We start from the raw sequence: 60,948 nt of genomic DNA on the forward strand, positions 1-60,948 counted from the left end.
AAAATAAAATTGATTACAGTGAAAGGAAGGCAAAAATGAATTATATATCTGTAAAATGTAAATGTAAAAGTGAAAATTTTAAAAAGATTTTTTAAAAAGGAATTGATAAAATTAGAAACTAGTTGAAAAGGGAATTAAATGAAAAAGGAAAAAGGAAATTTTAATCTGAAAGACTAAAAAATCATGAAATGTGGCCTATATATACAATGAATATTACTCAGCCATTAGAAATGACAAATACCCATCATTTGCTTCAACATGGATAGAACTGGAGGGTATTATGCTGAGTGAAGTAAGTCAATCGGTGAAGGACAAACATTATATGGTTTCACACATATGGGGAATATAAAAAATAGTGGAAGGGATTATAGGGGAAAGGAGAGAAAATGAGTGGGAAATATCAGAGAGGGTGACAGAACATGAGAGACTCCTAACTCTGGGAAACAAACAAGAGTTAGTGAGGGGGGATGGGCAGGGGGATGGAGTGATTGGGTGATGGGCACTGAGGGGGCACTTGACAGGATGAGCAACGGGTGTTATACTATATGTTGGCAAATCGAACTCCAATAAAAAAACATACCAAAAAAAAAAAAAGAATCATGAGAAATTCTATGTACTATTTTCCCCTATCATAGGAGTTTTTCAGTTCTGTGATCCATAAACTTGATATTAGCCTGATGTTCCTATTGGTCTTCTGGGAGAGAAGCCTCTTGCTTTGATTCTCAGGTGTCTACCTGGGGGAAGTTACACCACCCCTTGCCCGTGGGCCAGGCTCAGTGTAAGCTGCTTCAGGTTGCTCTATGTGGCTTTTGTTCCCCGAAGACTTTCTGTGCCAATTGTAAAAAAGTGGTTGCAAAAAAAAAAAAAAAAAGTGGTTGCTTGTCTAGTTGCAGAATTGCAGCTATTCTGTTCCCAGATCAGGTTGAATTCATAAGTTTCACAATGATTTGAGGTATCTAGCTGAATTCAAGTGACCAGATAAAACAAAGCTCCCCTACTCTTCCATCATCTTCCCTTCTTTTGCATTCTTCTGTTTTCAACCTATGTTTCTTTGAATCTAACGTCTGTCTTTTGTAGATCATTATATTTAGATCTTACTTTATCTATTTTTCCAATGTCTACTTTCTAATTGGGTTGTTTGGATTGTTCCTATTTAGTGCAGTTATTAATATTGTCAGCGTAAAAAAAATAGTGTCAGAGTTACAGTTGCCAATTTGATATTTGTTTTCCATGTCTTTAGCCTTTTTTGTTCCTCTGTTCTTCCTTTACTACCTTCTTCTGTATTAAATCAATCTTTTAGCATATCATTTTTTTATTTTTTAAAGATTTTATTTATTTATTCATGAGAGACACAGAAAGAGAGAGGGAGAGAGGGAGAAGCAGACTCCTTGCAGGGAGCCTGACATGTGACTCAATCTCGGGTCTCCAGGATCAGGCCCTGGGCTGAAAGTGGCGCTAAACCACTGAGCCACCCAGGCTGCCCTAGTATATCATTTTAATTCCTCTCTTGATTATTTTTTACTATATTTGTAAGCTATTTTACTGATGTCTGCTCTAGAAATTCCAATATGCATCTAACCTCATTATAGTTTATTCCAAATTAATGTCAACTTGGTTCTTATGAAATATAAATTATTTTCTCCAAAATAACTCAGTTCTTTTCCCTTCCTGTTTTATTATTTTCATATGTATTGCATCTATATCTTACAAAACCAATATTACAGTGTTATCTCTTTACACAAAGTTACATATTTTAATAATTTACCAGAATATGAAATATATTTAGATTATTTTATTTTATACATGAATATTTATTACTAACATGCTCTTCATTTCTTCCAGTTAATTTGAGCTACCATCTGGTGTCACTTTCTTCCCGATTCCAAAGAATTTTCTTTAGTATTTGTCATAAATCAGTTCTGATATCAAGGAGTCCTCTCAATCTTTTTAAATTTTGGAATGCCATTATTTTACCTTTATAACTGGCAGATATTCACTGAATAAATAATTCTCCATTAGCAGTTTTTTTCTTTCAGTATTTTGAAAAATATTTTCATTCCATTGTCTTTTCATTTTTCCCTATTTCTTCAAAAAATTATAGCTATTGGACCCACAATTTGAGGAATTATATTAGATGAAATGTGGGACATTTATTGGGAAAGTCTCAGAACCAGACAATTGGAATGCTTACATATCTTGGATCCAGATATAGCCTTAATCTTTGGGCACCTTAAGTACCCCTTGATCTCATAAGCAGTTTTTTCTTTTTATGTGTCTCTGTTAGAAGTCAACTGCCTTGCTAGAAGTCAACTGTCAGATGAATTTCTAAATTATTACCCTGATTTTTTAAAAAGCCACTAGAAAAGAGTATCACTATGTGATTTCTTTTTTATGAAATTCTGGAGAAGACAAAACAAATTTGTAGTTACAGAAATCAAAAGGAAGAGTTCCCAGATGGAGGTGTCTGAACAGTTTAAAAATGATCCAATACACTTGGGCTCTTGATAGATGGAATTTATGTCAAGTACCCATTTAGATAAAGTTTGAATACAAGAATACCTTCCTTTTTAAAATATTTTATTTATTTATTCATGAGAGACACACAGAGAGAGACAGAGACATAGGCAGAGGGAGAAGCAGGCTCCGTCCAGGGATCCTGATGTGGGACTTGATTCCGGATCCTGGGATCGCGACCTGAGCTGAAGGCAGATAATCAACCACTGAGCCACCCAGGTGCCCCATACTAAGATGTTTCTTAAGATATATATCTATATATAAAATTCTGGATCTCATGGGGAGAAACTAACACAAGTCATTATAATAGGGCTTCAGATCCTCTTTCCTAGTCCTTGATATATCCTGCTTTATATATATGAGGCTTTGACTGAAGGGCAAACTGAGTTACTTTGACAGAATTCCTCATAACTTAGTCATAAGTGTATACAATTAATTTGTACCCCCAAATCCCCAAGGAGGCCAGTCGAATCTCCTTTAACCCAAGAGTATATAGTGTCATCTTGGGAAATTATGGCTGCTGCATTTGCAGTCTCACTTAGGGGTGGTTCTAAAATGTGCAGAAAATGATCTCCCCAGAGTTTTTTTTTTTTCTTGAGTAAGTCCTAATAATTCATTTTTGCTTTTCTTTCCCTTGCCTTCATAGATGTATCTTGCAAGAAGTTGTGGTGGCCAAGTTCAAAAAGGGTGTTGCCTGTGTTCTCCTCTAGGATTTTGATGGCTTCTTGTCTCACATTTAGATCGTTCATCCATTTTGAGTTTATCTTTGTGGATGATGTAAGAGAGTGGTCTAGTTTCATTCTTCTGTATGTGGCTGTCCAATTTTCCCAGCACCATTTACTGAAGAGACTGTCTTTTTTCCAGTGGATAGTCTTTCCTGCTTTGTCAAATATTAGTTGACCATAGAGTTGAGGGGCCATTTCTCGATTCTCTATTCTGTTCCATTGATCTATGTGTCTGTTTTTGTGCCAGTACCACACTGTCTTGATGACCACAGCTTTGTAGTACAACCTGAAATCTGGCATTGTGATGCCCCCACCTATGGTTTTCTTTTTTAATATTCCCCTGGCTATTCAGGGTCTTTTCTGAATCCACACAAATCTTCAGATGTTTTTTTCCAACTCTCTGAAGAAAGTCCATGGTATTTTGATAGGGATTCCATTAAAAGTGTAAATTACCATGGGTAGCATAGAAATTTTCATCATATTAGTTCTTCCAATCCATGAGCATGGAATATTTTTCCATCTCTTTTTGTCTTCCTCAATTTCTTTCAGAAATGTTTTGTAGTTTTTAGTGTATAGATCCTTGACCTCTTTGGTTAGGTTTATTACTACATATCTTATGGTTTTGGGTGCAATTGTAAGTGGGATCGACTCCTTAATTTCTCTTTCTTCAGTCTCATTGTTAGTGTATAGAAATGCCACTGACTTCTGGGCATTGATTTTGTATCCTGCCACACTGCCGAATTGCTGTATGATTTCTAGCAATCTTGGGGTGGAGTCTTTTGGGTTTTCTATGTACAGTATCATGTCATGGGTGAAGAGGGAGAGTTTGACTTCTTCTTTGCCAATTTGAATGCCTCTTATGTCTTTTTGTTGTCTGATTGCTGAGGCTAGGACTTCTAGTACTATGTTGAATAGCAGTGGTGAGAGTGGACATCCCTGTCTTGTTCCTGATCTTAGGGGAAAGGCTCCCAGTGTTTCCCCATTGAGAATGATATTGCTGTGGGCTTTTCGTAGATGGCTTTTAAGATGCTGAGGAGTGTTCCCTCTATCCTTACACTCTGAAGAGTTTTGATCAGGAATGGATGCTGTATTTTGTCAAATGCTTTCTCTCCATCTATTGAGAGGATCATATGGTTCTTGTTTTTTCTCTTGTTGATATGATCTGGGATAGGGAATTTAATCTTCTATCTGAGGTTGTTATCCCAGCATCTTGATATATGTCTCTTTTTTTAAAAAAACTTTTTTTATTTATTCACTCATGAGAGATAAAGAAAGAGAGGCAGAGACATAGGCAGAGGGAAAAGCAGGCTCCTTGCAGGGAGTCTGATATGGGACTCGATCCTAGGACCCCAGGTATCATGTTCTGAGCCAAAGTCAGATGCTCAATCACTGAGTCACCCAGGCGTCCCAAGATAAATGTGTCTTAAATAAACATATGTAGTGACTACTTTCCCTCTATTAGTGATCTCTATGCTAAAGTAAATTATTATTGATTTAATCTAGTTTGACCAGCATTTTTGTGCTTTTCTTTGTCATTCCTTGAAGAATGACAAAGAATTATAAATGTTAGCAAAAAAGCAAATTTGTCGTTATGCACATGGAAATATAAGATAATTAATATAAAAATTTGTTGAAAAAGATAATTCATCAAAAAACATCCTATATACATCTACACCTGCAGCACCCGTCTTGACTCCACACTGGACTCCAAGGGCACCAGGACAGAGCCTCAGAGACTGGTCAGTCCTGTGGTTTGGACAGGGTGGAAGTCTCAGGCTGAAAAATTAGAAGATTACAGGTTTACAGCTTTATTATTTGAATCCTAAATACCTCAGTTGTCATAACATTTCTTTTTTTGCAAAATCAATTTTCCTACATAACTTCAAAGTGTTTTTTTTTCACACTTCACCTACTTAACCGTAATTTTAGTATTTTTAGTATCCCATCCATATTCAAGTTTTCCTATTGTTTACAAATAACCTAAGGGAGAAAATGCCATTTCAATACGGAGCCAAGAGAGGGGCGCTCTTTGTATTTGGCAGAAGAGTTCAAGTTTCATCCTCAACCTCTTCTGGCTCAGATGGGCGGGAGACTTTCAAGAACAGCAGCCTCCAGTTTTCTAAAACGCGGAAATGCCGAAAGAGTGACTTCAACGTTGCTGCGGAGGTCTATGGGAAATGTAGTCCTGAATCCTTAGGCCTCACTGCGGGGCACTCTGGGAAGGGGCTTCTGGGCTCCTTCTCGCGAGCGCAGTCGTAGCCCCGCCTCCTCATTCGTCCGCTCCGGACTGCGGGAAAGTGGTCTTGGAGCCCGAAGGTCTCGGGAAGAGAAGGATGCGCGCCTGCGGTGAGAGTGCTGCGGAACCTCCTCTGAGGGCGCGCTGGTGTCTGGGGATGGGAGCGGGAAGTCTCTGGGACATCTCTGGGAGGCGCCCGGCCGGCCCTCGGCCAACAGGAGGCTGGTGGGGGTGTCAGGGGAAGAGCCCCGGCCCTCGGGCTTCGGGCGGGCCGCGGGGCTGAGCCCGTCTTGAGCAGGTGCTGGGTGCAGGCCTGGGTGCGTGCGGACAGCATGCTTGGACACGCCTGCAGCCCGACTTAGTGGCGGTGGGAGGGAACGTACGTTTACAGCGCTGATGGCGACCGTGCGTCTGCGGTGAGAGCCTGAGTTCGGGAGCCAGGAAAGGCCGGGGAAATTCCAGCAGAGGCGATAGGAGGAAACCGGGTGAGAGTCAGCTTTCTCATCTCAAAACTGTATTAATATGACTGTTCCATGGGCTTGTTTGAACTTCTAAGTCCTTACTTGTAAAGTATTTAGACAATTGCCAGGCACTAGCCCTGAGTTATCATTAAAAGACACCGTTCTTTTCGTTGGGTGATCTAACATAACCTCACGACCACTTAAAACAAAAAACAAAAACAAAACAACAACAACAAAAAAACAACCGAAGCTCAGGTTAGGGGAACGATACATCCAGGTCACAAGCTAGCAGTGAGTGAGTCTGGATTCAAGGGCAGATGTGTTTTACTTCCAACCTCAGGCATTGTCTAACCACCACGGCTGCCTAAAACTAGCAATTCAGAGCCTTCAGAGCACTTAGTAAGTGTAGCCTGACCCTAGGTCCCCAAGGATATAAAAGAAGATGAATGTAGATGGAATCTGACCATATGTCAGATATATTCTGATGTTTTAATGTCTCTTCAGGTCCCTTGGGTCAGACACAGGTTCCTGGCCCCTTCTGTATTATCAGGCTGTCTATTAAGTCTGATATTATAATGAATTCCAAGAGTCATAGTTTTGCCACTAAAATGAATTATTTCTTAGGTGCGTTTCCCAATTACCTTGAAACAAAGCAAGCCTCTAGAGGTAGGTAGGAAGCAGGGGACCTCTGTGACTAGGAGTCTTACGTGGAAGAGAGGACTCCTCTGACCTCTCTCCAGAGCTTCAGAGAAGAGACAGAAGGGCCCAAAAAAGAGCAGATCATAGGTTTGCAAGATCAGAAGCAGTTCCTGATACCCTTGCCCAGAATAAGCTAGATTTAGTGGTCACATCACCTTCAGAAGCCACCTCACTATGTGATAGGGGAATTGGGGCCAGCCTTGAGAAGAGTGAAATGAGCTAGGGTGGTCCAGGGGCAGGCTGCTCAGGAAAGGCCACACTTGGAGAGCTTGTGAGGGTGAGGTGGGGAGTAAGGGATAACCAGGCAGAGGGAGGAGATTCTGTCTCCACTCCCCTTAAATGGCCCCCATGCTACAGAGGTTGCACTGCTGTTCCAATTGTCCATCACCACATGTGACACTAGTGACATTATTGTGACCTCACAAGATCCCAGAATGCTGATAAGGGAAGTGTTTTCCAAAGTCATCTACTTCTCTTTTGAAAGCTTTAAGATATTGAACCTGAAAGGTTCAATGACTTACTGGGGAAAACCTAGTTGGTTTGTGAGAGAGTCAGGAGGAAGAGTGTAGCTTACTCTCTCAAGTAAGTCACCAAAAGCATCTTATCAAAGGGGACTTTTGAAAACTACATCACAGCTGAAACAATAAAAAATTCCTGTCTTGAAGCATCTCTTTTTTTTTTTTTTTAACTAGGCTTGCCATGATTTCTATACCAGGGATTAAACATTACTGAGAAAAATATGCAAATGATGCATGCTGAGAGTATTTGTCTGCTAAGTTAATTTTACTGAAAGAATAGTGTCTCATCCTTTGGTGTACTCTAATTCAAATAATCTTCTGTTTTGTGTTTAGTCAGAAGGACACATGTATTATTATTATTAAATCAGTCAAGAAAATTTTAATGTTTGCTCACTAAAAAACTGCAGATTTAAGCCCATGATCATTTCAGAGTTACATAAAGATAGGTGGTACTGCCTGTACATGATTCTTCTCATTCCTTTTCAAGGTCCAGAGGGCCCCATGCCCATGGGGAGGTTGATGCTCTACTGGGGTACTGAATTTGGGGAGGTGAATGTAAGAGCTATTAGGACAGATCTGGTGACCCCTGTCTTCTTTCTGTCCCCTCAGCTGCACCACAGGTCTCTACATTCTCCCAAGATCCACAGAAAATGAACACACCTCAGGTGAGCTCTTCATTTATTCCCCACTTTGTATTGGAATGGATTTATGAGATTTAGAAGGATCCATGCATTAAATGGAAAAGGAGAAATAGAAACCTCATTCTTGGGCAAAAATATACCCTGTTTGACTATCAGCCGTGGTTTGTTTTCAGCTTTTGGTAGGTAACCATGGTTAGAGTACGGTTAAGTTCCCTCCATATACCAGGTTGCTAAAATTTCATGTTAGTCATGAACGTGCATTGAATTATTGATTGCCTCTGGTGTATGTATTGGAATAAAACTAGAGCTTATTTCTTTCATCTGTGAATACTGTAAATAATGTAACATATTTTCTAATATTAATTTAAATTCCTGTAAAGACCCTAGTTGCTAATAAGTGTGGTAAATTGCTTCTTACATATTTTCCTCAGGCCTTTTGCTAATACTATATTCAGTGTTTTTATTTCTGTATCCACAAGTTGGATCAGACTATACTTTCTTGTTTCTCTGTCCAATTATGGTAGTATGGTCATAGTCTCATAAGGAAACAGAGAACTTTTCTGCTCCTTTTCTAGCTATTTAGATGAGAAAATTGTAATGCGTGAGGATTTTTGTGAAATTACATATAGATTTGGACCTTTAGAAGGCATTTTGTATGAAGACTTTGGTTGTTGATTTATTAGTCATAAGCTTATATTGGATTTGTATTTTTTTTCTGGATTTATTTATTTATTTTAGAAAGAGAGAAAGCATGAGTGGGGAGGAGCATTGGGAGAGGGGGAGAGAGAGAGAGAATCTCAAGCAGACTCCCTATTGAGCATAGAGCCCAATGTAGGACTCAATCCCACAACACAGATTATAACCTGAGCTGAAATTAAGAGTTGGATGCTTAACTGACTAAGCTACCCAGGTACTCATGTACTTTTTCTTAATATAACTTCTGACATTACATTTTCATTAAAAAATTATTCATTTTTATTTACATTTTTAAATGTACTTTCATGAGCTTGTTAATAGCATTTTCTTAGGATTTCAAGGTGTTTATCTGTTCTATCAGTAGTTCCTTTTTTGATCAGCTTAATTTTATTTTGGCATAAAGGCTGCTAATCAGAAAAAGACAAAATATGTTCCAGTTGTCTCAATCTGAAACCTAAAATTTCAGGGTCTGAAGGTCTTAATATTCTGTGGACTCTGGGCAGTAGACTCCAAATATTGGGAATTGACGGACATATACTTGTCATATTTGTACTCTCTACCTTTGCATACCCACCTGTCAGCACTATTTGTTGGCAAAAATATACTTTGTCCATTGAATTTCCTTGGCATCTCTGTGGGAAAACAATTAGTATGTATGTAGGGTCTGTTTCTGGACTCTGTTCACTTCTGATCCTCGTTATTAATGCATTTGCTAATACCACAGTATCTTAATGAATGTCTCTTTACAGTAACCCCCTTTTTTTTTTTAAGATTTTATTTATTTGAGAGACAGAGTACCCAGTAACAGTGGGGAGGGGTAGAGGGAGGGGGAAAAGCAGACTGTCTGCTGACCAGGGAACCCACATGGGGCTCCATCCCAGGATCCTGGGATCAGGACCAAAGCTGAAGGCAGATGCCCATCCGTCTGTCTGAGCTACCAAGGTGCCATACATTACAGTAATTCTTGAAATCAGACAATGTGAGTCTTCCAACTTTGTTCTTTTTAAAAACTGTTTTGGATATTGTAGGTCCTTTGTTTCATTATAGAAAGTTTTGAAAATCCTCTTGTCTGTCTCAAGAAAGCCTGCTGAGATTTTGCTTGCACTGAATCCATAGAATCCTGTGGTGCAGGGATCAGGTTGGTCAGAATTAACATCTTGATCATAATGAGTCTTCCAATTCATGAATACAGTGTCTATCTTCATTCACTTAGGTGATATGGAGGACTTTGAGGGTATTGAGTTTTATCCTTTTGTGTTAAAAAGATAGTTTTGACTATAGTTTACAAAAATAACACTGTCTGCTGTCTGAAAATAGACTCTAGACTAGAAGCAGGAACAATATAGGAGCTTATTTCTATAATCCTAGCAAGAAAGGATGATCGTAACGGTGTTAGTGATTTTGAAGTGATAGAACTCTGGATGTAATTAAAGGTAGAGCCAACAGTCTGAGAATGTGTGTTTCTTTTCCACAACTTTGCAAATAGAGTGTGCTGTCAAATTCTGAATTTTTACCAATGTGGTTAAAACAATCTGTTTAGTTTTATAAGCTTTTCTCATAAGTGAGATGTGGAACATCTTTTTTTGTTTGTAATAACCTATATTTCTTTTTTGTTGAACTATTTATCCCTTACCTGTTTTCCTATTGATGTGCTGATTTTAATTACTGTATCACTATTATTGTTATTGCCCTATTCCTGTGATATAAATTGCACAACTTCCCTGAAGTTTTTTGTAATTTTGACTTGCTCATGATTTTTTTTTTTTTTTTTTTGGTTGTAAAAGCATTTGATTTTTGTGTCAAATCTAGCAGTTTTTTCATTAACATTCCTGGATTTTCAGTCCTAATTGGGCATTTCCCACTCTGATGTTGTAAAGTAATTGTTCTGTGTGATCTTCTGGAATTTGATCTTATTTTTTTTACATTTAGGTCTTGAATATATTTTAATTTTTGTCCTGCTCTGTGGTACAAGATATTTCTTTTCCCAGATGGCCAGCTAGTTACCCCGTGACATTTTTGTGTCCATACATTCCTTATGCATTTGAGTGTCACCTATATTCAAATAGGAAATGTATTTTGTTAATCATTCTTCCTATTACACACTTGGTTCTAGGTCCTGTTCAGTTTAAGCTAGGATGTCTTTTTAGGCTCTCATCACTTCCCTGCTCCTTCTGCTCACTTCTGTGTTTGTGTTAGATTGTGGCCAACATTGTCCTTTTTGCTTATCTAATACTGTTTTATCCTCTATTTTCCAGAATTTGTTCAAATTTTGGGGCCTTCTGCTGGGATGTTTCTCAGTATTCCCCTTTTGTCGAACTTTTATAGTAGGTTTCGTATTTTACCTGAGTGTGTTTTCTGAGGCATGGAAGTAAATGTGTATGTTCCATCTATTCCCTTAAACTACAGGAATCATACTTTTAATTCTGTCTTCTCTTAATTTCTAGTACTATAATCTTTCCAATTTTTCTTTCTACTATTCCAGAATTCTTTCTCAGCCTTCATGTACTTTCTTTTTCTCTTTTTCTCCTCTTAAATTTTACTCTTCCCTTGAATTCTCTACTTGGTCCTTTTCTCTCCTGTTTCTGTCATTTTTGAGCTGTCCCTTTTTCTCAAATGACTTCAGTTAGCCATCTTAATAACTGGTATCTCCTAGATCCTTATTTTCATTTTGGACCCTGGCCCCAGATCATGCAATCAACAATGAATTAAATAATTCCATCTCTATTTTCCACAGATATTTTGAAGAACATCTACCTCATGATGACCCAACCTCTGACTCTTATTTATTCTTCCAATCTCTACATATGACATCCGTATCCACCCAGTTGCTTTTGCAGCATTTCTGTATATAGCTGCACAGGAAAATAATGACCAGATTTTGTTCCTGTAAAAGATTAGTTTCCCCTTCTTTATCTTGGCCTTAATGTAAGTCATCTCTTAAATTGGTCTTTTGTTTTGCTACTTAAAACTGTCCACCTTTCATATGGAGCAGTAGTTCCTAACTAGAGTTGATTTTGCTCCCCGGGAGACATTTGGCAACGTTTGGAGATATTTTTGGTAGTCACAACTGGGATTATTGCTGGCATCTAATCAGTAGGAGACAGGGATATTGATAAACATCTTGAAGTACACAGGACAGTCTTCCACAAAAATAGCATTATCCATAGTGTCAGTAGTGCCAAGTTGAAAAAATCCTGTTCTAAAGCATTGCTCCTGAAATATGAATCTGGTAGTATGTAAATACTTCCCCAGTCTTACATGTATCTCTTCATTAGTTTTCTGTTACCCCAGCAGAGATCTCCAGATTGATATTGTATACTGTACAGAGTGCTCAGCATAATCTGTTGGTGTGTGGGAAATGTATACAGGAATCCTATTTATAATAACCTTACCTAAAAAAACAAGGCCCTAAGTTTTCTTATTATATTAAGTGACAATATATGTGTATAAATTAAAAGTTAATATAAATAAATCAGAATATGAGTTTTTTTTTTTTTTTTTTTTAACTAATCGTGTACATATCCCCAACGTGTAAGACAGAGTTAGGACCGTGATAGTCATCCTTTATAGTATTTTGTTTTAAACTCTAAATGCTAAACATAGTAACATTTAGTTTCCAAAAATATTTTTCCATGTCCCTGATTCTGGCCCTCAGATTGACCACAATTGTGCTGTTACAGGCATCAGTGTCTTTCAAGGATGTGACTGTGGAATTTACCCATGAGGAGTGGCGGCAGATGGATTCTGCTCAGAGGACCCTGTACAGAGATGTGATGCTGGAGAATTACAGCCACCTTGTCTCAGTGGGTGAGCAGACCTTACTATGTGACTCCCTTTTGACTGCATGTTCTAGTTTTTCTTTTTTCTTTTTAAAATGTTAATCACTTTTGTTGAGGTGTGTTTAACAGATAATAACATTTAGGACTTTTCAGTGTACAAGTCAGTGAATATTGAAAAATCATATAGTATATTTTCATCGTCAAACACATAATTTGGAATGTTTCCATCACCCCTAAAAGATTCTTGTACCCCTTTGCAGTGAGTCCCCTACACCCATCCCTAACTCTCAGACCCTCAGCTATGTCACTGACATGCTTTCTAAAGTAAGCACTTTGCCTTTTCTCAAATTTTATATCAGTGGAATCATAAAGTATATACTGTATTCTGTCTGGCTTCTTTCACTTAGCGTAAATGCTTTTGAGACTCATGGACATGTGTGTCATTCTTTCAGTTGATAAATACGTGGGTTTTTTTCCGGTTTGGGGCTATTATGAATAAAACTATGAATGATCTATATAAGTCTTTGTATCAACATGTTTTCATTCCTTGTGTAAATACTGAGGAGTGGGTTTGCTGGGTCTTCTGGTAGGCTTATATATAACTTCATAAGAAATTGCCAGATGTTTCCAAGTTGGCTCTACTGTTTTTCATGCCTATTAGCAATGTCTGAAGATTCTCATGTTCTTCGGTTACAAACATTTAGTTTGGTAAGTCTTACTATTTTTAACCATTCTAGTTAGTATCACTTATATCATAATGACATTTTAATTTGTGTTTCCCTTATGACTAACAGTATGGAACCTCTTTTCATGTGCTTTTTTACCAGTAATAATCTTCTTTAATGAAGTGATCACATTTTCAGTTCCATTTTTAGCTTAGTTTTTTGGTTTTTTTTCATCTTCTCAGAAGTTCAGACCTTTGTCTAATATATGTTTTGCAAACTTTGTCTTGCCTTTTTTTTTTAAGATTTTATTTATTTATTCATGAGACACACACACACACACACAGAGAGAGAGAGAGAGAGAGGCAGAGACACAGGCAGAGGGAGAAGCAGGCTCCATGCAGGAAGCCCAACGTGGGACTCGATCCGGTCTCCAGGATCACACCCTGGGCTGAAGGCGGTGCTAAACCGCTGGGCCACTGGGGCTGCCCTTGTCTTGCCTTTTTAAGAAAAAAATATTTTCCAATTATTTTACATATAGTTTTGAAGAAACTTTATATGATAGTAATGGCACAGTTTTATTCTTCAGAAGTTTCCTCTAATGCTTAGATCTTACATAACTATACTATATCAATGCCAGGAAATAGACATTGATACAGTGTGTATGAATAGCTGTAGCCATTTTATATCATGTGGAAATTCATGTAAACACCACAACAATGAAGATACAGAACTGTCTTATCATCCTAAAGATTTCTTTCATGCCACCTCTATAATCATACCCATCCCCTATCCCACACCATCCCTAATCTCTACCAGCTACTAATATACTCTTCATCTACCTGGTATTCTGCTGTATGAATATAACATTTATTTTTTTTTTTAAGATTTATTTTTATTTATTTATGATAGACATAGAGAGAGAGGCAGAGACACAGGCAGAGGGAGAAGCAGGCTCCACGCCGGGAGCCCGGTGCAGGACTTGATCCTGGGACTCCAGGATCGCGCCCTGGGCCAAAGGCAGGTGTGAAACCGCTGAGCCACCCAGGGATCCCCTAATATATAACGTTTATTTAGGCGTTCACCTGTTGAAAAACATTTTTAGTCATTTGAATTTTTTTTAGTATTTTAGTTGTTTCTAATTAGAGGCTATTATAAATAAAGCTGCTGTAAACATTCCTGTTCAAGTTTTTGCATGAACATAAATTATTTTTCTCTGGGATAAATGCCTAGTATGATTGGGGTTGTATGGTAAATATATGTTTCAGTCTTTAAGAAACTGCCAAACTAGGACTCCTGGGTAGCTTAGTGGTTGAGCATCTGCCTTTGGTTCAGGTCATGATCCCAGGGTCTGGGGTTCAAGTCCCATATCGAGCTTCCCACAGGGAGCCTGCTTCTCCCTCTACCCGTGTGTCTGCCTCTCTCTCCGTCTCTCTCATGAATAAATAAAATCTTTAAAAAAAAAAAAAAAAAAGAAAAGAAACTGCCAAACTGTTTTTCAGAATGGCTTACCACCATTTTGCATTTCCACCAGCAGTGTATGAGAAATCCAGTTACTCCCTATTTTTCTTAGTATTTGGTATCATCACTATTTTTTGTGTTAGTGGTTGTAATGGGTATATAATGGTAGCCCATCATGGTCTTAATCTGCATTTCCTTAATGGCTAGTGATGTTAAATATTCCTAATGTTCCTATGCCATCTATATATCCTTAGGAAAATATCTGTTTATGGCTTTTGTGCATTTTTTCCATCTTTATTGATATATAATTACAAAAATTATGTATCTTAGGTATACAATTTGATGTTTTGATAGATGTACACATTGTGAATCAATTGCCACAATTAAGCTAATTAACATATCCATGTTAATTGACCTAGTTACCTTTGTTTTCTTTGTGATGACAACACTTAAAAATCTCCCCTCTTGGCAAATTTCTAGTAAACAATTCAGTATTATTAACTCAGATTACATTAGATCTCCTAATTTACTCGTCTTGCATAACTGAACTTTGCACCCCTTAATCAACATCTCCCCATTCCCCATCTTCCAGCCCCTGACAACCACCATTTTACTTTTATTTTCTAGGAGTTCGACTGTTTTAGGTCCAGTGAGATCAATATTTGTCTTTCTATATGTGGTTTATTTCATTTAGCATAATGCCTTTAAGATTTATCCATGTTGAACAAATTTCCTTCACCTTTTTTGGCTGAATAATGTGTGTGTGTGTGTGTGTGTGTACACACATCTTTATTCATTTATCCATCAACAGACATTTAGATTATGTCTTGGCTATTGTGAATAAAGCAGCAAAGAACATGGGAATGCAGATATCTTTTTGAGATCCTGATTTCATTTTCTTTGGATATATCCAGAAATGGAATCCAGAAATAGAATCCAGAAATGGAATTGCTGAATTATAGAGTAATTCTGCTTTTTTAAAAGATTTTATTTTGGGATCCCTGGGTGGCACAGTGGTTTGGCGCCTGCCTTTGGCCCAGGGTGCGATCCTGGAGACCCAGGATCGAATCCCACGTCGGGCTCCCTGCATGGAGCCTGCTTCTCCCTCTGCCTGTGTCGCTGCCTCTCTCTCTCTCTCTCTCTGTGATTATCATGAATAAATAAATAAATAAAATCTTTAAAGATTTTATTTTTAAATAATCTCTACACCCAGCATGGGGCTTGAATTTACAACCTGGAGATCAAGAGTCACATACTTCACCAACTGAGACAGCCAGGCACCCCAGGGTAGTTCTCTTTTTAGCTTTTTGAGGAACCACCTTACTATTTTCCATAAGGGCTGTCCCAATTTACATCCCCACCAGTAGTGCCCAAGGGTTATGTTTTCTCCATATCCAACATGTGTTATCTTTTGTCTTTTTGATAATCACTATTTTCTAACAGGTGTGAAGTGATATATCATTGTGGTTTTGATTTGCATTTCCCTAATGTTTAGTGATGTGGAGCACATTTTCATTAACTTGTTTATATGCATAGCTGCTTTTGAGATATGTCAGCTCAGGTCCTTTGCCCATTATTTTAATTTGATTATTTGTTGTTTTGTTTTTTGCTATTGAGCTGTATGACTTTGTGACTTCTTTGTATATTTTGATTTATTCATTACTTTTTGAATATTTTCTCCCATTCCATAGGTTGCCTTTGCACTCTTGTTTCCTTTATAGTTTATAAAGAAGGCTGTCTTTATAAACTATAAAGGCTTCCAGAGGCTTTATAGTTTGATGTAGTCTCACTTCTCTAATTTTGCTTTGGTTGCTTGTGCTTTTGGTATCATATCCAATAAACCATTGCCAACACTGATGCCAAGGAGCCATCTCCCTATGTTTTCTTCTAGGAATTTTATGATTTTTCAGTCTTATGCTTAAAGTCTTTAATCCATTTTGAGTTGATTTTTGTATGTAGTTTGAAATAACAGCCCAATTTCATTCTTCTGCATGTGGATATCCAGTTTTCCCAACACCATTTATTGAACAAACTGTTCTATTTCCATCGCATATTCTTTGCACCATTGTTTAAGTCAACTCTATATGTATGAATATATTTCTGGGCCTCTGTACTAATCCATTGGTCTATATGCCTGTTTTCATGCCAGTACCATAATGTTTTTATTACTATAGCTTTGTATAATATATTTTGAAGTCCTTCTTTTTCCATTGCATATTCCTTCCTGCTTTGCCAAAGATTACTTGACTGTAGAGTTGAGGGTCCATTTTTGGGTTCTCTATTCTGTTGCATCAATCTATGGGTTTGTTTTTCTGCCAATACCATACTGTCTTCATGATTACAGATTTATATTATAGCTTGAAGTCTGGAATTATAAAGCCTCCAGTTTTGTTTTACTTTTTCAACATTGTATTAGCTGTTTGGGGTGTTCTGTGGTTCCATATAAATTTCAGAATTGTTTGTTCTGGCACTGTGAAAAATGCTGTTATTTTGTTTTTTTTGTTTTTTTTTTTTTTTTTTTTAATTTTTTATTTATTTATGATAGTCACAGAGAGAGAGAGAGCGCGCGGCAGAGACACAGGCAGAGGGAGGAACAGGCTCCATGCACCGGGAGCCCGATGTGGGATTCGATCCCGGGTCTCCAGGATCGCGCCCTGGGCCAAAGGCAGGCGCCAAACCGCTGCGCCACCCAGGGATCCCAATGCTGTTATTTTGATAGAGATTACATTGAATGTGTCATTTGTTCTTCCAAACCATGAGCATGGGATGTTTTTCCATTTCTTTGTGTCTTCCTCAATTTATTTCATAAGTGCTCTATAGTTTTCAGAGTATAGATAGAGTCATTGCTTCGCTGGTTAGGTTTATTCCTAGATATCTTATGGTTTTTAGTGCAGTTGTAAATGAGATGGATTCCTTGATTTCTCTTTGTACTGCTTCATTATTGATGTATAGAAATACAACAGATTTCTCTATGTTGATTTCATATCCTGCAACTTTGCTAAATTCCTGTATCATTTCTAGCAATTTTTTTGGTGTAGTTTTTTGGGTTTTCTGCATAGTGTCATGTCATCTGTGAAGAGTGAAAATTAGATTTCTTCTTTGTCAATTTAGATGCCTTTTATTTCTTTTTGTTACCTGATTGCTGATGCTAGGACTCCCAGTGCTATGTTGATAAATAGTGGTAAGAATGGACATCCCTGTTGTGTTCCTGACCTTAGGGGGGAGGCTCTCAGTTTTTTCCCATTGTGGATGATGGTAGCTGTGGGCCTTTATGATGTTGACATATATTCCTTCTACCCCTACTTTCTTGAGGGTTTTTATCAAGAAAGGATGCTATATTTTGTCAAGTACTTTTTTCTGCATCTACTGAGAGGCACAATGGTTCTTGTCCTTTCTTTTTTAAATTTTTATTTTTTTAAAGATTTTATTTATTTATTAATGAGAGACACAGAGAGAGGCAGAAACATATGCAGGGGGAGAAGCAGGCTACGTCCAGGGAGCCTGATGTGGGACTTGATCCCAGGACCTTGGGATCACAACCTGAACCAAAGGCAGATGCTCAACCACTGAGCCACCCAGGTGCCCATTTTATTTCTTCTTCTTCTTTTTTTTTTTTTTTAAAGATTTTATTTATTTATTCATGATAGACACAGAGAGAGAGAGGCAGAGACACAGGCAGAGAGAGAAGCAGGCTCCATGCACCGGGAGCCTGACGTGGGATTCGATCCCGGGTCTCCAGGATCGCGCCCTGGGTCAAAGGCAGGCGCTAAACCGCTGCGCCACCCAGGGATCCCTTCTTCTTCTTTTTTTTTTAATGTGATGTATCACGTTGATTGATTTGCAGATGTTGAACCACCCTTGTACCCGTTTGTCCAAGACCAAATCCCATTTGGTCTTGGTGAATAATCCTTATAATGTACTGTTAAATCCAATTAGCTAGTAGCTTGTTGAAAATTTTTGCATCCATGGTCACTGGGATATCAGTCTGTAATTCTTGATTTTAGTGTCTTTGTATGGTATTGGGATCAAGGTAATGCTTTCCTCATAAAATGAGTTTGGAAATTTTCCTCCATTTCTGATTTTTGGAAGTGTCAGAAAAACAGGTATTAAATTTCTTTAAATATTTGGTAGAATTCCCTTGGGAAACCATCCAGCCCTGGACTCTTATTTGTTGGGAGATTTTTTATTACTGCTTCAGTTTCTTTGCTGGTTATGGGTCTATTCAAGTCTTCTATTTCTTCCTGTTTCAGTTTTGGTAGTTTATATGTTTCCAGAAGTGCATCCATTTCTTCCAGATTGCCTGATTTGTTGGCATATAGTTGCTCATAATATTCTTTTGTAATTGGGTATCGGTGGTGGTGGTTGTGATCTTTCCTCTTTCATTCATGATTTTATCTACTTGAGTCCTCTCTTCTTTTTAATAAAGCTGGCCTAGAGATTTATCAAATTTGTTAATTCTTTCAAAGAACTATCTCCTTGTTTCATTGATCTGTTCTACTGGGTTTTTAAAATTTCTGTATCATTGATTTCTACCCTATTATTTCCCTTCTGCTGCTAGATTTAGGCTTTATTTGCCCTTTTTTCCTAGCTCCTTTAGGTGTAAGTTTAGGTCATATATTTGAGACTTTTCTTGCTTCTTGAGGAAGGCCTGTATTGCTATATACTTCCCTCTTAGGATTACCTGTGCTACATCCTAAAGGGTTTGGACTGTTGTATTTTCATTTTCATTTCCTTCCATTTATGTTTTTAATTCTTTAATGTCCTGGTTGACCCATTCATTTTTTGGTAGGATGTTCTTTAACCTACATGTATTTATGGTCCTTCCAAATTTTTTCTTGTGATTGATTTCAAGTTTCATATCACTGTGGTTCAAAAACATGAATGGTATCCTCTTGATTTTTTGTACCAGATGAGTCCTAATCTGTGACCCATATGCATGGGTCTTGTTTTTGTATTAATTCTGATACCTTATGTCTTTTGATTGGAGCATTTAGTCAATTTGCAATTCAGAGTAATTGTTGAAAGATGTGAATTTAGTGCCATTGTATTACCTATAAAGTTACTATTCCTGTAGATTGTTTCTGTTCCTTCCTAGTGTTTGTTACTTTTGGCCTTTATTTCCACTCACAGAATCCCTTTTAATATTTCTTGCAGGGCTGGTTTAGTGTTCACAAACTCCTTTTTAGTTTTTGTTTGTCTTGGAAACTCCTTATCTCTCTTATTCTGAATGACAGCCTTACTGGATAAATTATTCTTGGGTACATGTTTTTTCCATTTAGTACATTGGATATATCTTGCCAATCTTTTCTGGCCTGCCAGGTAGGTGTCTGTGGATTGGTCTGCTGCCAGCCTTATATGCCTACCCTTATAGGTTAAAGCCCTTCCCTCCTGAGCTGTTTTTAGAATTCTCTCTATATCTTTGTATTTTGTAAATTTCACTATGCTATGTCATGGTGTTTACCTACTTTTGTTGATTTTTAGGGGCATTCCCTGTCCCTCTTGGACTTGAATGCCTGTTTCCTTCCCTAGATTAGGGAATTTCTCAGATGTAATTTGTTCAAATAAACCATCTGTCCCCTTTTCCCTGCTCTTCTTCCTCTGGGACTCCTATGATATAGATATTATTTCACTTTGTGGAATCCCTGAGTTCTATGTGTACCTTCATGACCTAATAGTTTTCTTCGCCTTTTCTTTCAGCTTCATTTTTTTTTTCATAATTTTATCTTCTGTATCACCTATGTTCTCCTCTGCTACTTCAGTCCTCATACTGATTTTATCCAGTCTGTTTTGCATCTTAGTTACAGCATTTTTTTTATTTCTCTCCAGCTAGTTTTTAGGTCTTTTATCTCTTCAGCAAAGGTTTCTCTGGTGTCTTCTATATTTTTTTTTCAAGTTCAGCTAGTAATCTTATGACTGTTGATCTAAATACTTGTTCAGGTATATTGCTTATATCTGCTTTGAGCAAGTCCCTGGCTGTGATATCTTACTGACCTTTCTTCTGGGGAGAATTTCTCCATCTTGTCATTTTGGCTAAGTTTCTATCTGTTTCATGTTTTGGAAGCTTATTATGTTTCCTGCATCTCAGAGTAATGCTATATTAAAAAGAGGTCAAACACTGTGCAGGGCCCTGCCATTTGGGAAGTGTTTCTGGTGTATACTATGTGCACTCTGCTGTTGTGTTTTGGCTGTTCTTTCCTACTGGCCCATCCCCTGCAGAGTTCCTCCTTGATTTCAGTGGGAAGTGTTTGCAGTTCATCTAGGTGGCTTTGATTTGTTGAAAAAAAAAATCTGAAAAGGAAAGAAAGGAAAAAAGAGAAAAAAGCCTGATCCTAAAAAAGAGAAAAGGAAAAGGAACAACAACAACAACAACAACAACAAAAACCCAGGCAGACAATCAGAAAAACTATAAGCCTGATTCCAAAAAAAGAGGAGGGGGGAAAGATGAAAAGAAAAAAAAGAGCCTGATCTAAAAAAAAAAAAAAGAAAGAAAGAAAGAAAGAAAAAAGAAAAAAAAATCTTAGGTTATTTATTTTTTTCTTTTCTTTTATGTGCATTTAGTGCTATAAACTATTCTCTGAGTACTGCTTAACTGCATCACACGAATTTATTTTCATCTAAAAATAATTTCAGAATTTCTCCTGTATTATTTGATGCATTATTTAGAAGTATATTGGTTAATTTCCAAATATTTAGGAATATTCTAGCTATCTTTCTGTACTTGATTTCTTATCTACTTCTGGTGTAATCTGAGGACATATTTTTTAATTTCTACGCACATTTGTTAAAATATGCTTTTTGACCTAGAATATGTTCTATTTTGATGAATATTTCATGTATACTTTGGACAAATGTGTGTTCTTCTATTGTTGGAATACCCTTAATATATGTCAGTAGGTCCATGTTCATTGCTAGTGATATTCAAGCTGTCCACATCCTTAGTAAAGATCTGCCTTCCTGATTTGTTAATACTGACAGAGCAGAGTTCAAGGATCCAAATCTAACAGGAAGTTTTGTGTATACGTTGTTTTAGTTTTTTGCCCAATATGTTTTCAAGCTCTGTTTTTAGGTGAATAAATATTTAGAATTGTTGTGTCTTCATAGAGAGTAGACCCTTTTATAGAGGGTAATATCCTGGTAATGTGTATGATGTTTGGTAATCTTCCATGTTTTGAGTTGGAAGTTTCACTTTCTCTGAGTTAATGCATTTCAGTTTTCTTTCTTTGATTAGTATTAGCATGGCATATTTTTCTTTATCTCTTAACTTTTAACTATTCTGAGTCTTTGTATATAAAACATATTTCTTACAGTCAGCACAGAGTTCCCTTCTACCTTTTTTTAAATCGTGTTGACAGGCTCTTTCATTGGGTGTTTTTAGACATTCATATTTATGATGACTAACTGATGTAGTTGCATTAAATTTTTTAACTTTTCATTGAATTTATTCTTTGATTTTCCCTACCAGTTCCTTTTTTTCTTCTTGCCTTCTTTGCCTTCAGGAACATTTTATATGACTCCAATTTATTCCTTTTCTTAATGTATCACATATACTTATTTTAAAATCTTTTTAGTGGTTGTTTGATATTTACATTATACCTTTTTAAGTAATCTATGTCCATCTTCTAACCGTAAGACTATCACTTCACACATAACCACACCACTTCACACATAGTGGACATATAACAGCTATGTACCATAACTGTGGCCCTTGCCATCCCTTCTGCTAATGTTATCATTAAGTTATTCCTATGCTATAATCATCTCATAGATTGTTATTGTTATCATTATTTTTATCTTGGACATTCTAGGAATTATGAGATTCTAAATCTTTTTCACCTTCAGTTTCACCTTCCTCTGGCATTCTGGCAGCTGGAGACAGGAAAATACTGTTTCTTACTGCCAGGTAAGGTTTAGAGTCCAGATTCTCTACTTAGCCTGTGTAGACACCATGAGTTAGGGATTGGGGCCAGTTTTTGCTGCTGGTCTGTGGTGAAAGTCTTGGCTCTGTACTAGTCCTCTTCTGACATCACCCCACTGGAAAGGTGGAAGGGTACTTTGTTACTGCAGAATGGTGGTAGAAATCTGTCTTTACTGATAGAGGTAGGCATCAATGTTTTCTCATGGTATACAGCTGAAGTAAAGCAGTTGTCTAAAATTTTCTTTCTAGGCTACCCCTTTCCTTTTACTTGTGTAGAGAAAGCAGTCTTTAATGGGATTTTTTTTTTCTGTGTACATTTGCTTGCACAGATTGGGTTGTTTGGGTTGCTTTTATCCAGTATTGAATTTAGATATGTTAGGCAAAAATAAAACTCAGGAAACTAGGTGTTCATTCTTAGATTCAGGGATCATTAGCCAATCTCTTTCCTTTGTTCCACTGTCCAAAGTCTCTGTATTTTTGCTTTATATGTAGTGTCTAGGATATAAGATGGTCTTAAGGGGAGGGACAGAATAAAGTATGTCTAATTAATCTTATCTGGAACCATCAGCCTCCGAAATTTTCACTTAAGAATTGCTTTTAAGTTTAGTGTAATTTTTAAATATGTGAAATATATATGTAGTTCAAAAACCCAAACTATATTCAAAGATAAGGTCAAAGCCTCATTTCCATTCTTCTTCCCTTCATTCTTTCCCCTCCTGTCCTACTTTTATTACTTTCTGATTTTTCTGCCAGTGTTTCCTTTTTGCAAATATAAGCAATTATATAATTCCTGTCTCTCTTCCTTTCTTGATCAAAGGAGAGCTTTCTCTGCACAGTATTCTGCTTCTCTTTTTTTTATTTTATACTGAATATTACTCATTGCCTATGTATAAGCTCTTGTCTATATTATGAATTTATGGTCTTCACTTGTGGGTAGATGCAACACAAGTTTATTAACTAGTCAATGATGAACATTTGAGGTTTTTATATTTTGCTGTTGTTACCAGCAATATTGTATTGAATAACCTTGTACATATATCATTTTGTACCTGTGCAGGTATACCTTTAAGATAAATTCCTAGAAATGAGATGTTGGGTAAAAGCTAATGAATCTGAAAATATTTTAGTGCCCCAAATTTATATTTCTTAAAGATAGATGTGATTGTATTACTACCTTACTTAGAACACTCACTGGCTGTTGATTGCTTAAAAATGTCAAAATATGGCTTCAAGAAAATATATTCTCTTGATTCTCAAGAGAATCTTCTACCATATGCCCTCTTGCTTTCTTTGTTCCAGCCTTACTCATCTGTTTTTAGAACCATGTACACACTGTCTCCTTTTCTTACAAGGATCTTGGTACTTGTTCTTTTCTCTGGAATACTCATATTTCCTTATTTCAGTTATTCCTATACTTTCCTTAAAGATTTACTCAAGCTTCATTTTATCTTAACATTTTTTTTTCTTTGAGTTTGAAAACTTTCACAAAATAGTAAATAGTCCAGTGAATCCCTCCCCACCCAACTTCAAAAAATGGCACACATTTTTTATAGAAAGGTTTCTTTGAGCTCCCTGAAGTCAAGTTGGATTGTATATTTTTGTTTCCTGGTGCTTAACAATTTTGCAGAGCTGCGTTTGTTTATGTAGATTAATTTTAATTTACCCCATGAATGCTGAGCTTCCCTAGAATGTTCACCAAGTTGCCAGCATAAAAAAATATATAAAAATATTTTATAAACTAGCAACTGATGAGAAAACAAAGTTACTTACAACACCATTTACAGTCACTCAAAGTAATCAAATGCTAAGATATAAATTGAAAAAAACATGTATAGGACTTTAATGCTGAAAACTACAAAACCCTGATTTAAAAAAATCAAATATCTAAATAAGTGTATATAGTTTATGGATTGCAGTAAAGGGATTAAATCTCACAAAATTGGTAACTGATACATTAAATGTAAATCTTAGACCAAGCAACATTTTAAAAATCACAACATTATTCCAAATTTACAATTGAAGCCAAAGTAACTAGAACAGATAAAATAATGTCGAACAAGAAGTATAATGTGGGAAGTATCACTCTACCGGATTTAGAGAACCCAGAAATTAACCCATGAAAATACAGCCAACTGATTTTTGACAAAGGAAAGAACAATTCAGTGGAAGAAAGATAATGTTACAAAGCAAATGCATATCCACAGGCAAAAAAATGATCTCAACTTAAACTTCACTATATAGAAATTAACTCAAAATGCACCATAAATTTAAATGTAAATATAAAATGACATAATTTTTAAAATTTGGAGGAAATCAGGGATGCCTGGGTGGCTCAGTAGTTGAATATCTGCCTTCAGCTCAGGGCATGATTCTGGGGCCTGGGAATCAAGTCCTGCATTGGGGAGCTTGCTTCTCCCTCTGCCTGTGTATCTGCCTCTCTGTGTGTATCTCTCATGAATAAATAAATACAATCTTAATATTTTTGGAGAAAATCTTTGGACCAAAAACTTGATGCATTCTTAGATACACAACAACAAAAACACTGATGAATTGGACTTCATCAAAATTAAAAATTTAGGGGCACCTTGGTGGCTCAGCAGTTGAGTCTCTGCCTTCAACTCAGGGCATGATCCTGAGGTCCCAGGATTGAGTCCCACATTCGGCTCCCTGCATGGAGCCTGCTTTTCCCTCTGCCTCTGTCTCTGCCTCTCTCTGTGTGTCTCTCATGAATAAATAAATAAAATCTTTTTTAAAAAATTAAAAATTTAGACTGCAAAAAAAGGATGAGAAGACAAGTCACAGACTAATATGAAATATGCAAATCATATATATCACAGTAAACTTACTATAAACTCATAAAATTCAAAGGTAAAAAACAAAAATCCAGTTAAACAATGTGAAGGAAGGAGTGTGGCTAGAACACTTCCAGACTCATTTTACTAGGCCAGCATTCCTCTGATACCAAAACCAGACAAAACACCACAAAGAGGAAAATTACAGGCCAGTATCCTGAACATATATGCAAAAGTCCTTAACAAAATATTAGCAAACTGATGGGGTGCCTGGGTCGCTCAGTAGGTTAAGTGTCTGTCTTCAGCTCAGGTCCTGGGATTGAGTCCTGCATCGGGCTTACAGCTCAACAGGGACTCTGCTTCTCCCTCTACTTCTGCCCCTACTCTTACTGTCTCTCTCCCTTTCTCTCTTTCAAATAAATAAATAAAATCGTTTTAAAGAAAATGTTAGCAAACTTAATTTACAATATAAGAGGATCATATAGCATGATCAAGTGGAATTTATTCCAGAGATGGAAGGATGTTTCACTATCTGGAAATCAATCAACAAGACATACCACATTAACAAAATGATAAAAATCATGTGATCATATCAATATGCAGAAAAGGCATCTGACAAAATTCAACATCTACTTATGATAAAAATTCTCAACAAAATGGGTATAGAGGGAATGTATCTAAACATACCGAAGGCCACATATGACAAACCCGCAGCTAACATACCGAATGGTGAAAAGCTGAAAGTTTTTCCTCTAAGATCAGGAACAAGGATACTCACTCTCACCATTTTTATTTGACATCCTATTGGGAGGCTTAGCCACAGCAATTAGGCAAGAAAAAAAATAAAAGGGATTCAAATTGGCAAGGAAGAAGTAAAACTGTCACTATATGCGGATGACATGATACTACACATAGAAAACTCTAAAGACTCTACAGAAAAACTAATATATCAGTTCAATAGAGCTGCAGAATATAAAAATCACTGTATAGAAATCTGTTGTGTTTATATACAGAAACTATCAGAAGAAAAAAAAAACAATCTCACTTACAAAAAATAAAATATCTACAAATAAATTTAAGAAGGTGAAAGACCTGTACACTGACAACAAGACATTGATGAAAAAAATTGAAGAAATGAAATAAATAGAAAAGTATTCTGTGTTTGTGGAGTGGGAGAATTAATATCATTAAATAATTCATACTACCCAAAGCAGTCTGCAGATTCAGTGCAATCACTATCAAAATTCCAGTGACATTTTTCACAGAACTAATGTTAGTTCTGTTAAAACAAAAACAATGTTAAAACAATTCTAAAATTTGCATGGAGCCATAAAAAGATAAAAAATAGCTAAAACAGTCTTGGGAAAGAACAGAGTTGGAGGCATCACACCCCCTGATTTCAAACTATATTACAAAGCTGTAGTAATCACAGTAATATGGTACTGGCATAAAAACACACACAGATCAATGAAAGAGAGCCCAGAAATAAACCTATGCATATATGGTCAATTAACTTATGACAAAGTAGCCAAGAATACAATACAGAAAGGACAATCTCTAAAATAGGTGTTGGGAAAATGGACAGCCACGTGCAAAAGGATGAAATGGACATTATCTTATACCATACACAAAAGTTAACTCATAATGTATTTAAAAACTTCACTGTAAGGCTAGAAACCATAAAACTCCTAGAAGAAAACAAAGGCAGCAAGTACCTTGATATTGGTCTTTGTGATGATTTTTTGGGGGGAACAAAAGCAAAAATCAAGTGGGACTACATAAAACATAAGTTTCGGCACAATAAGGAAACCATCGACAAAATGAAAACAACCTAACTGGGAGAAAATACTTGAAAACCATATGTCTTTAAAGAACTTCTGTAATTCAACAGCAAAAACCAAACAATTCATTTAAAATATGGGCAGATGGGATGCCTGGGTGGCTCAGCAGTTGAGTGTCTGCCTTTGGCCGAGGGCATGATCCGGGAGTGGGATTAAGTCCTACATTGGGCTCTTTGCATGGAGCCTGCTTCTCCTTCTGCTTCTCCCTCTGCCTCTGTCTCTGCCTCTCTCTGTGTGTCTCTCATGAATAAATAAATAAAATATTTAAAATAAAATAAAAAATAAAATGGGCAGAGCATCTGAATACATCTTTTTCTGAGGAGGACATTTTGGATGGCCAACAAGTACATGAAAAGGTGCGCAACATCATTAATCATTGAAGAAATGCAAATAAAAAATACGAGGTGTCACCTCACACTACTTAGAATGGCTTTTATCAAAAGGACAGGAAATAACAGTGTTGTCCAGGATGTGAAGAAAAGAAAATCTCTTCTGCATTATTGGTGGGAATGTAAATTGGTACAATCACTATGGAAAGCAGTATTGAAATTAAAAATAGAACTACCATATGATCTAGCAGTTCTACTTCTGAGTCTTTATCTGAATGAAAACAGTAACTTAAAGAGATATATTACATGTTCACTGTAGATTTTTTTTTAAGATTTATTATTTATTTATGAGAAACAGAGAAAGAGAGGCAGGGACATAGACAGAGGGAGAAGCAAGCTCCCCACAGGGATCCTGATGTGGACTCGGTTCCAGGATTCTGGGATCATGCCCCAAGCTGAAGGCAGATGTTCAACTCCTGATTCACCAAGGTATCCCTCACTGTGGCATTGTAATAGCCAAGATAATCGAAACAACCCAAGTGTCCACTGACAGGTAAATGGACTTTAAGAAATGTATATTTATATATATTTGTATTTATTTGTTTATGGTGAATTATTATTCAGCCCCCCAAAAAGAATGAAATCTTGCTATCTGTGACATGACCTTAAGGGCATTATGCTAAGTAAAATAATTCAGACATAGAAAGACAAACAGCATATGATCTCACTCACATGTGGAATCTAAAAACAAAAACCAAGCTCATAGATACAGAGAACAAATTGGTGGTTGCCAGCAGCAGGTGGTAGGGGAACTTGAAATATATGATGGGAGTTAAAAGGTACAAACCTCCATTTACAAAATAAGTTATGAGAATGTAATCATAGAAAAAAGTGAAGGAGAGTCCAGTGTAAGATGGCGGATTAGGAGTTCCCAGCTCTTGTTCCCCAGTAATGATCTAACAACTATCGACTGAGGAAAATAGACCTGGGTCATCTCTAGAGTACAATTAACACATTGCAGCAACCTAGCATAGTGCAAAACTGAGGACAGTGGCTTAGAAAAGCATAGAAAACATTTTACATGTACCACCCATGTCCCAGCCTGGCAGCCTTTGGTGCCAAGAGGACTTCTGTTACCTATATTCCTTTGTTGGGAGAAAGAAGAGCAGAAGGGCCCCTGCAGCCTTTGTTACCAAGGACTCTAACAGTCTTCACTGTCACAAGACACCTTGCAGCTTTCTTTAATGAGGACACATATAGTCTTTGCCTATGGTTACCCTAGCTGATAGAGCTGCCTGGAGTCCATGCTGCTGTGATCCTCTGGAACAGAAGACACTATTGTGTTCTCTTTGGGGGTGAAGCCGTGACACCTTGGAAACATCATGAACATGCTCGAGTCCTGAACATTGATGCTGCCATTCTGTGTGTCTGCACCCTGGCACCATGAGAGAATCTCTTGCCCATGACATCCGTCTATGGGGCACAGGAGACCAGTAGTCCAGCAGCCTTTGCTGCTGCTGTAGATACCTACAGCCTTCCCTGCTAACAAACCCCAGTGCTGACTTGCTGACTTTAGCTGATGGAGCTCCTGAAGTCCACACCTTGCTGCCCCTCACAGAGATGGAGCTGCCACACTTGACCTAACTAGCTCCTTCATACCCACCCTTAGGTGAAAGTCTTTCTTCACTGAATCCAGTCTGTAGAGTTTAAAATAAGTGAATGATCCTAACAAAGGACATCAACACAAAACTAAAGGAAATAAAAGCCAAGCAAACATTATACTACCAAAGGAAAAGAATAAATTTACAGTAATCTACCCCAAAGATATGGAGATCCACAAATTGGCTGGGAAAGAACTAACAGTAATTGTTTTAAGGAAGATCAGTAAGCTACAAAAAAACAGACCACTAGCTCAGTAAAACCAGGAAAACATTTCATGAACAAAATGAGAAGTTCAACAAAGAGATAGAAATCATTAAAAAAAAATTGGGGGGCTGAAGAACACAATGAATGTAATAGCTTCATCAAGAAGAAATGATCTGTAAATATGTAGATAGGTCATTTGATATTATCTAGTCAGAGGAGAAAAAGCAATGAAAAAGAATGAAGAACACCTTTAGGAATTAGGGGATACCACCAAAAGAACCAGTACACACATTCTAGGAGTCTCAGGAAAAAAGAAAAAAACAAAGTTTATTTAAAGAAATCATGGCTAAAACATTCTCAAATCTACAGAGGGAAATGGACATCCAGATTTGTGAAGCTCCAAGGACTTAAATGAGATAAACTTAATTAATTAATTAATTAATTAATTAATTTATGATAGTCACAGAGAGAGAGAGAGAGAGGCAGAGACACAGGCAGAGGGAGAAGCAGGCTCCATGCACCGGGAGCCCGATGTGGGATTCGATCCCAGGTCTCCAGGATCACACCCTGGGCCAAAGGCAGGCGCCAAACCGCTGCACCACCCAGGGATCCCTAAATGAGATAAACTTAAATAAGAGCACACCAAGGCACATTATTATCAAACTATCAAAAGTCATAAAGAGAATTTTGAAAGCAGCAAGCAAAAAGTGACTCATCAAATAGAAGTTAACATGCATAAGACTTAGATTTCTCAGCAGGAACCTTGCAGGATAGGAGACAGTAGGATGATATATTCAAAACACTAAAAAAAGAGCCTTCCAACCAAGAATACTATACCTGGCAAAATTATCATTTACAAATGAAGAAGAGCTAAAAGTTTTTCTCACAGAAAGAACAACCAAGGGAGTTTATTGCCATTGACCTGCATTACATAAATGCTTAACCAGAGTTCTTCAAATCAAAATGAAAACACTAAAGTATATGTTAGCATAAACCTCATGAATAAAAATAGTCAAATATAGAATAATGTAACACTGCAATAGTGGTATGTAAATTACTTTAAAAATTAAATAGATACATAATATAAAAATAACTCTGATTATAAGAACATAAATTGTACAGAATTTTTATAAGCAACTGATGTTAAGCTGTTACTAAAATAGATGGTTATGATTACAAGGCATTGTATGTGATAGTCAAGGTAACTTCAAACAAAACACCTGTAATAGATACACAAAAGATAGAAAGAAACAAAGCAAATCAACATAAAAAAAAATGTTTAATAAAGGTAGCAAGGCAGTAAGAAAAGAAAAAAAAAAAACCCTGCAAAACAGAAAATGACTGATAACATGGCATAAGTCCTCACCTACCAATAGGTAAATGTAAGCAGATTAAAGCCCCAATGTAAAAGGCATAGGATACCTGAATAATTTTTAAAAAACAGGATAATGCTGTCTACAAGTGACTCATTTTAGACTTAAAGACACATACAGACTGAAAGAGAATGGTTGGGAAAAGGTATTTCATGTAAATAGTAACCAGAAAAAAGCATGGCTGCTATACTTAATATCAACAAAATGGACATAAAGTAAAAAAACTCTCTAGAAACAAATGTCATTATATAAGGGAAGGATCAATTGTACAGGAAGATGTAACAATTAAATACACACCTAACATTAGAGTCTGTGTGTATACACACACAAATACAGGCATACTACATTTTATTGTGCTTTACTTTATTGCACTTCACAGATACTGCTTCTTGCATAAATTGAAGACTAGTAGCAACCCTCCACTGAGCAAGTGTGTTGGTGCCATTTTTCCAACAGCATTTTCTGTATCGCATTTTGGTAATTATTAAAATATTTCAGAAATCTTCATTAGGACTTCAGGGAACATGGCAGAGTAGGAAGACCCTAAGCTTACCTCATCCCATGGATACAACGAGATGATGCTCACATCAATGTAAATAACCCAGAAAACAAACTGAAGACTGGCAGAAAGTAGAGAAGAGGCCATATCAAAGAGGATACAAAAGCCAAAGGTGCAGTATGGAGCTAAACAGCCCATGGGTCTGCCTATGGGAAGGGAAGGATGCCCCTCTCCGAGGGTGTGGAGAGGGGAGTGAAACAGACTCTCACACTGAGGAGGACACACAGGAAAGATTAATGCCCATAACACTTGGCTTTGAAAACCAGAGGACCAAATTTCCTGAGTTCTTAAAATTAGTGGGACTTAACACTCAGAACTTTAAAAATCAGTAGCTGATCTCCTAGCGATCAGGGACTGAGTCTCCCCACCCTTTTACAGACAACAACACAAGCAGCCTGCAGTGATAAAACATAAGACTAGCAGTTTGATGGGGCGGGGCAAGATGGTGGAAGAGTCAGGTCCCCAAGTTACCTGTCGCCACCAAATTACCTAGATAACCTTCAAATCATCTTGAAAATCTAGGAATTCGGCCTGAGATTTAAAGAGAACAGCTGGAATGCTACAGTGAGAAGAGTTCATGCCTCTATCAAGGTAGGAAGACGTGGGGAAAAAGAAAGAAACAAAAGGCATCCAAGGGGGAGAGGGGCCCCGTGAGGAGCCCAGCTAAGGCCGGGGCGAGTGCCCCCAGAACAGGAGAGCCCTGTCCTGGAGAAGCGGGGGCTTCACCAATCTTCCCTGACGGAAAGGCGCTCACAGGGAGTTGGTGCAGGATCCCAGGAGGGGCGTGGATGCCCTCAGGCTCCCAGGGACACTAACAGACACCTGCGCCCGGGGAGAGTGCGCCACAATCCGCTGCTGAGCTCCCTAGAGAGCTGCAGCGCACTGCTGGACCCGTGAGCAGCTCGGAGGCGGCACACGTGGCGGCTCCGTGCGCAGGGGGCTGCGCGCCCCGGGAGCAGCTTGGGAGCGGATCAGGCAGAGGCTCCGCGGGGAGGGAGCTGCGCAGCCGGGAGCGCGACTCCAACAGCGCAGGCCCAGGAGCACAGGGGCGCAGGACACAGCCCAAGATCCGGCGCTCCCCCTGGGACAGACAGAGGCCAGGAGGGCACAGGACAGCAAGGACGCTCCAGCCTACAGGCAGCGGAGCTGAGCAGATCAGCGGCTCCTGCCCCCGGAGCATCCAGGCCCCTGCAGACTGAGAGCTCTGTAGTTACTGCAGGAGCTGAATCCAGGGCTCCAGAGCTGGACGCTGCCACTGTTGTTCCTCCTGGGGCCTTACAGGATAAACCCCCATTGAACCTCACAGTGGCCTCACCGGATAAACAGGATAAACATCTTTCACTAAGCCCTACACCAGGCAGGGGGCTGAGCAGCTCCCCCAAGTGCTAACACCTGAAAATCAGCACAGGAGCCCCCTCCCCCAGAAGACCAACTAGACGGTTGAGAAAAACAAATTATTAACCAAGCAGCACTGGAAAGTTCCAGGGGAAGTCGAGGGATTTACAGTATACAGAATCAGAGGATACTCCCCCTTGTTTTTTGAGTTCTGTTTGCTTCCCCCCCCCCCCGTTTTTTTTTCTTTTTTCTTTTCTCTCTCTTTTTCTTTTCTTCTTTCTCTTCTCTCTTTTTCTCCTTTTCCCAATACAACTTGTTTTTGTTCACTCTGCACTGAGCAAAATGACTAGAAGGAAAACCTCACCTCAAAAGAAAGAATCAGAAACAGTCCTCTCTCCCACAGAGTTACAAAATTTGGATTACAATTCAATGTCAGAAAGCCAATTCAGAAGCATGATTATAAAGCTTCTGGTGGCTCTAGAAAAAAAGCATAAAGGACTCAAGAGACTTCATGACTGCAGAATTTAGATCTAATCAGGTAGAAATTAAAAATCAATTAAATGAGATACAATCCAAACTAGAGGTCCTAACGATGAGGGTTAACGAGGTAGAGAACGAGTGAGTGACATAGAAGACAAGTTGATGGCAAAGCAGGAACCTGAGTAAAACTCAACAGCAGATAAACAAACAATCCAGTCATGAAATGGGCAAAATACATGAACAGAAATCTCACAGAGGAAGACACAGACATGACCAACAAGCACATGAGAAAATGCTCCACATCACTTGCCATCAGGGAAATACAAATCAAAACCACGAGATACCACCTCACACCAGTGAGAATGGAGAAAATTAGCAAAGCAGGAAACCACAAATGTTGGAGAGGATGTGGAGAAAGGGGAACCCTCCTGCACTGTTGGTGGGAATGTGAACTGGTGCAGCCACTCTGGAAAACTGTGTGGAGGTTCCTCAAAAAGTTAAAAATAGATCTTCTCTAGACCCAGCAATTGCACTCCTGGGGATTTACCCCAAAGATTTAGATGCAGTGAAACGCCGGCACACATGCACCCCAATGTTTATAGCAGCAATGTCCACAATAGCCAAACTGTGGATGGAGCTTCGGTGTCCATCGAAAGATGAATGGATAAAGAAGATGTGGTTTATGTATACAATGGAATATTACTCAGCCATTAGAAACTACAAATACCCACCATTTGCTTTGACGTGGATGGAACTGGAGGGTATTATGCTGAGTGAAATAAGTCAAACAGAGAAAGACAAACATTATATGGTCTCACTTATTTGGAGAATATAAAAAATAGTGAAAGGGAATAAAGGGGAAAGGAGAAAAAAATGAGTGGGAAATACCAGAAAGGGAGACAGAACATGAGAGACTCCTAACTCTGGGAAACGAACTAGGGGTGGTGGAAGGGGAGGTGGACAGGGGGTAGGGGTGACTGGGTGGTGGGCATTGAGGTGGGCACTTGATGGGATGAGCACTGGGTATTATTCTGTATGATGGCAAATTGAACACCAATAAAAAATGCGTGTATGAAAAAACAGAGTAGCAGTTTGAAAATATGCTGGGGTATATGGGAGGGAGATTTGTTTAATAATGTCAGAGCCTGTGCTGGAGAGATAGGGATCATTCAGAGCCTTCTCCAGGAATAAAGGAGTTGGCCAGCACCATTTCCCTCCCCCACCCCCACCCCCAGCATAGCAACCTATGGGAACCAGCGCAGTGTCAATACTTGCTACCTAACTTGCTAACAATGTCCCCACACACAGGTTTCCCTATGGACATGCCCCCTCCAGACAGGATCCTCCCAACGCTTGTTAACATTATGCATCCCCGCCCTCAACCTCCACCCTCTGCACCTCTGCGGATCCACCCCTTCCACTACACTTTTGGCTAGAGCCCAACCAAATCACTGTGACAAGCCTGGCAGAGTGCAAACAGCCACAACAAAGGCCAGCAATGGGGCGGGAAAGATAACCACATAACAGCAGTCAAACTATGGCCCTAGCCGTGGGCTGGGGACAGACAGCTGGTCTGACAGCAGGCCCCTCCACCAAGGAAAACTTTTCAGGGGACAAAACGGAAAGTGCCCTGCACTTCAGTGCTACTGCATCTCCAGCAAATACTTGGTCTAACTCAGATCAAGCCCACAGCAGCCCCAAAGTGACCACTATCACCATAGAAGCTAAACCCTGCCCACCAGAGGCAGAGAGACATTGCAGACAACTGGACTAAAGGAAAAGGTGCCTCATCCACAGAAGAAAGCACAAGGAACACACATAGGTTCTGGTGACCAGGGAAACTTCACTGCAGGGCACTACAGAATCTCTTCTTCTTTATAAGGGAACCACTTTTAAAAGCACAAAATGTAGTTGACTTTCCTAATCCCTTGAAACAGACACAGAAAGACAAAATGAGGACATAGAGGCATATGTTCCAAATGTGAGAACAGTACAAAATCACAGCAAAAGACATAAGCAAAATGAAGATAATTATTATGTCTGATGGAAAAATTAATGATTATAAAATACTCAATGGATTGATTTAAGAAAAAGTGGAAGACTTAAGAATGACCTTAATAGAGATAGAAAACATAAAAAATAACTAATCAGAGAGGAAGAAATCAATAAATGAAATAAAAAAATAGACTAGATGGAATTAATAGTAAACCACAGGAGGCAGAAGAATTGATCAGCAATCTGGAGGAAAGCAATCAAGCTGAAAAGGTGAGAAAATGAAAATAGATTTAGGGAACTCAGCAACACCATGAAACATAATAACACTCCCATTACATGGATCCCAGAAGGAGAAGAGAGAGAAAAGGCAGAAATCTTGAAGAGATCTCTTACATCTGGGAAGAAAACAGAAATACAGATCCAGGAGACAGAGAGCCTTGAACAAAAGCAACCCAAGTTGGTCCACACCAAGAAACACAGTAATTAAAATGGCAAGAAGTCGTGATAAGGAGAGAATTTTTAAAGCAGCAAGAGTAAAAACAGTTACAAGGGAAACCCCATTAGGCTATTAGCTGGGTTTTCAGCAGAAACTCTGGAGGCCACAAGGGATTGGCATAACATATTCAAAGTGCTAAAAAACAAAAAATCTGCAGCCAAGAATACTCTATCCAGTAAGGCTATCATTCAGAATAGAAGAAGAATTAGGGTTTGTAAGACAAAAGCTAGAGGAATTCAATAACACCTCTGCAAGAAATGTTAAAGGAGACTTTGAGTCAAGGGGAGAGGCCATAAGTAGGAGTAAGAACAGTAGGAAGCACAGGAGCAATAAAAATAAGTATCTATAAAAATCAGTCAAAAAACTTAGAAAATAAAAGGAGATAAAGTATGACACCATATACCTAAAAAGGGAGGTAGGTGAGTGGGAGGGAGTCAAGAATGGTTCAAACTTAAGAAAATATCAATTTAATATAGACTGCTATATACATAGGACATGATGTACACACTGAATGGTAATCACAAATAAGAAACCAGTAACATATGCAAAAAAGAAAGAGCAAGGAATCCCAGTATATCACTAAAGAAAGCTGGTGAGCAGTGAAAGAAGAGAGCAAGAGAAGGAAGGAACAAAGAACAACAAAAGCAACAAAATAGCAATAAGTACATACTTTTCAATAATTACACTATATGTGCAAGATGGTGGAAGAGTAGGATCCCCAAGTCACCTGTCCCCACCAACTTACCTAGATAACTTTCAAGTCATCCCTAAAACCTACAAATTTGGCCTGAGATTTAAAGAGAGAAGAGTTGGAATGCTACAGTGAGAAGAGTTCGTGCTTCTATCAAGGTAGGAAGACGGAAAGAAAGAAAGAAAAAGGCATCCAGTGGGGGAGGGGCCCCGCAAGGAGCCGGGATAAGGCAGGGCGGCAAAAGCCTCCTGGACAGGAAAGTCCAGTCCTAGAGAAGCAGAAAGCTTACCAATCTTCCCGGAGGGAAAGGCGCTCGCAGGGAACTTGGGCAGGATCCCAGGAGGGGCAGTGGAGCCCCCAGGTTCCCTGGGTCAATAACACAGAAACTGTGCCCTGGGAAGAGCACACCACACACCGCCAGCCGAGCTTCTGAAAGGGCTGGAGCACCCGCCCCATGGTACCTTGGGAGTAGCTCAGGCGGTGGCTCCCTGCGGAGGGGGCTGTGTGCCCCAGAAGCAGCTCAGGCCACAGCTCAGGCAGCAGGTCTGCGGAGGGGTCTGCCGTGCCTGGAAGCAACTCAGGCAGCAATTCCTCACAGAGGGGGCTGCGTGGCCTGAGAGCAATTCAGGCGGTGGCTCTGTGTGGAGGGGGCCCCACGGCCTGGGAGCCCAAGGCACCAGAGGACACAGCCCAGGATCAGGCACTCCCCTTGGGACAGGCGGAGGCCAGGAGGACACAGGACAGCATGGACACTCCTGCCTCACGGCGCCCCTGAGCTGTGCAGATCTCCGCCCCCACCCCCAGTGAATCCAGACCCCTGTGGACTGCCAACTGCAGTAGTTACTACTGGAGTTGACTCGGGGGCAGGAGAGCTGGCTGCTGCCACTATTGTTCTTCCTCCTGGTGTCATCTTGTGCCTGGGTCTGAGCCGGGCCGCCAGTGATCAGGGGCCTCACAGGATAAACAGCTTCCACTAAACGGTGCACCTGTCAGGGCCAGGGCAGCTCCCCCAGGTGCACACACCTGAGAATCAGCACAGCAGGCCCCTCCCCCAGAAGACCAGCTGGAAGGACAAGAGCAAGTTCTTTATTTTTTCTTTTTCTTTCTTTCTTTCTTTCTTTTTTTTTTTTTTTTTTTTTTTTTTTTAAGAGCAAGTTCTTAACCAAGCAGTAGTGATGGAAAGCTCCAGGGGAAGTCAAGGTACTTACAGTATATAGAATCAGAGGATACCCCTCCTTATTTTTTTGTTTTTGTTTTCCCCTTTCTTTTTTTACCTTTTTCCTTTTTCCAGTACAACTTGTTTTTAGCCACTCTGCACTGAGCAAAATGACTAGAAGGAAAAACTTACCACAAAAGAATCAAAAATAGTACTCATTCCCACAGAGTTACAAAATTTGGATTACAATTCAGTGTGAGAAAGCCAATTCAGAAGAACAATTACAAGGCTACTGGTGGCTCTGGAAAAAAGTATAAAGGAATCAAGAGACTTTATGATTGCAGAATTTAGATCTAATCAGGCTGAAATTTAAAAATCAATTAAATGAGACGCAATCCAAATTGGAGGTCCTAACGATGAGGGTTAATGAGGTAGAAGAACGAGTGAGTGACTTGGAAGACAAGTTGATCGCAAGGAAGGAAGCTAAGGAAAAAAGAGAAAACCAATTAAAAGATCATGAGGAAAGGTTAAGGGAAATAAATGACAACCTCAGAAGGAAAAATCTACATTTAATTGGGGTTCCAGAGGGCACCGAAAGGGACAGGATCAGAACGTGTATTTGAACAAATCACACCTGAGAACTTCCCTAACTTGAGGAGGGAAACAGGCATTCAGATCGAGGAGATACAGAGATCACCCCCTAAAATCAATAAAAACCGTTCAACACCCTGACATGTAATAGTGAAACTTGTAAATTCCAAAGATAAAGGAAGATCCTTAAAGCAGCAAGAGACAAGAAATCCCTAACCTTTATGGGGAGAAGTATTAAGTTAACAGCAGACCTCTCCACAGAGACCTGGCAGGCCAGAAAAGACTGACAGGATATATTCAAGGTCCTAAATGAGAAGAACATGCAGTCAAGAATAACCCGATAGCCAAGGGAATATTAAAGAAGAAAACCATAACTTGGGGCATCACAATGCCAGATTTCAGGTTATACTACAAAGCTGTGATCATCAAGACAGTGTGGTACTGGCACAATAACAGACACATAGATCAGTGGAACAGAGTAGAGAATCCAGAAGTAGTCCCTCAACTCTATGGTCAACTAATAATTGACAAAGCAGGAGAGACTATCCACTGGAAATAAGACAGTCTCTTCAATAAATGGTGCTGGGAAAATTGGACATCCACATGCAGAAGAATGAAACTAGCCCACTGTCTTGCACCATACACAAAGATAAACTCAAAATGGATGAAAGATCTAAATGTGAGACAAGATTCCATCAAAATCCTAGAAGAGAACACAGGCAACACCCTTTTTGAACTCAGCCACAGGAACTTCTTGCAAGATACATCCACGAAGGCAAGAGAAACAAAAGCAAAAATGAACTATTGGGACTTCAAGATACGAAGCTTCTGCACAGCAAAAGACACAGTCAACAAAACTAAAAGACAACCTACAGGATGTGAGATGATATTTGCAAATGACGTATCAGATAAAGGGCTAGTATCCAAGATCTATAAAGAACCTTTGAAACTCAACAGCAAAGAAACAAACAATCCAATCATGAAATGGGCAAAAGACATGAACAGAAATCTCACAGAGGAAGACATAGACATGGCCAACAAGCACATGAGAAAATGCTCTGCATCACTTGCCATCAAGGCAATACAAATCAAAACCACAATGAGATACCACCTAATACCAGTGAGAATGGGGGAAATTAATGTGGCAGGAAACCACAAATGTTGGAGAGGATGTGGAGAAAGGGGAATGCTCTTGCACTGTTGGTGGGAATGTGAACTGGTGCAGCCACTCTGGAAACCTGTGTGGAGGTTCCTCAACAAGTTAAAAGTAGATCTTCCCTACGACCCAGCAATTGCAGTACTGGTATATAACCGAAGGATACAAAAATAGAGATTCAAAGGGGCACAAGTACTCCAGTGTATATATCAGCAATGTCCACAGTAGCCAAATGCCCAAATGTCCATCAACAGATGAATGGATAAAGATGTGGGAGGAGGGAGTATGTGTGGGATGTTCCTCAGCCATCAAAAGGAATGAAGCTTTGCCATTTGCAGTGATGTGGATTGAACCACTATGTATTATGCTAAGTGAAATCAGTTAGTTAGAGAAAGACAAATACCATATGATTTCAGTCATTGTGGAATTTAAGAAACAAAACAGATGAACATACGGGAAGGGAAGAAAAAAATAAGATAAAAACAGAGGCAAACTATACGAGACTCTTAACTATAGGGAACAAACAGTTGCTGGTAGGGAGGTGGGCAGGAAGGTAGGTTAATTGGGCGATGGTCTTTAAGGATTGCAGTTAATGTAATGGGTGCTGGATGTCACATGCAAATTATGAATCACTAAATTCTACCCTCGAAACTAATAATACATTGTATGTTGAATTTAAATGAAAAAAAAATTAAGAGATTGGCAGAATTTTTTTTTCAAATGATCAAACTGTGTTGTCTACAAGAGACAATTTAGAGTTAAAGACACAAAGAAGTTGAAAATGAAAGATGGAAAAAGATATATTATGCAAAGAGTAACCAAAAGAGAGTAGAGGCTATAATAATATCAGACAAAGTAGACTTTAAGTAAGAAGCTGTTACAAGAGATGGAAAAGAACATTATATATTGATAGAAGTGTTGATTCACAAAGAAGATACAAGAACTATGAACCAATTATATAAGCAAGCATAAACATAACTGAAGAGAGAAACACATAGTTGTACAGCAATAAACACTTTAATACATCACTTTCAATAATGGATTGAACAACCAAAAATGGGCCTTGAACAACACCAGAAGCTAATTGGACCTAACAGATGTATAGAAGACTCCAGTCGGCTACAGTACACTACGTATTTTTCATGTGCATATGGTCCATTCTCTGCAATAGACCAAAACAAGCCTTTTTTTTTTTTAAGATTTTGTTTATTTATTCATGGGAGACACAGAGAAGCAAAGACATAGGCAGAGGGAGAAGTAGGCTCCCCATGGGGAGCCTGATGTCAGCCTCGATCCCAGGATCATGCCCTGAGATGAAGTCAGATACTCAACCACTGAGCCACCCAGGTGCCCCCCCAAAACAAGTCTTAATACATTTTAAAAATTTTAATCACATGCAGTTCTTTGTTCCAATCAATTAATGAAACTAAAGCATAACAGAAGGAAAATGAATGTCATGAATAAATGGAAAATAAACATCACACTTTTAAACAACCAATGAGTCAAAGAAAAATCACCAGGGAAATTAGATAGAAAATACCTTAACAGAATAAAAATGAAAACACAGCATACAAAACCTTACAGGATGTGGTCACAGTAACACTAAGATGGAAATTTGTAGCTGTGAACATATACCTTAAAAAAGACGGGAGCCTTGGTGGCTCAGTTAAGTATCTACGTTAGGCTTAGGTAATGACCTTGGAATCCTGGGATCCAGCCCTGCATGGGGCTGCCTGCTCAGTGTGGAGTCAGCTTCTCCCTCCCCCTGCTTTGCTCACTCTCTCTCTCCCCCTCTCAAATTAATGAAATCTAAAAACAACAACAACAACAACAAACAGGGTTGATAGAGGGAAGTGTGCAGACGATAGCCTCATCCATTTGGATGTTGGGTATTAAGCTGGGCACTTGTTATGATGAGCATTGAGTATTGTGTGTAAGTGATGAACCACTGATTTCTTCTGAATGCAGTATTGCACCGTATGTTAACTAACTAGGATTTAAATAAAAAGTTAAAAGAAAATGATGTCATGTTGATAACATAAGACAGGATAAGGATAGCAGTCCTTTTGCCTCTAGTCTTTATCCCCAAACACTAACTCCATTTTTATCCCCAAAACACTTCAGACAAGACTACAGTGTAGGATTTTCTACAATATCTTCTAAACTGTGAGGGTACCAAAACCAAGGCAAGTCATTTATAATCTAGAGAAATCTAAGGAGACATGATAACTAAATGTAATGTGATACCCTTGATGGAATTGTGGAACAGAAAAATGAGATTAAGGGGAAAAATCTGAATAAAGTATGGGCTTTATTTAATAATTGCCAACATTTTATTATTAGTTGTGACAAATCTGCTAGTAATGTTAACAGTAGAGAAAATTGGGTACAGTATATTTAGGAATTTTGCTTTCTATCCTCATAGACATCATACATTTGCATCTGGCTTTTATATTCAGTCTATAAATCTCTGCCTTTTAATTGTAATGATCAGACCAGGAGGGAGGGGCAAGATGGCGGAAGAGTAGGGTCCTCAAATCACCTGTCCCCACCAAATTACATAGATAACCTTCAAATCATCCTGATAATCTACGAATTCGGCCTGAGATTTAAAGAGAGAACAGCTGGAAAGCTACAGTGAGAAGAGTTCAGGCTTCTATCAAGGTAGGAAGACGGGGAAAAAGAAATAAATAAACAAAAGGCATCCAAGGGGGAGGGGCCCTGCAAGGAGCCGAGCTAAGGCCGAGGCGAGTGACCCCAGGACAGGAGAGCTCCGCCCTGAGAAGCAGGAGCTTCACCAATCTTCCCGGGCAGAAAGGAGCTCTTAGGGAGTTAGAGCAGGACCCCAGGAGGGCGGGGATGCCCTCAGGCTCCCTGGGACACTAACACCTCTGTGCCCAGGAGAGTGCGCTGAGCTCCCTAAAGGGCTGCAGCGCGCACGGCGGGACGGGGAGCAGCTCGGAGGGACTCGGGGGGCGGCTTTGCGGAGGGGGCTACGCGGCCGGGAGCAGCTCGGAGGGGCTCGGGCAGAGGAAGAGGCTCCGTACGGAGGGGGCTGCTCGGCTCCGGGAGCAGCTCGGAGAGGCTCGGGTGGCAGCTCCGCGGAGAGGGGACTGCGAGGCGGGAGCACGAATCCAACAGTGCAGGCCCGGGAGCACAGGTCGCCGGGACACAGCCCAGGATCCGGCCTCCCCCCGGGACACGCAGAGGCCGGGAGGGCCCAGGACAGCAAGGACACTCCTGCCCCGAGCTGAGCAGATCAGCGGCCCCTCCCCTGAAGCCTCCAGGCCCCTGCAGACTGAGCTCCGTAGTTACTGTGGGAGCTGAATCCAGGGCTCCAGAGCTGGCCTGGCCACTGTGGTTGTTCCTCCTGGGGCCTCACGGGGTAAACAACCCCCACTGAGCCCTGCACCAGGCAGGGGGCAGAGCAGCTCCCCCAAGTGCAAACACCTGAAAACCAGTACAACAGGCCCCTCCCCCAGAAGACCAGCTAAACGAACAAGTTCCAGGGGATGTCAAGGGACATAAAGTATACAGAGTCAGAAGATACATCACCGTGTTTTGTGTGTGTGTGTGTGTGTGTGTGTGTGTGTGTTTGCTTTTTGATTTCTGTTTGCTTCTGCCACCCCTTTTTTCCTTTCTTTCTTTATCTTTGTCTTTTTCTTCTCTTTTTTCTTTTTTTTCTTCCTTTTCTCTTTTCTCTTTTTTCTCTTTTCTTTCCTTCTTTCTCTCCTCTCTTTTTCTCCTTCTCCCAATAAAACTTGTTTTTGACCACTCTGCACTGAGCAAAATGACTAGAAGGAAAACCTCACCTCAAAAGAAAGAATCAGAAACAGTCCTCTCTCCCACAGAGTTACAAAATCTGGATTACAATTCAATGTCAGAAAGCCAATTTAAAAGCACTATTATACAGCTACTGGTGGCTCTAGAAAAAAGCATAAAGGACTCAAGAGACTTCATGACTGTAAAATTTAGATCTAATCAGGCAGAAATTAAAAGTCAATTCAATGAAAAAAATCAATTGAATGAGATGCAATCCAAACTAGAAGTCCTAACGACGCAGGTTAACGAGGTGGAAGAACGAGTGAGTAACATAGAAGACAAGTTGATGGCAAAGAGGGAAACTGAGGAAAAAAGAGACAAACAATTAAAAGACCATGAGGATAGATTAAGGGAAATAAACAACAGCCTGAGGAAGAGAAACCTACGTTTAATTGGGGTTTCCGAGGGCACCGAAAGGGACAGAGGGCCAGAATATGTATTTGAACAAATCATAGCTGAAAACGTTCCTAATCTGGGAAGGGAAACAGGCATTCAGATCCAGGAAATAGAGATATCCCCCCATAAAATCAATAAAAACCGTTCAACACCTCAACATTTAATAGTGAAGCTTGCAAATTCCAAAGATAAAGAGAAGATCCTTAAAGCAGCAAGAGACCAGAAATCCCTGGCTTATATGGGAAGAAATATCAGATTAACATCAGACCTCTCCACAGAGACCTGGCAGGCCAGAAAGGGCTGGCAGGATATATTCAGGGTCCTAAGAGATGAACATGCAACCAAGAATACTTTATCCAGCAAGGCTCTCATTCAAAATGGAAGGAGAGATAAAGAGCTTCAACACAGGTGGGAACTGAAAAAAATGTGACCTCCAAACCAGCTCTGCAAGAAATTTTAAGGGGGACTCTTAAAATTCCCCTTTAAGAAGAAGTTCAGTGGAACAATCCAGAAAAACAAAGACTGAATAAATGTCATGATGACACTAAACTCATATCTCTCAATAGTAACTCTGAATGTGAACGGGCTTAATGACCCCATCAAAAGGCGCAGGGTTTCAGACTGGATAAAAAAGCAGGACCCATCTATTTGCTGTCTACAAGAGACTCATTTTAGACAGAAGGACACCTACAGCCTGAAAATAAAAGTTTGGAAAACCATTTACCATTGGAATGGTCCTCAAAAGAAAGCAGGGGTAGCCATCCTTATATCAGATAAACTAAAATTTACCCCGAAGACTGTAGTGAGAGATGAAGAGGGACACTATATCATACTTAAAGGATCTATCCAACAAGAGGACTTAACAGTCCTCAATATATATGCCTCGAATGTGGGAGCTGCCAAATATATAAATCAATTATTAACCAAAGTGAAGAAATACTTAGATAATAATACACTTATACTTGGTGACTTCAATCTAGCTCTTTCTATACTGGATAGGACTTCTAAGCACAACATCTCCAAAGAAACGAGAGCTTTAAATGATACACTGGACCAGATGGATTTCACAGATATCTACAGAAGTTTACATCCAAACTCAACTGAATACACATTCTTCTCAAGTGCACATGGAACTTTCTCCAGAATAGACCACATACTGGGTCACAAATCGGGTCTGAACCGATACCAAAAGATTGGGATTGTCCCCTGCATATTCTCAGACCATAATGCCTTGAAATTAGAACTCAATCACAACAAGAAGTTTGGAAGGACCTCAAACACGTGGAGGTTAAGGACCATCCTGATGAAAGATGAAAGGGTCAACCAGGAAATTAAGGAAGAATTAAAAAGATTCATGGAAACTAATGAGAATGAAGATACAACCGTTTAAAATCTTTGGGATACAGCAAAAGCAGTCCTGAGGGGGAAATACATCTCAATACAAGCATCCATCCAAAAACTGGAAAGAACTCAAATACAAAAGCTAACCTTACACCTGAAGGAGCTAGAGAAAAAACAGCAAATAGATCCTACACCCAGCAGAAGAAGAGAGTTAATAAAGATTCGAGCAGAACTCAACAAAATCGAGACCAGAAGAACTGTGGAACAGATCAACAAAACCAGGAGTTGGACCCGGAATAACTGGGGGAATTTTAAAAAAGAAAAACATATCTGGGGACATCATAATGCCAGATTTCAGGTTGTACTACAAAGCTGTGATCATCAAGACAGTGTGGTACTGGCACAAAAACAGACACATAGATCAATGGAACAGAATGGAGAACCCAGAAGTGGACCCTGAACTTTATGGTCAACTAATATTCGATAAAGGAGGAAAGACTATCCACTGGAAGAAAGACAGTCTCTTCAATAAATGGTGCTGGAAAAATTGGACATCCACATGCAGAAGAATGAAACTAGACCACTCTCTTTCACCATACACAAAGATAAACTCAAAATTGATGAGAGATCTAAATGTGAGACAAGATTCCATCAAAATCCTAGAGGAGAACACAGGCAGCACCCTTTTTGAACTCGGCCACAGTAACTTCTTGCAAGATACATCCACAAAGGCAAAAGAAACAAAAGCAAAAGTGAACTATTGGGACTTCATCAAGATAAGAAGCTTCTGCACAGCAAAGGATACAGTCAACAAAACTCAAAGACAACCTACAGAATGGGAGAAGATATTTGCAAATGACGTATCAGATAAAGGACTAGTTTCCAAGATCTATAAAGAACTTATGAAACTCAGCAGCAAAGAAACAAACAATCCAATCATGAAATGGGCAAAAGACATGAAGAGAAATCTCACAGAGGAAGACATAGACATGACCAACATGCACATGAGAAAATGCTCTGCATCACTTGCCATCAGGGAAATACAAATCAAAACCACAATGAGATACCACCTCACACCAGTGAGAATGGGGACAATTAACAAGGCAGGAAACCACAAATGTTGGAGAGGATGCGGAGAAAAGGGAAGCCTCTTACACTGTTGGTGGGAATGTGAACTGGTGCAGCCACTCTGGAAAACTGTGTGGAGGTTCCTCAAAGAGTTAAAAATAGACCTGCCCTACGACCCAGCAATTGCACTGTTGGGGATTTACCCCAAAGATTCAAATGCAGTGAAACGCCAGGACACCTGCACCCCGATGTTTATAGCAGCAATGTCCACAATAGCCAAACTGTGGAAGGAGCCTTGGTGTCCGTCGAAAGATGAATGGATAAAGATGTGGTTTATGTATACAATGGAATTTTACTGAGCCATTAGAAACGACAAATACCCACCATTTGCTTCAACGTGGATGGAACTGGAATGTATTATGCTGAGTGAAGTAAGTCAATCGGTTAAGGACAAACATTGTATGTTCTCATTCATTTGGGGAATATAAATAATAGTGAAAGGGAATAGAAGGGAAGGGAGAAGAGATGGGTAGGAAATATCAGAAAGGGAGACAGAACATAAAGACTCCTAACTCTGGGAAACAAACTAGGGGTGATGGAAGGGGAGGAGGGCGGGGGGTGGGGGTGAATGGGTGACGGGCACTGAGGGGGCACTTGAAAAGTTGAGCACTGGGTGTTATTCTGTATGTTGGTAAATTGAACACCAATAAAAAATAAATTTATTATTAAAAAAATAATGATCAGACCACTTCCATTTTATAGTAAATGTACCATATATAGCTATTTATTATTTTTGCTATCTATTTTTCCCCATTTTTCTGCTTTGGCTGCTTTCTTTGGGTTAACTGTATGATTTTATTTATTTTTCTTAAAAGACTTTATTCATGAGAGACAGAGAGAGAGAGAGAGAGAGAGATTGAGAGGTAGAGACAAAGGCAGAGGGAGAAGCAGACTCCATTCAGGGAGCCTGATGTGGGACTCGATCCCGAGACTCCAGAAGCACACCCTGGGCCAAAGGCAGACACTAAACTGCTGAGCCACCCAGGAATCCCCTAACTGTATGTTCTTAATGCTTTCATTACATTTATATCAGTAATTAACTAGCTTTGCCTCTCCTATGGATATGTGTTTGCTTTAACATTTGCAGCATACAACTTTTACTTAACACAATCTACCTTCAAATAATTTTACTTAACACAATCTACCTTCAAATTATTTCATTTATGAAAATTTTGTAATTGCCCACTTTTTACCTTTCATCTTATGTGCTGTTGTCATATATTTTACATACACATACGTATACATGATATGTATATATGTTACAAACCTTACAGTATATTGCTGTTGTTATTTTAAAAGATAATGTACCATTTTTTAAAAAGTTCTAAAAATGGGGCAGCCCCGATGGCGCAGTGGTTTAGTGCCACCTGCAGCCAGGGGTGTGATCCTGGAGAACCGGGATTGAATCCCACATCGGGCTCCCTGCATGGAGCCTGCTTCTCCCTCTGCTTGTGTCTCTACCTCTCTCTCTCTCCGTGCCTCTCATGAATAAATAAATAAAATCTTAAAAAATATATAAAATATTTTTAAAAACTAAAAAATAAATAAAAATTTCTAAAAACAAGTAAAGTGCATTTTATATTTATCGTCATGTTTCCAGATTGTGGTGCTCTGTATTTCTATGTAGAAATCCAAATTTCCACCTGATACCATGTTTCTTCTGTCTGAAGCTCTTTTTTGTTTTTAAGCTTCTCCTGTAATGTTTGTCAATTGGTTATAAATTCAGCTTTTGTTTGTCTGAAAATGTCTTATATTTGCTAAATATAGAATTATAGGTTGACTTCTTTTAGTCCTTTAAAATTGTCACTTCATTGTCTTTTGGCATATATAATTGCTGACAAGAAGTAAGCATTCTTTTTTCCTTAATATACACTATACCTTTCTCTGCCTTCTTTAAGTTTTCTCTTCATCAAATGAGATTTTGCCATTTGCAATTACATGGATAGATCGAGAGGGTATAATGTTAAGTGAAACGAAACAATCAGGTAAAAGATCAGTATCATATGATTTCACTCATCTTGAAATTTAAGAAACAAAACAAATGAACAGCCCAAAAAAGGACAAAGAAAAAGAACAAACAAATACAGAGAAGAAACTAGTGGTTGCCAGAAGGGAGGTAGGTAAGGAGAAGGATGAAATTGATAACAGGGATCAAGAGAACATTTATTTTATTTAGCACTCAATAACATATAGAATTGCTGATTTTCTGTTTATCAGTGGTTTTTAGCAGTTTGATTACAGTATACCCTGGTGTGGATTTCTTCATGTTTCTTCTCCTTAATTCATTAAGCTTTTAGGATTTTTTTGTACACTTCATCAAAGTTTGAACACTTTTCCATTATTTCTTCAAATGTTTTTATCTTTTTCTTCTGAAATATTTATTACGTATGTGTTAAATTACTTGATTTATTATCACATGGGTCACAGAATTCTGTTTATTATTATTATTATTATTATTATTACTATTATTTACAGTCTTTTTTCACTGTGGGTTTCTTTTCCTTTCATGCCTTAAAGTCATCCATTATGTTATTTATCTTTTCTTATATGGTATCTTAATCCTCTTTAATGTTTCCTTGTTTCTTGTTGGTTGGTTAGTTTTCTCATTTCATATATTCTTCAAACAGGAACTTTTTAAGTAAGTTCCTGCTTGTTTTCATCATGTTAATGTTTTCTTTCTCTTCTTGAACATATGATACATATTTACTGTTTCAAGTAGCCTTTATTATTAGCTTTATCATATGCATTTCCTACTCTGTCGCTACTAATTAATTTTCTCTCCAGTAAGGGTTGTATATCCCTACTTCTATTCATAACTAGGTATTTTTTTTATTGGTGAAGAGTGTTGTGAATTTTAGATTATTAGCTACTACTTTTGTTTTATTATTTTAAATCTTTTGAGGCCTTTTCTGGTTAATTAGTTAAGTTACTTGGAATTGATTTGATCATTTTAACGGTTGCTTTAAGCTTTGTTTTGTTAGATTAGAGCTCATTTTAAGACTAATTTGGCTCCACTATTAAGCAATAAACATCTTTCTGGTATTTTCCATTGGCCATGAAGTAGATTTTTCTACCTTGGCTAGTGGCAACAGAAACTTCTTACATCTGTGTATGGCTTTGATGATTTTTTTAAGTCTGCTCTTTTTCACTGGTCTTTCCTCATCCTTGAGTATTTTTGTTAATTTACACCAGTTAGTATTTAGGAGACTCTTTTGCAAATATTTAAGACTCAGTATCAGTGCTCCTTTTCCTTCTTTAGTATTTCATCCTTAACAATTCCAGTTGTCATGGCTTCCTTTAATTCATTTATGTTATTTTAGGTTACTGAATCAGGTAGGCTTTTTTGGTTTTTATTGTTTGTAGGCTGTAAATTCTTATTTGCAGTCGGCTGTGTGATAAGGGAAATTTTCAGTTTGTAATGTTTATGGGCCCTGCTCCTGAGCTCTCAGGAAAGTTATGCTTTAACATTTATTAAGGCCAGAATGACTCAGCAAAACTTCAAAACCTGGGCTCTATTTCTGCCCCATGCACACATTGTACATCTGCTTTAAAAAGGTGGGGGGACCCCTGGGTGGCTCAGTGGTTTAGCGCTGGCCTTCAGCCCAGGGCGTGATCCTGGAGTCCTGGGATTGAGTCCCACATCAGGTTCCCTGCGTGGAGCCAGCTTCTCCCTCTGCCTGTGTCTCTGCCTCTCTCTCTCTCTCTCTCTCTCTCTCTCTCTCTGTCTCTCTCTGTGTCTTTCATTAATGGATGAATAAAATCTTAAAAAAAAAAAAAGAGCATTCCAAACATAAAAATACAAAAAACAAAACAAAAACTTCCCTGGTTCCCATAAGATTCAAATCACATAGCCTTGAATATAATAAAAACATAAGATGCAATCTGTAACCTTCTGGAATATCCTTCTTGAGGATCTGTAACTCTATGTAAAGAACCCTGCACTAAATGTTCATTCTCTGGACCACTCTCTTGCTTGTAAAGATTGTACACCCCTAGCAATTGTCCTGACTTGGGCTCAAAAAAACCTCTTCCTTTCTCTTTAAAATTGTTTAAAGTTTATGTTCATTTTACATCAACATGCGATAATCAATAGGACTCACCTCATTCGTTTTTCTGTTTTCAAGTATCCCTGTTTGCACTGCCTGGTGTCTAAAGTTTAAATCCCATTAGTATATAATTTGTATGCTAGATGTGTGATATGGAGAGGTAAATCAATTCCTTTTACTCTACTGGGCCAGTTTAGGAAGTTCTTCTGAAATCTCTTATTTAAAACATAGACATTGACCATTTTAGAATTTAACATTACTTAGGCTTGTGATTTGGGGGTTTAAGAAGATTGATCCTTTATAAACATTAGAAAACATTTTTATGATCGCCTCCCAGAAAAGTTGTAGTGAGCACCCTGAATGTGCCATTTTTGAATCTTCCTTCATTTTCAGAAATAGTGAAACCTTTGCAGCAAATTCAAGTGTTAAATTATTTTCCATTTACAGGGTACTGCTTTACAAAACCAGAACTGATCTTCACATTGGAACAAGGAGAAGATCCATGGTTACTAAAGAAAGAATTTCTAAGAGAAAGTTCCCCAGGTGAGTTATTGAATACTGGTAGAAGACATCCAAGAAAATTAGATCCAAAGTGATTAGCTAAAAAAAAAAAAAAAAAAAAAAAAAAAAAAAAAAAACAGAACAAAGCAGAGCAATCAGCTGGAAGTGAGCAGTTTGAATTTTTCAGCACTATCCTTTTAGAGTCTTTTGCATTTGAAATTATAAAAATAATAGATCTAATAAAATGTGGAAGGGGTCAGCTTGCACAAGGAGTAGATTGTAAGCATGTTAATATTCTCATCTGTAACAATGGGAAATAAGTATTCCATTTGAAGCTGAAAAGTTAAATAATAAACTCCATATACTTAACAGTAAAAAGATAAAAACTAAGAAAAGTTAATGAAGCAACTAAAATTAAGAATCAGCAGATCAGAGAAGAGAAAGGAACCATAATTTTATCATTATATAATAATGACTTACTAGATATCATATAAATATATAGATGATTAAGGAATTGTATAATTGGAAAGGATGACTACTAGGGCAAACTGTAGCCCTCCTAATTGTTAGAAGTTAAATATGTTTGCCAGAGCAAAGATAATAGACCTGTTACTAGAAAAGTTTCTTACAAAGCTGAATAAAGAGTCCTCCCCAGTAATCTTGTATGTCAACTATACATCAAATACAAAAATGAAAAGAGTCCCCAGGACAACCACCACATATCACATTCATTGATTCTTTGTTACTCAGCATATAGTTATACTCAGAGCTAAGATTTATAAGGTGAAATGATTGGGACAAAGCAAAATTAGCAAAGAGAAACGGGACAAAGTCCAGAGGAAACCAGGTGTGAACTTCCAATATCCTGAGCAGTGAATGTGACAACACATACGAAATGTTGTCTACTTGGAAAATTCATTAGAGACTAGGTTTTTGGGAACCATCTCAAAATCTAAGTTCACATTTGTCAGCCAGGGGCTAATCTTAAAAGCCAACCATCTAAGGGTTAACAGTCTCAGGCCTGCTGTGTTAAATGTTTTATACAAAAGCTATGTAAACACACCACATAATATACAATAAGGTAAACACACCTGCCATATCAATTAATAGAAATGAATTAAATTCACCTATTAAAATAATATGCCATCAGATTGTATCAGAGATATGCCTACAAAGTAATATACAAAGTATGAAATATAGTCATCAATTATTAAGCCAAGGCATAAAACTCAATATTTATTCACCTAGCTAATACTTAAGGTTCAATTCATGTCAAAAACAGATGAGAAAAAGGACATTTTGATAAAGCTAAAGAAGTTTTTATTTTTTTAATAAATTTATTTTTTATTGGTGTTCAATTTGCCAACATATAGAATAACAACAAGTGCTCATCCCATCAGTGCCCCCCTCAGTGCCCCTCACCCAGTAACCCCCACCCCCCATCCACCTCCCTTTCCACCACCCCTAGTTCGTTTCCCAGAGTTAGGAGTCTCTCATGTTCTGTCTCCCTTTCTGGTATTTCCCACTCATTTTTTTCTCCTTTCCCCTTTATTCCGTTTCACTATTTTTTATATTCCCCAAATGAATGAGACCATATAATGTTTGTCCTTCTCCGATTGACTTATTTCACTCAGCATAATACGCCCCAGTTCCATCCACATTGAAGCAAATAGTGGGTATTTGTCATTTCTAATGGCTAATATTCCATTGTATACATAAACCACATCTTCTTTATTCATTCATCTTTCGATGGACACCGAGGCTCCTTCCACAGTTTGGCTATTGTGGACATTGCTGCTAGAAACATCGGGGTGCAGGTGTCCTGGCATATCATTGCATCTGTATCTTTGGGGTAAATCCCCAGCAGTACAATTGCTGGGTCGGAGGGAAGATCTATTTTTAACTCTTTGAGGAACCTCCACACAGGTTTCCAGAGTGGCTGCACCAATTCACCTTCCCACCAACAGTGCAGGAGGGTTCCCCTTTCTCCACATCCTCTCCAACATTTGTGGTTTCCTGCCTTGTTAATTGTCCCCATTCTCACTGGTGTGAGGTGGTATCTCATTGTGGTTTTGATTTGTATTTCCCTGATGGTCAGTGATGCAGAGCATTTTCTCATGTGCTTATTGGCCATGTCTATGTCTTCCTCTGTGAGATTTCTGTTCATGTCTTTTGCCCATTTCATGATTGGATTGTCTGTTTCTTTGCTGTTGAGTTTCATAAGTTCTTTATAGATCTTGGATACTAGCCTTTTATCTGATACGTCATTTGCAAATATCTTCTCCCATTCTGTAGGTTGTCTGTTAGTTTTTTTGACTGTATCCTTTGTTGTGCAAAAGCTTCTTATCTTGATGAAATCCCAATAGTTCATTTTTGCTTTTTTTCTTTTGCCTTCATGGATGTATCTTACAAGAAGTTACTGTGGCCGAGTTCAAAAAGGGTGTTGCCTGTGTTCTCCTCTAGGATTTTGATGGAATCTTGTCTCACATTTAGATCTTTCATCCATTTTGAGTTTATCTTTGTGTCTGGTGCAAGAGAGTGGTCTAGTTTCATTTTTCTGCACGTGGATGTCCAGTTTTCCCAGCACCATTTATTGAAGAGACTGTCTTTTTTTCAGTGGATAGTCTTTTGTCGAGTATTAGTTGACCATAAAGTTGAGGGTCCACTTCTGGATTCTCTATTCTGTTCCATTGATCTATGTGTCTGTTTTTGTGCCAGTACCACACAGTCTTGATGACCACAGCTTTGTAGTACAACCTGAAATTTGGCATTGTGATGCCCCCAGGTATGGTTTTCTTTTTTAATATTCCCCTGGCTATTTGAGGTCTTTTCTGACTCCAGACAAATCTTAAATAATTTGTTCCAACTCTCTGAAGAAAGTCCATGGTATTTTGATAGGGATTGCATTAAATGTGTAAATTGCCCTGGGTAACATTGACATTTTCACAATATTAATTCTTATAATCCATGAGTATGGAATATTTTTCTATCTCTTTGTGTCTTCCCCAAGCTAAAGAAGTTTTTTTTTTAAGGTCATATAAAAGTTTTGAATATTAGTACATCAAATAAATTATCAAGATTCATAAAACAAAAACTGGCAGGAGTTGTAAGGAGAAGTAGGTATACATTAGGTATAGAAGACCCTAATATGTCCCTCTGATTTCATAACAGACTCTAGTGGACTCTAGAATAATGCTCAGAAAACTACCCCTAGGTCAAATCCTGCCTGCTGCTTTTTTTTTGTAAGGAAACACAGGCATATCTATTTGTTTATGTATTCACACTCCAAGGTAGAGTTGAGTAACATGGGTTTGAACTACACAAACAACATAGGCTTAAACTGCACAGGTTTTCTTCCATGTGGAATTTTTTCAATAAATACAGTAAGTATATTATTGTAAATATTTTTTATGTTTATGGGTTTTTTTTCTCTAGCTAACTTTATTGTAAGAACACAGTATATGATACATGTAACATATAAAATGTGTTCATTGACTTTATGTTATCTATATGGCTTCCAGTCAATGGCAGGCTATTAATAGTTAAATTTTTGGTGAGTCACAAGTCATAATGCAGATTTTCAACTGTGTGTGGAGGAGTTGGCACCCCTAATCCTCATGTTGTTTAAGGGTCAACTACAGTTGCAACAGAGATGCATGACCCGCAAATCCCAAAACATTATCTGTGGCCTTTTATATAGAAAGTGTACCAGCCTCTGGTCTAGACATTATACATAGCATATTTTATAAAATGAACCTATTAAGTGCCTTTCAAAACTCTCTTCTGAAAACAGAAATAAAACCTCTTTTTAAATAACCTTGGGGGGGGGGCCCTGGGTGGCTCAGTCGGTTAAGCATCTCCCCTGCTACGTGGGGAGCCCACTTCTCCCTCTCCCTCTGCCTGCCACCCCCATGCTTACACTCTCTCTCTCTCTCTCTCTCTCTCTCTGTCAAATAAATAAATAAATCTTCTAAGAAACAAAAAAAAATGACCTTGGAACATTGAGAAAATGTAAACGTATTATAGACCAATTCCACAAAGTATAGATACTATTGTTCAATAACACTGTAAATTGCAAGCAATATGAGAAAATTTAAAATCCCTCTATCTTAAAATCAGTGATGAATATATATCTTTCAACAAAGTATTTTATCAAAAGGTAAATCAAAATTATACAGTATCTAGAAAAAAATTTTATTGAAAATGTTTTTTATAAATGACCACCTTTGGACAGTAGATAGAGCAGTGAAGAATTTTTTTAACTCAAATACAGTTTACCCTTGAACAGCACAGGTTTTAACTGCACAGATCTACTTATACATTGGTTTTTTCAATAAATACAATAAAGTATTGTAGATGTGTTTTCTCCTCTTAATAACATTTTTTCTCTAGTTAACTTTATTGTAGAAATACAGTATATAATACATGTAAATTATAAAATATGTGTTAATCAACTTTTGGTCAACCATAGGCTATTAGTGGTTAAGGTTTTGAGGAGTCAGAAGTCATACACAGATTTTCTCTGTGCATAGGGGTGGTTGGCACTCTTTGACCAGCTGATCTTGAAAACACAGGTCAAGTATACTTTTTTTTTAACAAGCAAGAAAGTTGTAAAAGAAAGCGTAAGTAAAGTAAAAGATGTAATAAAAACTATAATGGTATAAATTATAAAGCAAAAGGTAGTTCTTGAAATAAAATAAAATACTAACCTCAGCTAAAAAAAGGAAAGAAAGCACTATTAACTCATTATAAGTTTTGTGATAGATTCCTACTTCTGTAATATAATTTTGGAATACTTTACCCTATACTTTCTCTCTTTTGTAAGCTCTTTAATTTGATGGACATGTCAAAAAAACAATGAGATATCTGTGCCAGATAACATACGGTTGTTGAATGAGCTTCTTTACTCACCTGGATTATGATTTCCTCCAAAAGAATGGTCTATTTCATTCTTCCTTACTTTAGTATGTATCATATAATAAATATTTTTAATAACATTGTGGATTGATTCTTAAGCTAGGTGGAGATAACTATCTCATATTGATTCATTCAGAAGACACTCTTCATAAATGCAATGCCCAAGTCAAATTTCTAGGATTTTTGAATCCTTAGGTGTAGATGAGCAATCGTTCTGGGCCCTTGTTTATGCAGAGCTCTCTAGGTAATTCTGAGGCACACTGCTTTTTATGGACCACTGACTTAACTTACACTACAGAAGGATGCAAAGAATATCACAGTAAGAGTTTCATTTTGGAAAAGTGGGCAAAGCTGCATACAATACATTTCATATCATATAAGGGCTGTTGATTAAAGTACAACCACATAACTTTTGAGTACAACCAAGACAGAGAACATGCTGTCCATTAACCTATGCACTTGCCATCAATTTGAAGATGCATCCTGAGTTTGATTATGGTAATTTACTTTAAAAATCATGAGTCACAAATATGGGTGCTTTCTATATATTTCTTGTTAAAATGAATGATACAGGCAGAATGATACTTCTTTCCTATTTCAAAATAAATGTTGCTTAAATTTGTGAGAAGCTATGAGAAGCCTTTTTCTTGTTAAGTTTTAGGAAGATAGCTTTGCTATATAGTCCTAAGGCTAGAATAGAGGGTAAATTAGGGAAAGAATGTGTGTATAAAGTTACTACTGGAAGTGTAATGAGGACTGACATCAAGATTAGAGTAGAAAATACTGTGGACTGGTGGAATGGTAACTAGAATGCATAATGAACATGCAGTTAGTGTTAAACTTTGTTTCCCTGAATCACTTAAATCTTTCATTTCTTGTTGCTTAGGACAGTGTATTCAAGACTTTCAAATATTTTTAGTATAGGCCTGACATTTTTACTAGGAGTCTGTGTAGTAGCAGGGCAACAACAGTTAAATATGTACAAGACACTTATGGTGAATAAATATAAAAGATACTTGTAGTTTTTAGGGCCAGTTTGAAACATGATCCTTAAGATTCTCACAGTCAAGACTAGATAGGTTGGAAAACAGAAGTGAAGATTGGGCAAGGAAGAGTAGTTTGGGGAAAATGAGCAAGTAAAAAAGAGAAAAGATGAGGTTTGATGACCAAGAGATATTCACTATTGAACAACCCTGTTATAATACCAAGGTACCAGAACCAGGATAGAGCATTGACTCCAATATAAGTGGAAAAATTACTCTTAGCTCCCATCTTTTTTTTTTTTTTTTTAACTTCTACTGTTACACTAATGTTTCTGTGAATGATACCGCAGAGAAAATCAAAGCATGGCAAATAGAATTTTTTTTTCTTTTACCATGAGGAAGTTGGTGCCATTATAAATTAATTTTAGTGTTTTGTAGACTGGAAACAAATGGAGCTCCAAGGGGAATCATAGAGACTAATGATTATGCTACCATTTTAATCTATATTTGACTAAGAATCTAGACTCATATTTTTCCCTAATGCAAATTCTGTTTCAAATAAATCCATTGGAAACCTTTAATCTACTTTGAACTGATTAACCTTTGAATTCATCCCATTCACTACTTTTGTTTTTTCTGTTCCCAAGATCCAATTCTCTTGAATATATTCTCAATTATCAATTGTTCCTTTCCTTTATATTTTCTTCTTTAACCAGTTTTGAAAACTATACTTTATGATGCCAAATACATGTGTATATTTATTTCTAGCTTCTTTTCTTTCTACTACAAAATGTTTGGATTGTTGTTGTTTTTTTAATAAAAAAGAGAGAATATGTGCTTAGAATTACTTTATTGTTGGGAAACTGATCCAGAAACCAAAGCATCAAATACATAATAGGGCATATATCTATAAGTCCCATTGCATAATAAGTGTGTTAAATATCATAAAGTATTTTTAATTTTCTCATTTTTAGAAGACTCCCAACCTAATCATCTTTCAAAGAAGAGCCTAGAAAGCCAAGGAAAATATTTGTGGCACGTTTTATTCACCAATAAATCATTGCCTACAGAGGAAGAGATTTCAGGAAAACCATGTAATCTGGACATAAACATTTTACATGCAAGAACAATGCCCTATAAATTTGACACTGCAGGACCTACCTACCTGCATCTCAGCTCATTAGCTCCACACTGTCAATATTCAAGAAAGAAGGTTCATGAGCTTAATGTATGTGAGAAATGGCTCCTCAGTATTAAGGAGGGCAGAATTAATACCAGAGAGAAATCATTTGTTTATAGTAAAAATGCGAAAGCCTTCAATTATAAAGAGAAAGTCATTCAACATCAAACAATTCCGACTTTGCAGCGGGCTTCTGAGTACAATGAATGTGGAAACACTTTGTTTGAAAAGACTGCCCTTATTACATCTGAGAGTACCTCCCCCAAAGTGAAATCTTATAAATTCAGTAAATATGGGGGAAAACAATGTGATAAACCAACTCTTATAATCTCTCATAGCAATAATCCAGAGAAAAATCATTATGAGTTTAATGAATTTGAATGTACTGAAAACAGAAATAATTTCAGTAAGATCACACAAAGAACTGATACAGAAGGGAAATCTGCCGGCCAAAATTCACACATTGGAGAACATCAGAAAAATCATATAGGAGTGGAACCCTTTGAATATGGAAAGAAGTTCAGTCCTAATTTGGCCCTCCCAGTGCATCAGAGAACTCACATGACAGACAAATCCTCTGATTATGACACATGTACAGAGACATTAACTTGCCAGTCAGGTTTCAACATACATCAGAGAACTCACATTACAGTGAAACCCTATGAATGTAATGAATGTGGAAAATCCTGTTCTATGAATTCTTTCCTGATTCAGCCTCTGGAAAATCACACAGGGGAGAAACCCTATGAATGTCATGCATGTGGGAAAGCTTTCAGTGAGAAGTCACGCTTAAGAAAACATCAGAGAACTCACACAGGAGAGAAACCCTATAAATGTGATGATTGTGAGAAGGCTTTCAGTGCAAAGTCAGGTCTAAGAATACATCAGAGAACTCACACAGGGGAGAAACCCTATGAATGTAATGAATGTGGGAAATCTTTCAACTATAAATCAATCCTTATAGTACATCAGAGAACTCACACAGGGGAGAAACCCTTTGAATGTAACGAATGTGGAAAATCTTTCAGCCACATGTCAGGCCTAAGGAATCATCGGAGAACTCACACAGGGGAAAGACCATACAAATGTGATGAATGTGGGAAGTCTTTCAAACTGAAGTCAGGTCTCAGAAAACATCATAGAACTCACACAGGGGAGAAGCCCTATAAATGCAATCAATGTGGGAAAGCTTTTGGTCAGAAATCACAACTCCGAGGACATCATAGAATTCACACAGGAGAGAAACCCTACAAATGTAATCATTGTGGGGAAGCTTTCAGCCAGAAATCAAACCTCAGAGTGCATCACAGAACTCACACTGGGGAGAAACCCTATAAATGTGATGATTGTGGGAAAACTTTCAGGCAGAAATCAAATCTCAGAGGACATCAGAGAACTCACACAGGGGAGAAACCCTATGAATGTAATGAATGTGGAAAAGCTTTCAGTGAGAAGTCAGTCCTAAGAAAACATCAGAGAACTCACACAGGAGAGAAACCCTATAAATGTAATCACTGTGGAGAAGCTTTTAGCCAGAAGTCAAACCTCAGAGTACATCAGAGAACTCACACAGGGGAGAAACCCTATAAATGTGATAAATGTGGGAAAACTTTCAGCCAGAAATCAAGCCTACGAGAACATCAGAAAGCCCACACAGGGAGTTAAATGTATGAATGTAAAGAATTTGGAACACCATTGAACCAGAAATCAAATCTCACAATATAAAAGAGAAAGAGAGAGAACCATATGAATAAACAATTGCAAATTTCTCTGCAAGATGCCAGCCTTGCATCAGGGAACTTACACAGGAGAGAAATTCTTGGAATATATTTTATATGGGCTGTATTTCATCCAGAATGCAGTCCTCATTATGGACCACTCAGCAAAGAAGTTACAAAGATAATTAATGTGAAAAATACTCTGTACTTAATCATCAGAAAACTTACACTGCAGAAAAGTAGTGTAATGTAATAAAAATGTGAAAAATGTGTGTCGGTAATCAAAATTTACTCATCAGAGAAATGATACAATGAAAAATCAGAATATATAATAAGCATTTTGATAAGCTTTTGCCAAAAGCCATCTTTCTCAGTTCAACAGAAAATACATGGAGGTTAGAGACCTCACAATGAGGTAATGGATGTGGGGAACTCTTCTATTATAAATCAGCCCTCAATTGGACTTACGCAGAAGTAATTCCTGTATGCCATATAAAGACTATTAATTGTTCCCCAAAAAAATTTCCTCTTCTCCCTCATGCTGCACCTAGTCTACATTTCTCAACCAGTGTCATCCAAATGGGGTCCTATTAATAACCTCTGGCTACTAGAATGTGGTGGTCAATGACCCATCTCACTTAGTACATCCCTCAAATTCTCAATGTTTTCTCCTGTCCCTTAGCAGAATGGAGTGGAGATTACTCTCAGTGAAACTCTGGGCTCATGCACTGAAAATCGGAGAGTACAAGACACTAGGAAACAGGGTAAAGAGTGACTGTGGAATGGAATTTTATCCTCTCTGTATACACAGACTTTTCGCAGCAAGGAAATAAACTTGTTCTCTACTGAGCTTCTGCAGGTTTGAGTATACTTTATACTGACATATACTCACCAACCCTTAACTAATAAAGCCTATGAATATGATTTCTGTGGATATCTGAACTCAACATATATCAGAAACCTGACAACAGGAGAAACCCCTGACAATAGTTTTTATCCACAACTCCTCATCAGTCAGGTAAATATCAATGAAAGAAATTCAACATTTCAACATATGTAGGAAACATTTACCAAAAAATAACATCTCATTAAATATCTGATAATTGAATTGTAAATGTATAAAAGTTTTCAACAAGTCATCAAACTTTAATCTTTCTCAGAATGTGTTACAGGGGGAGAATCTATCAATTTGAGAAAGGTAAGTAATAGCATCTACATAGAAATTGTTCTATAAAACTGTTGTTTCATGTGTATTATTAAAACAGTTAATGAAACACAATATTGATAACAGACATTCACTAGAATAAGACACTTTAAAAGAATGAATAAATAAATTGCATAAACTAAACAGCATTGCCTGTATGTGAATATTTTCTGAGTTCTTTTTTTAATCTATGTGAGTTTGTATTCATGCATGCCAGGTATTTATATGTGTATTGGAACTAAACATCACTGTAATAGAATTATGTACCCCTTGCTCAGTAACTGTTATGGCATCAGCTATACTTTCACATGTAGATTAATAACAAGTAAACCTTTACAGGAAGTAACTGAAAACTCAGAATCCCATACTACATTTTATTTCTCCTGATGTCTTCTGGACATGTGCATATAGGAAAGGCCATTGGGGGCAAGATGGCAGAGGAGTAGGGTCCTCAAGTCACCTGTCCCCACCAAATTACCTAGATAACCTTCAAATCATCCTGAAATATCTACGAATTCAGCCTGAGATTTAAAGAGAGAACAGCTGGAATGCTACAGTGAGAAGAGTTCACGCTTCTATTAAGGTAGGAAGACGAGAATAAAGAAAGAAACAAAAGGCCTCCAAGGGGGAGGGGCCCCGCAAGAGCCGGGCTAAGGCCGGAGAGAGTGTCCCCAGGACAGGAAAGCCCCATCCCGGAGAAGCAGGAGCTTCACCAATCTTCCTGGGAGGAAAGGCGCTCCCAGGG

The 60,948-nt window shown here is 38.2% G+C and overlaps 1 protein-coding gene across 2 annotated transcripts; it reads left to right on the forward strand.

Annotated features, from left to right (window-relative positions):
* Positions 1 to 5,442: 5,442 nt before the first annotated feature.
* On the forward strand, positions 5,443 to 60,347 carry ZNF782 (zinc finger protein 782). Of its 2 annotated transcripts, none has more exons than XM_072834091.1 (5): positions 5,443 to 5,585; positions 7,763 to 7,818; positions 12,171 to 12,297; positions 50,148 to 50,243; positions 57,076 to 60,347. In XM_072834091.1, the coding sequence occupies exons 1-5, from the start codon at positions 5,573 to 5,575 to the stop codon at positions 58,944 to 58,946; spliced, it is 2,163 nt and encodes a 720-aa protein (XP_072690192.1). In that variant the 5' UTR covers positions 5,443 to 5,572; the 3' UTR covers positions 58,947 to 60,347. The 2 variants fall into 2 exon arrangements, with proteins under 2 accessions (XP_072690192.1, XP_072690202.1); XM_072834101.1 differs by having other exon boundaries at positions 57,079 to 60,347.
* Positions 60,348 to 60,948: the final 601 nt, after the last annotated feature.

Source organism: Canis lupus, chromosome 1, assembly GCF_048164855.1.
Source record: "Canis lupus baileyi chromosome 1, mCanLup2.hap1, whole genome shotgun sequence".
NCBI classification, from domain to species: Eukaryota; Metazoa; Chordata; class Mammalia; order Carnivora; family Canidae; genus Canis; species Canis lupus.

Excerpts from the sequence above, each read along its gene's own strand:
- ZNF782 (XM_072834091.1), top strand. Across the intron at positions 12,298-50,147 it reads CAGCCACCTTGTCTCAGTGG|GGTACTGCTTTACAAAACCA; the intron begins GTGAGCAGACCT and ends TTCCATTTACAG. Across the intron at positions 50,244-57,075 it reads TCTAAGAGAAAGTTCCCCAG|AAGACTCCCAACCTAATCAT; the intron begins GTGAGTTATTGA and ends TCTCATTTTTAG.